The 72,089-nt window shown below is 38.6% G+C and overlaps 1 protein-coding gene and 1 non-coding gene across 2 annotated transcripts; one reads left to right on the top strand and one right to left on the bottom strand.

Annotated features, from left to right (window-relative positions):
- The first annotated feature begins 16,038 nt into the window (after positions 1–16,038).
- LOC107489549 (uncharacterized) lies at positions 16,039–18,193 on the top strand. Its single transcript, XM_016110300.1, has 2 exons — positions 16,039–16,227; positions 17,117–18,193. Exons 1-2 carry the CDS (start codon positions 16,039–16,041, stop codon positions 18,191–18,193), a joined length of 1,266 nt encoding a protein of 421 aa, XP_015965786.1.
- Positions 18,194–38,339: 20,146 nt separating this feature from the next.
- LOC127742727 (small nucleolar RNA R71) lies at positions 38,340–38,441 on the bottom strand. Its single transcript, XR_008004104.1, has one exon. It is a non-coding gene; the product is annotated as a small nucleolar RNA R71 (small nucleolar RNA).
- Positions 38,442–72,089: the final 33,648 nt, after the last annotated feature.

Below are 72,089 nucleotides of genomic sequence, written 5' to 3'. Positions count from 1 at the left end.
AATAAGAGGCCTTGACTAGGAATTGATTGGTTAGAATCTCTATCATTGATGGTGTGATTGTAAGATTAATTTATAATTAATAGTTGTTATGTTTGGTTATCCCTTACTAGGTAAGAGAAAGTCAAACAAGTGGAAATGCCAGATCTGTTCACAATTTGCAACCCACTTAGTTCAAAGGGATTAGCGTCGGTGACAGGATAGCAATCCAACATTTAACCGAATTACAAATTTTTCTTTCAATCCTTCCAAATCAAGAGTTCCTTTTAATCAACTCCCCATCAAGTAATGAAACTACTCACACATTGTAAATAAAGAATCCATGGCACATGAAAGGGAATTAAAAGAAGACATGATTATTGGAATGGAATTTAAATTAAAAAGAAATAATCCTTGCATTAATTAATCATAAAAATATCTGAATGACAAAATTGAACATAACAAAGAACATGGAAGAATAAAACCAAGTTAAGAGAACAAACTAGAGTGATGAAGTCTTGATAAGGAAAATAACTCTTCTCAATGTTCCAATGCTAAGATCAATTGAAAATTAAAATTCTAAAAACTAGAGAGAAAAACCTAAGAGAATGAAAAACTAGATCTAAACTACTTAATGAATGTTTTCTTGTTGTTTCTGCATATTCTCTGACTCTAGTCTGCTGTTCCGGGCCGAAAACTGGGCCGAAATAGGGTCCAAAATCGCTGGTTTCAGATTCTGCAGTTTATGCAGATCGCGCATGTCACGCGATCGCGTCGTCCATGCGGACGCGTCGCTGGCGCTTTTCCTCTTCACGCGTTCGCGTCGTCCACACTACCGCGTTGCTTGTGCTTTCCAATCCGCGCGGCCGCGTAAGGCATGCGGCCGCGTCACTGCGATGTGCGCTCCTTCGCGCGGTCGCGTGAGCCACGCGACCGCGTCACTTTTCGCTGGTTATCTCCTCAAACTCTTGTGTTCCTTCCATTTTTACTAGCTTCCTCTCCAATCTCCATCTCATTCATACCCTATAAAGCCTGAAACGCTTGACACACAGATTACGGCATCGAATGGAAAAAAGGAGAATTAAAATTAAATAATTAAAGTCTCTGGGAAGCAATTTTCAAACATGTAATAAATTCAGAAAGGAAATCTAAATGCATGCTAAATTGATGAATAAGTGGGTAAGGATCACGACAAAACCACACAATTAAACACAATATAAACTATAAAATAGTGGTTTATCAGGTTTTCATAGCAGTGATGAAGATGAAGGGCTGGGTGCCGAAAAGCCTTTGATGTATTCATTTTTAATTCCTTTTTTTAATTTTTAAAATATCTTAATCTTATATGAAAAAAGTATATGATTTTTTTATTTTACATGATTTTTTTATTCTTATTTATTATTTGTATTTTTTTAAAATATTGGATATAATTTATTTTTAAGTTTTTATATATGTGATTCTTTTAGATACACTTTGTCTTAAATTTTGAATTATTATAACGTAAATAATTAAAAGAATAAATTAAAAAATAATAGACTAATTTAAAATATAAACAATATTTTTATACTAGATGTTAAAATTTTCAATAAACATTTGAAATTCGTTTGAAAACTGATACACTTTCAAACAGAATTTACAAATGATGTTATTTTCATCCCAAATTTACAGGAAAAATTTTGGCTACTTCGAAGGGTAAACTATAGTAAAAACATTTAAGACTAATTATAGACAAATTTGGGATTGAATTAACATTTTTCAAAATGCGTCTCAAATCTGTTTGAAATTATTGTGCATATTCAGATGGAATACAGACGAATTATAGTTTTTGTCCAAAATATGGTGCTAATCTGTATGAAAATTTCTGCGCCATCCAAAAAAAGTTGGCGCCAAAATTTGGGACAAAATTTAGACAAATTTAGGACAGAATATATTATTCCAATGTCTCCACTAAAAGTTGTTCAACATTTGTCTCAATTTGTCTAAAATGAAAAAGTCATTTAGATGGAATAAATTTCGTTTGAAATTTTTGTCCGAAAAAGCTCTATTTCTAGTAGTTGTGATTACAAGTGTATCACCTTACGGGCATATAAAACTTCAAGGTAAAGAAAAAAGGCTCACTGTCAATGCACAGAGGGTCAAGCATTACCTTGAAGGAGATATAGAGCCAGGAGGGCTCAACACTTTAAGTACAGTGAGGTCTAGCTAAAGATATTAAAGAAGCACTTATTGGTAGGCAACCCAATGATTCCTCATACATTATTAATTTTCTAATTACTTCTATTTTAATTAGTTTTCTTTTTAATTTTTTATTATGTTTTAATTTGGTTAATTTTCATGTTAGTGATCATGAACAATATTTAAATAGAGACAGAATGACATAGAACAGCAAACAGAATACCCTGGAAAAGGATGCTCCCTATCGTTAAATGCTAGAAAGGGGGAGGAAATTGGGCGTTCAAATGGCCATGGAGGCAGTAAGCCTCACGTTAAATTCCAGCTAGGAGGCCTTGGCTGGGCTTTTAACGCCTAAAAGTGAGCACAAGCCTGGCGTTAAATGCCAGCCAGAAAGCCATGGCTGGGCGTTTAACGCCCAAGAAGGAGCACATGCCTAGTATTAAACGCCAGCTAGGGAGCCCTGACTAGAAGTTTAACGCCCAAGAGGGAGGAACCATCTGGCGTTAAACACCAGAATGCACGCATTCTGGGCGTTTAAACGCCAGTAAGGCAGCATGGAGGTAATTTCAAGAAACTCATCTTCTCTTTATTCAACTCATCTTTTTCCAATTCAATTTTAAATATTCTTTGATTTTTAAATCAAGTCTTGTTTAAATACCTCAATTTCAATTTAATTTTAGAATTAAAAATTTTTTTCAAAAGCCTTTCACATCCTTTTCAAAATTTCATATCATTTCCAACTTGTTTTCGATTTCTTTCAAAATCTTTTCTTATCTTGTTCATATCTTTTATTAAACTTTCAAATCTTCTTCATACTTCTTATCTTATCTTTAAATTCTTTTATATCTTTTTAAAATCTTTTCTTATCTTTCAAGTTTAACAACTTATCTTTTTATATCTTTTTTCAAAAATCTTTATTTTTCCATTATGATTATTTTCGAAAATCCCTCCCTGATGACAAGTCATCTTATGCCAGTTCTACAAGCATTTTTTCATTAGATTTTATGCACTTTCTTGCATAATGAATAAGTGATTGGATTGAAATTTCATGATTATTTTGAATCAGAAAAACATCATTTATTTTACACAAAATTATAAGGTTTATGCTAGAATTAATTGATTTCATGAATGATGAAAAGACCTTGTGATTTTGGTGAGACTTTAATTGCTTGTTTGGTTATTTTTAGGTGAAGAAATGAAGAGAAGGGGGAAGCAACCAGGGAAGCGTTATGTTCAAAAGGAGAACGTCATGCTCAGCAGCACACATGGAATGGCACTCATTTCCAAATGAAACGTTATGCTCACTAACAAAGTGTTTTCGGGCTTGGTCAAGTTTGGAGGCAAAGATGTTGCTGTCCATACGTATTAGGCAGCGCTCCATAAACCAGCATAGCACTCACTAAGAGAGCGCTAGTGAAGAAATAAGCGCATCAAAAGGGCAGCGCTTGAATAACCAGCGTAGTGCTCATGAAGAGGGCGTTAGTTGAGGAAATGTGGCACGAGAGGAGCACACGCATGGTTAATGAACGTTGCACTCATTTTTGGAATGGAACACACCCATGGAGGCAACACCCAAACACCATCCTGACCCACTTCATACAAGGCCAAATCAACAAAAGCCCACTCCATGTTTTGATGACTGAAATAGAGAGTGTATAAATAGGAACAAATTTGATTTGAGAAGGACCTTTTGCTCTCTTTTAATTTTCCTTTTAGAATTTTAGAGTCGGAGATTAGATCTAAGTTGGAGGATTGAGATCAGATCTGGGTTTTCTTTTCTTTTCTGTCTCGTTTTCTCTCTTCTGCGATTTCTTCTTTCTGATTTTGTTACTTCACTGAAATTGTCAATTTCTCTTTAGGATTTTAGAGTTGATCTAAGTTTTCATGCTGTTTTGATTCTTCTATAATTTTCCATTTCTGTTTTGCTACTGAGATCCTGATCTGAATCTCTTCGTCTCATAATTCTCTGTTTTACTGCAATTTACAATTCTAGTCTTATTCTAAATCCCAGTACCCAAATCCTTTTATTCTTCAAGCAATTTCAGTTTCCTGGCACTTTAGATTCAGCTATTTAAATTTCTTGCACTTTAAGTTTCAGTCATTTACCTTTCTTGCAATTTAAGTTTTAGCTCATTTACTTTCTTGTACTTTAAGTTTTTGCAATTTACTTCTTCTGCACTTTAAGATTCTGTCAATTTTCATTCTGCACTCTAGTTAACTTGCAATTTTACTTCTGTTAATCAAATTTCACTCAATTGATCAAATATTCGCTTAACTAAATTCATCACCATACTAAAATTGCTCAATCCATCAATCCTTGTGGGATCGACCTCACTCTTGTGAGTTATTACTACTTGATGCGACCCGGTACACTTTCCTGTGAGTTTGTGTGGAATCATTTTTCCCTCATCACTCCCCCTTCCTACATATATGTGACCGTGCCCCTCTCCCTTGCTCACCACCTCTCATTCGCATTCTATTATCTTTTCTTCTTCTTCCTTTCTTACTTTTTACTCGAGGACGAGCAAATTCTCTAAGTTTGGTGTAGCAGGAGCTCTATTTTCTCATGAAGAATTCAATCCCATGGCTCTAAAAAGTGGCAAAACCATCCCAAAGAACAAGAAAAAAGACAACTCAACAGTTGTTTTCAAACTTGTTCGATTCCTTACCAAGCAACATGAAGAACATTATCACAGGATAATGAGTAAAAAGCCAGTGATCCCTGAGGTGGGATTCAAATTAGGAGAAGAAGAATACCCAGAGATCCAAGAGCAAATTTGAAGGAGAGGCTGGGAGATTCTGACTGATCCTTAGTTTAAAGTTGGATACAACATGATCCACGAATTTTATGTAAATCTGTGGATAACAGATAAGCAAAAGAAAGATGGAACAACATTCCATACCTTTTGCACTATGGTCAGGGGGAAGATAATGTATTTTCATATGGATAGGGTGAGAGAGATCTTCAAATTACCCTTGCAAAAGGATGACCCTGGATCCTACAATAGAAGAGTGGTAGCTAACCAAAAGTTGGATCAAGTCATAGAAAATATATGCTTACCTGAAACTCAGTGGATTGAGAATACAAAAGGCCAGCCAAATCAGCTGAAGAGGGTGAACCTCAAGCCATTTGCTAGAGGATGGCTAGACTTTATTGGGCGTTCTATACTCCCCACAAGTAACCGCTCTAAAGTCACTATTCCAAGAGCTGTGATGATTCACTACATCATGATGAGGAATGAGGTGGAATTCTACCAAATAATCCCGCATGAGATTTACAAGCTGGCTAATGCCATACTGGCTTATCCAAATCTCATCTTTCATCTATGCCAAGAGGCTAAGGTTCTGATCCAGGTGGACAATTTCATTCCAATGGAAAGCCCAATCACCAAGTAGGTGATGGAGAGTGCCAAGGTACTAGAGAATTAACCTAAATGGAAGGCATCTAAGCCTCCCCAAGTGTTTCCTCCAATTGAGTACTGGGACCAGTTGAAGGCATCTGTAATACACTTGCAGAGCACTTTAGATCAGCTCGAAGAGGAGCAGAAAGATCAGACTAGCATGATTTGTAAACTGATCAAGGAGCATGAGCTGGAGGAGTTGAAGCGCCACAAGCTCTCTCTTGAAGAGCCCAGCATCCCTCAACTTGAAGACCCCAGAGTCCCTCAAGCTGAAAAGCCTAGTGCCCCTCAAGCTGAAGGTTGTTAAGTTTCAACCCTGTGACTATTCCTATGCCTATCTCACGTATTTCCATCCTAATTTAGAGTTGTATAATCACTAGCAGTATTTAAGTTTTTATTTATTTTATGTCTTTTAATTTTTAGGATTACATAAGTATTAGTAGTAATTAATTAATTTTTATTTTCTAATTAGCAATAAATGATTCCTCTTATCATCATTAAACATGAATAAAATAGTGGATAAATTTTTGAGTTCTACAATAAAGAATAATAAATTATTTTGATGTGGTGTCATTGCTTTAATTTTCTGAATGCATGAATAAATAGTGCATATTTGAAATTTTAGGATGTTGGATCTTAAAAGAATGAAGAAAAAGCAAAAGTATTATTGATGATCTGAAGAATCCAAAATTTGATTTTTGAAGCAAGAAAAAGCAGCAAAAGAAGAAAAAAGCTTCGAAAAAAATGGTAAAAATAAAAGAAAAAGAAAGAAAAAGCCATTAGCTCTTTAAACCAAAAGGCAAGAGCAAAAAGCTAGTAACCCTTTAAACCAAATGGCAAGGGTAAAAGGATCCAAGTCTTTGAGCATCAGTGGTTAGAAGGGCCTAAAGGAAATAAAATCTTGGCCTAAGCGGCTCAACTAAGCTGTCTTTAACCATGTGCTTGTGGCGTGAAAGTGTCAAGCAAAAAAGTCTTGAGACTGAGCGGTTAAAGTCGTGATCCAAAGCAAAAAGAATGTGCTTAAGAACTCTAGACACCTCTATCTGGGGATTCTAGCAAAGCGAAATCACAATTCGAAAGGGTTCACCCAGGTAAAGTGTCTGTGGCATTTATGTATCCGGTGGTAATACTAGAAAACAAATTGTTTAGGGTCACGGCCAATACTCTAAAAGCTATGTTCAAGAATCAAAAAGAGCTGAACTAAGAGAGTCAATATTATCATCTGGATTCTAAGTTCCTAAGGATGCCAGCCATTTTGAGTTTCAATGGATAGTGAGATGCCAAAACTATTCAGAAGCAAAAAGCTATTAAGTTCTACTCATCCAATTGAAACTGAGCTTTATTGGAAACTCTGAGATTTACTGCATCCTATTCTTCTTTTCATCCTATTTTATTTTTAGTTGCTTGGGGACAAGCAACAATTTAAGTTCGGTGTTGTGATGAGCGGAAATTTTATACGCTTTTTGGCATAGTTTTTATATAGTTTTTAGTATGTTTTGTTTAGTTTTTATAGATTTTAGTGTTAAATTCACTTTTTTGGATTTTACTTTGATTTTGTGTGTTTTTGTTTAATTTCAGGTATTTTCTGGCTGAAACTAAGGAGCTGGAGCAAAAGTATGATTCATAGAGAGAGCAAGCGCTGCAGATGTTGTCCGGATCTGACCTCATTTCACTCGAAAGAGCTTTTTTGGAGCTACAGAAGTCCAAATGGAGCATTCTCAACAGCTTTGAAAAGCTGACTTCCAGAGCTTTCTAGAAATGTTTAATAATTCATACTTTGTTTCAGATTAGAAGGCCCAAAATTGGCGTCCAATGCCAGCCTCCTGCTCCATTCCAGGCGTCCAGCACCCAAGGAGCAGAGCCCAGCATCCAAACACTCAGAGAGGACCCCCTAGCCACTGTTCAACGCCCTAGAGGCCTCCTAGCACATGGATCTCATCAAAGCTCAGGCCAAACACTCACCAAGTGGGCACCAGAAGTGGATTTTAGCACTAAAAAGATTATTTTACCCTTACTAGTCATTTGTTTAGTATTTAATGGATCGGATTTATGTTATTCAGACCTTTTTATAGACATTAAATATTTTACCATTGTATTTTCTTTCAATATTATTTTCTAAACCTCCTAGGTTGAGGGGTGGAGCCCTGCTGAGTCCTATGAATTAATAAAAGTATTAATGTTTTTTCTTCAATCAGTGTTTGATTTATTTCTAAGATGTATACTCATTCTCCAATATGGAGAATAAGATGACCAGTGACAATCAGTTCTGTTCATCATACCAGGACCGCGTGCCTGACAACCACCCGTGTCTACTTGGGTTCGTGTGAATACGTAACTGGAAAGCACGAACCGCCAGCTTGATTATACATCTTTCAAATGGCTAATCCACGACTTCGTTGGAAACTTCTCGAGACACCAGTTCATCCAATTTCTGGGGAGATTAGAGTCTATGTGGTATAGGCTAGAACCCAAAGAAGCAGCATTCTCTGATCTGGAAGATTCGATCTTGTCTGTGGTGTTTTGCGTAGGATCACCAAGAGAATGAACTGCTAGAGCTTCACCCTCTATCAGATTGGATGACCACAACCCATGACATTGATCACATACAGCCTTCCATAGAAGAAATCACTAACAAGAAAAGAGGACAGTAATACCAGAGTTAATTCAGAAAGACAAAGCAACTCCAATCCTTAATCATATTCCTATTACTACTTCCCTTTAATTTACAAAGTATTTTATTTATTCCTTTCTAGTCAACTCAGCTCAGATGTCACAAATACAAATTATGAATAACTCTTCTATCTGCCTGACTAAGACCTGCAAGATAACCATAGCTTGCTTCAAACCACAATTCTCGTGGGATCGACCCTGACTCGCTCAGGTATTACTTGGATGATCCAGTGAACTTGCTAGTACAATTGTACGAAAGTGTGGAGATTCGTTCACCAGTGACATAAGGAAAAAAGAGAGTGGAAATGCTTGCCAAACAATTCATGAATTGAATTTGGTAACGATACAAAACGAAAGCAACAGACTACCAAATACACTTCACAAATTGGAATCTAATTAACACAAAATTTTTTAAAAAATTCGGTAGCATTCCGACGGTAAATTGGACGTTCCCGAATTAAAACAATAAAAAAACAAACCCACGTGAATTCAAGATAACTCAAATAAGCATGAAGCACAATAATTTCATATGAATTAGACAGTAGCAAGCAAAATTAGCAACTAGCAGCAATTTACAATTTTTAACACCATAAGAGCATTATCATCAACCAATCAAAACAAGGCATGAATTCATCCATCTGGACAACATAAACAGCAAAAATGAAAACCTAATTCCACTATCCAAATTCAAATTATCTAACCACTTAATCCACTAAGCATGCATTTTCAACTAATCTAACTAACAAAATTAAACTAACTAATTAAACTAAATTAACAAAACTTGAAACAGGGGAAAAAATGAAACCTAGGAAGAAAGAAGTCGAAACTGAAATGGCACTGAACAAGGGAGATGGAAGTGAAAGCAGAAATAGTGCCAGGCCTGAGGCAGCTACTGGTGGCGCACGGTGGGGGTGAAATGGAAAAGAAGAAAAAAAAGAAAGGGAAGAAGTAGGTGGTTGCTAGAGGAGATCGGTGGAAAGAGGATGGCCGTGGCGGTAATGTTGGGTGTGGTGATAGGGATGAGAGGGGAAAAGGGAGAAGAGAAAGAAAGAAGAGGAGAGAAAGAGGGAAGAGGGTTGGTCGACGGTAGTAGTTCGCCGGTGGTGATGGTTGGACGGTGGTATATGATGATGGTTGGTCTCAATGGTGGATTGGGTGGTACTGGGAGAAACAGAGAGACGTTAGAGGAGAGGAATGAAAGGGGACGTGAATAGGGCTAGGGTTCTTCGCGTCAGGGTTAATGATTTCGAACCCACGCGTACGCGTGATTTACATGTAAGCGTGGTAGGGGAAATAGGTATTGACACGTACGCGTCTGGCATACGTAGGTGTAGCAAGGGAAAAGTGAAGAAAATGCATACGTGGGATCCAACACGCTATGCAGCCAAACCTCCCTGTCTTGAGGTTTTGCATACACGTGATAGTAGCCGCGTACGCGACTGGGAAAAATAAATTGGGTCACGCGTACGCGTGACAAGGTGCTCTGTTTTTCAAAAAAATTTTTCAACTCCTTGCACCAAACCAAGTATTCCAAACATTCAAACATTCATCTAAACACTATCAAACCTTATTTAACACCCTAGACCACCAAATGAACTCAACTAATTAAACTTCTTTACCAATTTATACAAAAGAGAAAAATGAAAAGAGTTTACCATAGTGGGGTGTCTCCCACCTAGCACTTTTATTTATTGTCCTTAAGTTGGACAATTAGTGGGGTCCTTGCTATGGTGGCTTATGCTTGGACTCCTCCTTAAATCCCCACCAATGCTTGCATATCCAATGTCCACCGGGATCTCAAACTAGGCGCACTAAGCTCTCAAGAAAATTTAAACAAGTGACAAGGCCCCAAGATTGATAATGGTTGATATGTATTCCGGGGTTCCAAACCTTGTTTGTCAAGACCCATTTCTCTTGATCTTCATGCTTCCATTCGGGTGACGAGGTTGATGAATTCTCATTCAATCACCAAGGCTCTCCTCTAGATCCTTTCAATTGAGTACTACACAAATCTTTACACTTGAACTTTGATGACTTAACTATAATGAACCTTGACTCGTGGTACCAACCACTAACCATCTCTTTCTTACTTTCCACCCCACAAAGAGTTCTAAGTTGACCATCTACTTCAAGCAAACCATATTCAAGCGGAATAAGAAAGCTTAGAGATAAGATATTTACCCACTTGAATGATGTAATGGGTGATGGTGACATAGGAAGGGATGTTTCAATCGTTCTTGCAAATCCTACTCCCTTGTGCTCTTCCTTGATTACTTCCACCTCTTGACAAGCATCTTCCATGTCCACTTCTTGATAAGGTTCTTCACATTCAATCACTTCATCACCAACCTCTTTTAACTCCTCTCCATCATTCATGTCACAATTCAGAGTTAATGTGAAATCTATCTCAATATCAACCTCAATTTCAACAGAAGAGGACTCCTCAAAATCAAAAGGGTTATGCATTGGTGTGGAATTATAATCAGGATGTGGATTTATTGCTTGTTCAACTTCTCCCAAGTCTTCATTCAGCATATGCTTTGGAGGTTGCACACCCTCCTCAACATCACTCTTAAGCTCAACGGAAGAAGGTTCAACAAGTTCATCGAGGTGATTAGTTAGTGTAGACAAGAACTCATCAATGATTAAATTAAATTCTTGCTCAACCTCTCCTAATTCTTCAACCGCTCCTTCTGGCTCAATTATCTCAACTTTCTCCTCTTGATGTAATTCTTGCTTCAACTCCTCTTCTTTACCTTGAAGCTCCAAATTCACTTCCTCAATATGCTCTTTGGTTGATCCTCCACATTCGTCAATGGGAGTGTCTTGATTGTATGAGCATAGGTGGGAGGCTGTGCGGTTAACAGCTTCAGTTATGGTGGCTGATGAGCAGATATTTTACATGCTTTTTGGCATCATTTTCATATAGTTTTCATTATATTTTGTTTAAGTTTTATTATGTTTTCATAGGTTCTAGTTCAAAATTCACATTTTCGGATTCTACTTTGAGTTTGTGTGTTTTATGTTAATTTCAGGTATTTTCTGGCTAAAATTGAGGTGCTTTAACAAAAGTCTGATTCAAAGACAGAGAAAGGACTGCAGATGCTATCAGGATCTGACCTCTGTGCACTCAAATGAGCTTTTATTGAGTTACAGATACCCAAATGGCACCCTCTCAACAGCTATAGAAAGCTAACATCCAGGTCTTTCCAAAAATATATAATAGTCTATACTTTTTTTTGGAAACAAAGGCCCAAAGCTGGCGTTCAACGCCAGTCACCAGCCCCATTCCTGGTGTCCAGCGCCCACAAGGGAGCAACAGGCATCCAATGCCCAAAAGGGGGTCCCAAGCCAGCATTCAACGTCCCTAAGGAGTATTAGCACATGGAGACAACCTTATCTCAACCCAAACACTCACCAAGTGGGCCAGAAAGTGGATTTTCACACTACAAGGCTAGTTTATCTTATTTCTATAATTCTTAATTAGTAGATTAGTATATATAGACAAGAATTCACCCTTGTTAAGGACTCTTGCCCACTTTTATGTTTTTTATTGTATTTTTCTGTCAGCATGAGTCACTAACCTCCTAAGGTTAAGGTTAGGAACTCTACTGAGTTTCATGGATCAATAATATTACTATTCTAGTTCAATATGTCTAATTTTATTCTCGTATGCATTCTCGTTCTTCATCTAATGAATTGAGGGTGACTCGTGACAATCACCTTTGTTCTACATGGGTTCTGTGCAAATCCTAACCCGGATAGAGTTGAACCAAAGCTAGAGATTACATTGTGGATTCCAATAGAGTACCTGGGAAACTTTAGATACGTGACAAGAAATCCTATTGACCGTGAGTAAGTGAGGTCTCTATGGCACTAAGGCTAGAGTCTGAGAAGTAACGTTCCCTGATCCGGAAGATTTGCCTTGTTTGTGGCACATTGAGTAGGATCATGAAAGGGAGTAGATTGCTTAGAGCTTCATCTTCTGCTACAGTGAGAAACCTAAAGGTGGCTTGATGAGAGGACATGAGCCACTTGTAACATAGTGGATTGCTGTACTAGAGGAGGTTAACTTAATGAGAGGATATGAGTTAATCACTTACGGCTGCCATTGAAGGAATCAGAAAGTTATTGAAGTGGACAGTAAGAAAAGTTAATCCGGAAAGACAAAGCATATCCGAAGCCTCAACCATTCTCCTATCATAGATTTCATACCTATCTAGTAATGTTTTATTTATTTATTTTGTTTTATGCATTTTCTGGGACAAACTATAATTTCTATCTACCTAACTAAGATCTGCAAGGTAACCATTGCTTGATCAAACTAACAATCTCCGTAGGATCGACCCTCACTCACCTGAGGTATTACTTGGACAACCCGGTATACTTGCCAGTCTATCTGTGCAAAATGTACAGAGCCAGTTTTGTGCACCAGTGGCCAACTTGGTTTCTAACCCCTTTGGCTCCTTTTGATCCTCTTCTTCTTGCTTTTAAAGATGAGAATAGAGATCTTTTTGTTCTTGCAGTAGGGGTTTGAGCAATTCATCCAATGAAGGCGGTGGTGGAAAAGAGGGTTCATTGTTTGGAGGAGAGGTGCCATAGTTGGAAGGAGGTTCATATTGGTGAGAGTCTTAAGGTTGTGTATATAGGATTAGTCATTCTTGTGAGTAGTGGTGTTGATGTTGGATTAACGGTGGCTCTAAGTATGGTTCATATGCTTGTTGGTATGGTGGGTATATGTTAAGATCATATGGAGGTGATGGTGGTATGGGGCTTGTGAGTAAGGTTGTTAAAAGCTACATTGAGGAAGGAGGTTATAGGTATATGGTGGTTGTGGTTGACAACCACAATGAGGTTCACCACATCTATTAGGTTGGTATGCATTAGGAGTTGGATTGTACCCATAAGGAACCGGAGGAGGTTGTTGCCAAGAAGGTTGTCTATATGCTTGAGGCTCTTCCCACCTTTGATTTCGAAATCCTTGATGCAAACTCTCATTGAAACTTCCGTTTCTTACAACATAGTTTGAACCAAACTCATAGCCAAAATGGTGAGAATTCATAGTAAAAAGGGAAAAAAAACAAAAGCTACTAAGAAAAAGAAGGAAAACGAGCTCTTAAACCAAAACTAGTAAGCAAGCAAAAAGCAACTATTCACAATATTCACATATTAACAATAAGCAATACCAAACACACATTGCAACTCCCCTGCAACGGCGCCAAAAAGTTGAAAGAAGGTTATCGTCGGTCTAGAATTTTCACAATATAATTACGTTGAAGTATAGATCCAAAGCAACAAACAACCCTCAATCAAAGTTTAATTTTGGTTGTCACAAGTTCAACCTAATAAAAATAACCGAGAGTATTACTTCCGGGTCGTTCTTCCTAGGAATTACAATCGAGTGTCAATTATTGGTTATGAGATTCATGATAAACCCCATTTATAGGGTTTATCTTGCATGGATTTTTGTGGATTTATTAATGATCTTCCACATTTATTCACATAAAAATGTATGATTTTGTGTTCCTTTCCGAACTTTGCTTTAGAGATGGAAACATGCTTCTTTCACACTAATTTAGACACATTTTAACCCCCTCTATTACCACTCGATGCCGTGATCCGTTTGTTAAGTGATTTCAGAACTTACAGGGCAAAGATGGCCTAGAAGGAGGGAAGGAAGCATGCATAAAAGGAAGGAGCATGAAAAAAATAGAGCTTTGGAGTTTAAGCTGTGGCGCGTACGAGTACCTTGCGTGTACGCGTGGATGTGTGCTACAAGATCAGCACGTAGAAGCCAAATGCTTGAGTCGGCACATTTACACGGCTAAGCCAAATCCTCAGGGACGCGCACGCACGCATGACGACCGTGCCTGGATTGCGATGCTCCAGGGACGTGTACGCATACTGTGCGCGTACGCGCCGATGCCGCATGTGATTTTTAAAAAAGAAAACATGACCAGCGATTTGGGAGCAGTTACAAGCCTTGTCTGGTGCAAATTCCTGGCGGGAAGAGCATAAGAAGACCTAAGGAATAGAGGATTAGGATTCATTCACTCATTTTTACATTTTCTAGATATTTTCTCCTAGTTAGTTACACTTTGGAAGAGAGAGAAACTCTAACCTCTCTCTAGAACTCTATAATCTCCATCTCAATTTCTCTTAGCATTCTTGGTGAGATCCAAGGCTAATTTATTGTTCTTTTGGTTCAAAGTTGTAGATCTACTATTTTCTTCTCAATTAATGCTCTTTTGATTCATTCATTCTAGATCTTAAATTTGTGACTTTGCTATTTGGATTCTGATCAATGAAGTGATGAATTTCATTCAATTGTTTGGTTGTTGATGCTTGTCTTGAGTTAACTAGTTTGGATTCAAATCCTTTTTCTTAATTTCCTAATGTTTCTTACTATTTCTCACCAATTGTCTGAGGAAATGCCAACCCTAGTTATGGAGTAGATTCCTCTTACTTGGCTTAGGGGTTGAGTTGTTGGAGATACTTGAATAGTCAACATCAATTGTTAATCTTCAATTGAGAATTGCTAATTGACTTGTGTGTTACTCAATCTTGACTCCTTTGAGGTTAGGATAGGACTTGTGATTCAAGTTAATTATCTTCACTAAATCTTCCTCCAAGCTTAGGAGTTGACTAAGTGAAGCAATGATTAATTGTTGGTACAATTGATGGAATCTATAGTGATGGAACTTCCAATGCTCACCCTTAGCCAAGGCTTCTACCATAATTGATTGTTGTTCATTTTGTTAGCTCGAATTCTTACACCAACTCTCAAAACCACAAAGAACTTCCTAATCAATGATGTACATTATAAGGCAATTCCTAGGGAAGACGACTCGGTACACATACTCTCGGTTATAGATTGTAGAATTGTTTGTATGAAATTTGCGTGTCGGTTAGACTATACTCACGATTGGATTTATTGATGCCTTCTATACCGACATAACAAAGTTCTAACATCAAATGGCGCCGTTGTCGGGGAATTGCTTATGTGTGCCATGTTATTGATTAGTGTGAATATGTTGACATGTACATACGTGCATTTTCTCTTGATTGTTTGTTTGTTTTATTGATAGTTAGAATTAGTCTTTGTCTATTTCAATTGTTGTCATGAGCTCTACATTCCCTTCCTTGTATGACGCGTTCACTACCGGATCCGAGCTTAGTCCCATTTGCTCCGAAAATTGAAAGAACTTTACTTCACATCAGGCAAGCTCGGAGGTGGTTAGCCTTTGAGGAAGGTGAAAAGGTTTTTACCAATTCACCAACCGTATCCGAGGTCAATTCTGAATCGTCATTCAAAGAAGGCACTATATACTCTTCCGTTGATACTACTAATAGTTCTTCTCTTGATCTAGGTGCCGACACTATGGCCGCTCCAAGGAGAGTCACTCTCAAGGAAGTGGGTGCACCGGACTTTGTTCTCCAACCTCTTCATGTGCTTCACCCCAACTTGAATGCAAACTTTGAGTTAAAGACCGCACAAGACCCTATTAGACATCTCAAGGAATTTCACGGTGTGTGCTCAACAACTAGGCAGAAAGGATCCGACAAGGTTGCTATATGGTTGTTTGCCTTCCCATTCTCTCTTGAAGGAAGAGCCAAGGAGTGGTTTGACACTTTGCCTAGTGAGGTTGTTTCCAATTGGGACTTGCTTAGGAGGAAGTTTCTAGATAAATTCTTACCTGTGAAAATGACGGACAAGCTAAGAAAAGAGATATCATGCATTGTCCAAGGTGATACAGAAACTCTATACGAGTATTGGGAATGATTTTGCAAACTTCTAGACTCATGTTCCAACCACATGATTGATACTCAAGTTCTGCTTAGCTATGTGTCTCAAGGAATGAGACCACAAGACAAGACTCTATTAGATGCTTTAAGCAATGGTTCCTTGTCAAAGTATAAGACGGCGGAGGAGGCATGGCAACTCATTACTGACTTGGCCGAGTCCACTCAACATGCTAGACGGAGGACCTACCATCCAAAGACCGTAAATGAAGTATCTTCTAGTAGTGAGACCGCGCCCTTGCCAAATTCTTAGGCGAGATGACAATCATTCTTAAGCAACTCCAACTTGGCCAACAACAACCTCAACATCAATATCAACCACAACCTCAATCTCAACCAAGTCAACAATTGGTGGCCCAACGTGTGTGTGGGATTTGCTCTTGTTACTCACATTACACGAATGAGTGCCCCAACTTCCAAGAAGATAATACCCTAGCGGCTACCTACAATTTCTATGACCGCCCGAGTCAAGGTCCTTACTAACAAGGCGGCAACTTCAACCAAGGGTATCCCCAATAAGGAGGCAATTCTAATCAAGGGGTAGCAATTATAACCAAGGATGGAGAGATAATGGCAACTAAGGGTGGCGTGACAATTACCAACAAAGAGGAAGAGACAATGGGGGCAACCAAAGATGGAACAACAATAATTCACAAAACCGATACTCACAAAACCAACCATATCTTCAACAAAACCAAGGAAGAAACTACCAAACCTACCAACCACCACATCAAAGACAACCACCTCAACCCAACCAATCACAAGCCCCTCAAATCACCTATCCTTCCACCCCCTCCAACCAATATGATACACTTCGTTCCATTCTCTAAGGACAAAGAGAACTTCAAAACACACTTACCTCTAGTCTCACCGGCCTTACATCCACTCTTCAAGCCCTTGTAGCCTGTTTGGAACAGCCCTCTACCCCCACTCCTCAAGCCTCAAGTTCTAGCGTCATTCCCTCTCAACCTCTACCCAACCCCAAAGGTGGCATCAATGCCATTACCTTGAGGTCTGGAACCAAATTGCAAGAGAGGAGGCCGAAGGCACCAAGCCCTATAATAGTTGCTTAAGATGAGGAGGGAATCAAGATAGAAGAAGTTGAAGAGGAAGATGAGGCACAAGAGATAGTTGAAGATGAAGCCCCTCAACCAAGAAGTGAAACCTCCAAAGATGAGAGAATTGTGAAAGAAGAACTTGCTCAACCAATCCCATTTCCTACAGTAGCAAGGAAGGCTAAGAAGCGTATAGAACTTGACCGCAAGATGGTAGAAATGTTCAAGAAAGTTGAGTTAACTATCCCTCTCTTTGATGCCATCCACCAAGTACCTAAATATGCTAACTTTCTTAAGGACTTGTGTATGAACAAAGATAGAATTCATGAGCCAGAAACAATCCCATTGGGGAGTTCTATTTCGGCTTTGATGGGAGCATTACTGGAAAAATGTGGTGATCCGGGCCCGTGCATGGTTACTTGTACCATAGATGGTGTTCAATTCATTGATTGTATCTGTGATCTTGGTGCATGTGTTAGTATTATGTCTCTTTTCGTTTATCATATATTGAAGCTACCACCATTGAAGCGGTCGGCGGCTAGGTTTGTCTTAGAGGATAAAAGCATAATAACCGTGACGGGTATTGCGGAAGATGTGATGGTAAACATAAAGGGTTTGATATTCCCCATTAATTTTCATATCATTGAGATACCACCAAGTGAATCCGAAAGGACATCATCCATCCTACTTGGGAGGCCATTCTTGAGGACCTCTAAATTCAAATTGGATGTCTATTCGGGAACATATTCATTTGTGATTGACGGGAGAGTCGTAAGTTTTAGCCTAGATGAAGCAATGAGGCACCCACCGAAAAATCACTCTATATTCTGGTGTGACTTAATTGACAACGTTGTGGCTGAGGTGCATTATGCAAAGCTAGATGAGAAGCATATGATTGAAGAATCAAGTGAAGAAAACATCCCACCCCAACCAGAAGCTCAAGTGTCAAATCAAGAGCAAAATATTAAATTGAAGCCACTACCGTCCCACCTAAAGCACTTCTACCTTAATGAAGCCCACAAGTTCTCAGTGATTATTGCAAGGGAATTCACTCCTCAACAAGATGAAAGGTTGCTCCATGTTTTGAGGAAGAACGAAAGGGCCATAGGTTAGAGTTTGGCAGATCTAGTGGGCATAAGCCCCCAAGTGTGTGAGCACCGGATATTCCTAGAGGAAGGAGCCAGACCCGTTCGACAACCTCAAAGAAGACTAAATCCTACAATTTTGGAGGTTGTGAAAAAAGAAGTCACCCAATTACTAGAAGCAGACATCATTTACCCCATATCGGATAGTGAATGGGTAAGTCCCATCCAAGTTGTGCCAAAGAAGTCCGGGGTGACCACCATCAAGGAGGATAACGGGGAGCTCATAGCTACACAGGTGCAAAATTCATGGCGGGTGTGCATTGACTACCGACGCTTGAACACGGCAACTAGAAAGGATCATTTTCCACTACCGTTTATCGATCAAATGCTTGATCGACTATTGGGTAAGTCTCACTATTGTTTTCTAGATGGCTATTCGGGGTACTTCCAAATACACATTGCTTTAGAAGACCAAGAAAAAATAACATTTACTTGCCCCTTTGTAACCTACGCCTATAAGCGTATGCCATTTGGCTTATGCAATGCACCGACGACTTTCCAAAGGTGCATGATGAGCATATTTGCGGACTTTCTAGAGCAATGCATGGAAGTATTCATGGATGACTTTAGTGTCTATGGAGACTCTTTTGATCATTGCTTGGATAACCTTGAGAAAGTTTTGGAAAGATGCACTAAAGCAAACCTTGTCTTAAATTGAAGTGTCATTTTATGGTTAGGCAAGGCATTGTTTTAGGACATATTGTTTCCAAAGATGGTATTTTAGTAGATCCAGCTAAGATCAATGTCATATCTAGTTTGCCTTACCCCTCTTCCGAGAGAAAAGTCCGTTCGTTCCTTGGACATGCAGGTTTTTACTGAAGATTTATAAATGACTTTAGTAAGGTAGCCTTGCCACTATCTATATTGTTGCAAAAAGACGTTAAATTTTTGACAAGTTCAAGGTTGCATTGAGCCAAGCTCCCATCGTGAGAGGGCCAGATTGGAGTGGACCGTTTGAAATAATGTGTGATGCTTCAAACTATGCGGTGGGAGCCGCGTTAGCACAACGCGAGGGTAAGAGTCCATATGTCATAGCCTATGCATCAAAAATATTGGATGGAGCACAATGCAATTACACTACTACCGAGAAAGAGCTATTGGCTATTGTTTTCGCTTTGGATATGTTCCGAGCTTATTTACTTGGCTCCAACGTGGTAGTGTACTCGGATCATGCAGTATTAAAATACTTGTTGGCTAAAAAAGAATCGAAACCGAGATTGATTAGATGGGTTTTACTATTGCAAGAATTTGACTTGGAAATTAAGGATAGGAGTGGTTCGCAAAATCTAGTGGCAGATCACCTAAGTCGCCTTTAACACACCAAGGGCGATGCCACTCCTATTGATGATTCTTTTCCCTTTGAGGGCTTGCAATCAATCTCGAAAGTCATTCCTTGGTATGCACAAATAGCCAATTACTTGGTATCCCACACCTTTCCTCCTAATCTTTCCAAGCACCAAAAGGATAATCTAAAAAGTGGGATGACCCATACCTTTGGAGATGTGGTGCGGATCAAGTAATTCGGCGGTTAGTGCACGAAATTATGATTATCAACAATGGCGCCAAAAACTTGGTAGTGCTCTCAAACGTAAATCACACTTTGTCACAACTTCGCACAACTAACCAGCAAGTGCACTGGGTCGTCCAAGTAATAAACCTTACGTGAGTAAGGGTCAATCCCACGGAGATTGTTGGTATAAAGCAAGCTATGGTCATCTTGTAAATCTTAGTTAGGCATATTATAATGGTTATAAATGGTTTTCGAAAATTAATAATAAATAAAGCATAAAATAAAGATAGAGATACTTATGTAAATCATTGGTAGGAATTTCAGATAAGTGTATGGAGATGATGTGTTCCTTCTAAATCTCTGCTTTCCTACTGCTTTCATCCAATCCTTCTTACTCCTTTCCATGGCAAGCTGTATGTAGGGCATCACCGTTGTCAATGGCTACATCCCATCCTCTCAGTGAAAATGGTCCAAATGCTCTTGTCACAACACGGCTAATTATCTTTCGGTTCTCGATCATGTCGGAATAGAATCCATTGATTCTTTTGCGTCTGTCACCATGCCCAATAATCGCGAGTTTGAAGCTCATTACATTCATTCAATCCCTGAATCCTACTTGGAATACCACAGACAAGGTTTAGACTTTCTGGACTCTCAAGAATGGCCGCCAAAGGGTTCTAGCTTATACCACGAAGATTCTGATCAAGGAATCCAAGAGATACTCGCTCGTTCTAAGGTAGAACGGAAGTGGTTGTCAGTCACGCGTTCATAGGTGAGAATGATGATGAGTGTCACGGATCATCACATTCATCATATTGAAGTGCAACGAATATCTTAGAACAAGAATAAGCTTAATTGAATAGAAAATAGTAGTAATTGCATTAAAACTCGAGGTACAGTAGAGATCCACACCCTTAATCTATGGTGTGTAGAAACTCCACCGTTGAAAATACATAAGTGATGGTCCAGGCATGGCCGAATGGCCAGCCCCCATAAACGTGATCAAAGGATCATAAGGTAATCCAAAAATAATCCAAAGATGTCTAATACAATAGTAAAATGTCCTATTTATACTAGAATAGTTACTAGGGTTTACAGAAATAAGTCTAAATGCAGAAATCCACTTCCGGGGACCACTTTGGTGTGTGCTTGGGCTGAGCTTGAGCTTTACACGTGTAGAGGCTTCTTTTGGAGTTAAACGCCAAGTTGTAACGTGTTTTTGGCGTTTAACTCTGGTTTGTAACGTGTTTCTGGCGTTCTACTCCAGAATGCAGCATGGAACTGGCATTGAACGCCAGGTTGCGTCGTCTTGATTCGAATAAAGTATGGACTATTATATATTGCTGGAAAGATCTGGATGTCTATTTTCTAACACCTTTAAGAGCGTGCCATGTGGAGTTTTGTAGCTCCAGAAAATCTATTTCGAGTGCAGGGAGGTCAGAATCCAACAGCATCAGCAGTCCATTTTCAGCCTGAATCAGATTTTTGCTCAGGTCCCTCAATTTCAGCCAAAAAATACCTGAAATCACAGAAAAACACACAAACTCATAGTAAAGTCCAGAAATGTGAATTTTTAATAAAAACTAATAAAAACATCCCTAAAAGTAGCTAGATCCTACTAAAAACTACCTAAAAACAATGCCAAAAAGCGTATAAATTATCCGCTCATCACAACACCAAACATAAATTGTTGCATGTCTCCAAGCAACTGAAAATCAAATAGGATAAAAAGAAGAGAATATGCTATAAATCTCAAAATATCAATGAATATTAGTTCTAATTAGATGAGCGGGACTTGTAGCTTTTTGCTTCTGAACAGTTTTGGCATCTCACTTTATCCTTTGAAGTTTAGAATGATTGGCATCTATAGGAACTCAGAGTTCAAATAGTGTTATTGATTCTCCTAGTAAAGTATGTTGATTCTTGAACACAGCTACTTTTATGAGTTTTTGCCGTGGCCCTGGGCACTTTGTTTTCCAGTATTACCACCGGATACATAAATGCCACAGACACATGACTGGATGAACCTTTTCAGATTGTGACTCAGCTTTGCTAAAGTCCCTAGTTAGAGGTGTCCAGAGCTCTTAAGAAAACTCTTTTTACTTTGGATCACGACTTTAACCACTCAGTCTCAAGCTTTTCACTTGGACCTGCATGCCATAAGCACATGGTTAGGGACCGCTTGATTTAGCCGCTTAGGCCTGGATTTTATTTCCTTGGGCCCTCCTATCCATTGATGCTCAAAGCCTTGGATCCTTTTTACCCTTGTCTTTTGGTTTTAAGGGCTATTGGCTTTTTCTGCTTGCTTTTTCTTTTTCTTTTATATTTTTTTCGCCACTTTTTTTTTTCTTTCGCAAGCTTTTGTTATTCACTGCTTTTTCTTGCTTCAAGAATCAATTTTATGATTTTTTACATTATCAATAACATTTCCCTTGTTCATCATTCTTTCAAGAGCCAACAATTTTAACATTCATAAACAACAAGATAAAAAATATGCACTGTTCAAGCATTCATTAAGAAAACAAAAAGTATTGTCACCACATCAATATAATTAAACTAATTTCAAGGACAATTTTGAAACTCATTTACTTCTTGTTCTTTTGTATTAAAAACATTTTTCATTTAAGAAAGGTGACAGATTCATGGAATTATTCATAGCCTTAAGACATATTTACTAAATACTAATGATCATGTAGTAAAGATACAAACATAGACAAGCATGAAGCTTAAAAACCGAAAAACAAAGAGATAAGAACAAGGAAGTTAAGGAATGAGTCTACCTTAGTGAGGGTAGCACCTTTTTCTTGAAGGACCAATGGTGTCCTTGAGCTCCTCTATGTCTCTTCCTTGCCTATGTTGCTTGATCCCTAGTAATTTTGGTGCTCCTATCTGTAGTTGCTCCCAATAATTGTATGGAGGAAAATGTATCCCCTAAGGTATTTCAGGGATTTCTTGATGAGGGAATACCTCATGCTCTTGTTGAGATCCATGAGTGGGCTCTCTTTATATGCAGTCAAATGCTCTACTACTGAGCTATGGACCCTTCAGATGAATCTCTCCATCTCCCATGACTCGGAGGTGGAAGCTTTTGTCTTCCCTTTCCTCTTTCTAGAGGTTTCTCCAGCCTTAGGTGCCATAAATGGTTATGGAAAAACAAAAAAACTATGCTTTTACCACACCAAACTTAGAATGTTGCTCTTCCTCGAGCAAAATAAGAAAGAATAGATGAAGAAAAAGAAGAGATAGAGGAGAGGGAGAGAGGTTTATGGTTCGGTCATGTAGGGTGGGTTTGGGTGGGAAAGAAATTTTGAATTTGAAGGTAGGTGGGGTTTATGAGGAAGAGTGGGTGGATGTGATTGGTGAAGGGGTAATAGAGAAGAGAGATTGAGGTGATTGGTGAAGGGTATAGTGTTATTAGATTGTGTGAAGAAGAGAGAAGTGGGGTTGAGGTAGGTGGGGATCCTGTGGACCCCACAGGATCCTGAGGTGATTCTGTGGGGTCCACGGATCCTGAGGTATCAAGGATTTATCATCCCTGCACCAATTAGGCATGTAAAACACCCTCTGCATGCAATCCTAGTGTTCAACGCAAGATTGATGCTTGTTTCTGGCGTTCCAACGCCAATCTGCAGCATGTTTCTGGCGTTAAACGCCAGTTCCATGCTTGTTTCTGGCGTTTAACGCTAGCTTTCCTCAGGGTGCAATCCTGGCGTTTGAACGCCAGACTGCTGCTTGTTTCTGGCGTTGAACACCAGATTCATACTCTGTTCTAGCGTTGAACGCCAGCCAGATGCTCCTTACTGGCGTTTAAATGCCAGTAAGCTCTTCCTCCAGGGTGTGCTATTTCTTCTGCTGTTTTTGATTCTATTTTTAATTTTAGTAATTATTTTGTGACTCCACATGATCATGAACCTAATAAAACATAAAAGAACAATAAAAATATAGATAAATAAAAATTGGGTTGCCTCCCAATAAGCGCTTCTTTAATATCAATAGCTTGACAGTGAGCTCTCATGGAGCCTCACAAATCATCAGAGCATTGTTGAGACCTCCCAACACCAAACTTAGAGTTTGAATGTGGGGGTTCAACACAAAACTTAGAGTTTGATTGTGGCCTCCTAACACCAAACCTAGAGTTTGATTGTGGGGGCTTTGTTTGACTCTGTATTGAGAGAAGCTTATCGTGCCTCTTTTTTTATGTTTACAGAGAGATACCCTTGGGCCTTAAACACACGGTAGTCCCCATTCAAATGAAGGATTAATTCTCCTTTGTTAACATCAATCACAGCTCCTGCTGTGGCTAGGAAGGGTCTTCTAAGGATGATACATTCATCCTTATCCTTCCTAGTGTCTAAAATTATAAAATTAGCAAGGATGTAAAGGCCTTTAACCTTCACTAACACGTCCTCTACCAATCCATAAGCTTGTCTTATTGACTTATTTGCCTCTCTAATGAGAATGTGGCAGCATGTACCTCAAAGATCCGTAGTTTCTCTATTACAGAAAGTGGCATAAGATTTATGCCTGACCCCAGGTCACACAGAGCCTTCTCAAAGGTCATGGTGCCTATGGTACAGGGTATTAAGAATTTACCAGGATCTTGTTTCTTTTGAGGTAAAGTTTGCTGAACCCATGTATCTAGTTCACTAATGAGCAATGGAGGTGCATCTTCCCAAGTCTCATTACCAAACAACTTGGCATTCAGCTTCATGATAGCTCTTAGATATTGAGCAACTTGCTCTCCAGTTACATCTTCATCCTCTTCAGAGGAAGAATAGTTTTCAGAGCTCATGAATGGCAGTAGGAGGTTTAAAGGGATCTCTATGGTCTCTATATGAGCCTCAGATTCCTTTAGGTCTTCAATAGGGAACTCCTTCTTGTCTGGGAGACGTTCCATGAGGTCTTCCTCATTGGGATTCACGTGCTCCCCTTCCTCTCTAGGTTCGGCCATTTTGATTATGTCGATGGCCTTGCACTCTCTTTTTGAATTCTCTTCAGTATTGCTTGGGAGAGTACTAGAAGGAGTTTCAGTGATTTTCTTACTCAGCTAGACCACTTGTGCCTCCAAATTTCTAATGGAGGACCTTATTTCACTCATGAAACTTAAAGTGGCCTTAGACAGATCAGAGACTATGTTTGTTAAGCTAGAGGGGCTCTGCTCAGAATTCTCTATCTGTTGCTGAGAAGATGATGGAAAAGGCTTGCTATTGATAAGCATGTTTCTTCCACCATTATTAAAGCCTTGTTGAGGCTTTTGTTGATCCTTCCATGAGAAATTTGGATGATTTCTCCATGAGGAATTATAGGTGTTTCCATAAGGTTCACCCATGTAATTTACCTCTGCCATTGCAGGGTTCTCAGGATCATAAATTTCTTCTTCAGAAGATGCCTCTTTAGCACTGTTGGATGCATTTTGCCATCTATTCAGACTTTGAGAAATCATGTTGACTTGTCGAGTCAACATTTTGTTTTGAGCCAATATGGCATTCAGAGCATCAATTTCAAGAACTCCCCTCTTGTGAGGCGTCCCATTACTCACAGGGTTCCTCTCAGAGGTGTACATGAATTGGTCATTTGCAACTATATCAATGAGTTCTTGAGCTTCTACAAGTATTTTCTTTATGTGAATGGATCCACCTACAGAATGGTCCAGTGACATCTTAGAGAACTTAGATAGACCATAATAGAATATATCTAAAATGGTCCATTCTGAAAGTATGTCAGAAGGACACCTTTTGGTCATCTGCTTGTATCTTTCCCAAGCTTCATAGAGGATTCACCATCTTTTTGTTTGAAGGTCTGAACATCCACTCTAAGCTTGCTCAGCTTTTGAGGAGGAAAGAAATTAGCCAAGAAGGCCGTGACCAGCTTATCCCAAGAGTCCAGGCTATCTTTAGGTTGTGAATCCAACCATGTTCTAGCTCTGTCTCTTACAGCAAAATGGAAAAGCATGAGCCTGTAGACTTCAGGATCTACTCCATTAGTCTTGACAGTCTCATAGATCTGCAAGAACTCAGTTAAAAACTGGTAGGGATCTTCTGATGGAAGTCCATGGAACTTGTAGTTCTGTTGCATTAGAGCAACTAGTTGAGGTTTCAGCTCAAAATTATTTGCTCCAATGGCAGGGATTGAGATGCTTCTTCCATCAAACTTGGAAGTGGGTGTAGTGTAGTCACCAAGCATCCTCCTTGCATTATTATTTTTGGCTAATGAAAAAGAAGGGAACAGAAAATAATAATAGAGATCCTCTTTACCACAGTAGAGAGATTCCTTTATGTTAGTAGAAGAAGAGAAGAATAGAAGAAGGAAAAGAGGAAAATTCGAACTCCGAGAGGAAGAGTGTTAGTAAATAAATAAATAAATAGAAGAAGATGAGAGAGAGGAGTTTTCGAAAATTATTTTTGAAAACAGGTTAGTGATTTTTGAAAATTAAGAGAAGAAATAAGATTAAAATTAAAATTTGAAACAATTAGTTAATTAAAAGAATTTTGAAAAAGAAGGAGGCATTTTCGAAAATTAGAAAGAGAAAAGTAGTTAGGTGGTTTTGAAAAAGATAAGAAACAAACAAAAAGTGAATTAGTTAGTTGAAGAAGATTTGAAAATCAATTTTGAAAAGATAAGAAGTTCGAAAAGATTTTTGAAATCAATTTTGAAATGATATGATTTGAAAAAGATATTTTCAAAAGATATGATTGAAAAAGATATTTTGGAAAAGATTTTATTTTTTAAAATTAAAATTGATTACTTGACTAACAAGAAACTACAAGATATGACTCTATAATTTAAAGATTGAACCTTTCTTAACAAGAAAGTAACAAACTTCAAATTTTTGAATCAATCACATTAATTGTTAGTAAAGTTTTCGAAATTTTGAAATAAAGATAAGAAAAAGATTTTGAAATTAAATTTTAAAAATTTTCGAAAATAATAAAAAAATGAAAAAAATTTGATTTTTGAAAAAGATTTTGAAAAGATAGGATTTTTTTTAAATTGAAAATTTGACCTGACTTATAAGAAATAGCTACGTTTTAAAATTTTTTGACTAAGTCAACTCAAATTTTTGAAAATTATGAGCAAAATAAGGAAAAGATATTTTTTGATTTTTTTAATTTTTAATGATGAGAGAAAAAAACACAAAAATGACTCACAATATGAAAATTATGAATCAAAACACATGATGCATGCAAGAACACTATGAATGTCAAGATGAACACCAAGAACACTTTGAAGATCATGATGAACATCAAGATTTATTTTTGAAAAATTCTCAAGAAAAGTAAAACATGCAAGACACCAAACTTAGAAATTTTCAATGCTTAGACACTATGAATGCAAAAAAGCATATGAAAAACACCAAAAGACACAAAACAGGAAAATATGAAGATCAAACAAGAAGACTTATCAAGAACAACTTGAAGATCATGAAGAACATCATGCATGAGTTTTCCGAAAAAAATGTATAAATTTTAAAAACATGCAATTGACACCAAACTTAAAAATTGACACTAAACTCAAACAAGAAACACAAAATATTTTTTATTTTTATGATTTTATGAATTTTTTTGGTTTTTTTTTAAAAAACGAAAATAAAGAAAATTCTTTTAAAAGATTTTTGAAAAATTTTTGAAAAGAAAATTACCTAATCCCCGGCAACGGTGCCAAAAACTTGGTGCACGAAATTGTGATCATCAACAATGGCACCGAAAACTTGGTAGCGCTCTCAAATGTAAATCACACTTTGTCACAACTTCGAACAACTAACCAGCAAGTGCACTGGGTCGTCCAAGTAATAAACCTTACGTGAGTAAGGGTCGATCCCACGGAGATTGTTGGTATGAAGCAAGCTATGGTCATCTTGTAAATCTCAGTTAGGCAGATTATAATGGTTATAAATGGTTTTCGAAAATTAATAATAAATAAAGCATAAAATAAAGATAGAGATACTTATGTAAATCATTGGTAGGAATTTCAGATAAGTGTTCCTTCTGAATCTCTACTTTCCTACTGCTTTCATCCAATCCTTCTTACTCCTTTCCATGGCAAGCTGTATGTAGGGCATCACCGTTGTCAATGGCTACATCCCATCTTCTCAGTGAAAATGGTCCAAATGCTCTCGTCACAGCACGGCTAATCATCTGTCGGTTCTCAATCATGTTGGAATAGAATCCATTGATCCTTTTGCGTCTGTCACCACACCCAACAATCGCGAGTTTGAAGCTTGTCACAGTCATTCAATCCCCGAATCCTACTCGGAATACCACAAACAAGGTTTAGACTTTCTGGATTCTCAAGAATGGCCGCCAAAGGGTTCTAGCTTATACCACGAATATTCTGACCAAGGAATCCAAGAGATACTCGCTCGTTCTAAGGTAGAACGGAAGTGGTTGTCAGTCACGCGTTCATAGGTGAGAATGATTATGAGTGTCACGGATCATCACATTCATCATGTTGAAGTACAACGAATATCTTAGAACAAGAATAAGCTGAATTGAATAGAAAATAGTAGTAATTGCATTAAAACTCGAGGTACAGTAGAGCTCCACACCCTTAATCTATGGTGTGTAGAAACTCCACCGTTGAAAATACATAAGTGATGGTCCAGGCATGGCCGAATGGCCAGCCCCCATAAACGTGATCAAATGATCATAAGGAAATCCAAAAATAATCCAAAGATGTCTAATACAATAGTAAAATGTCCTATTTATACTAGACTAGTTACTAGGGTTTATAGAAATAAGTCTAAATGTAGAAATCCGCTTCCGGGACCCACTTTGGTGTGTGCTTGGGCTGAGCTTGAGCTTTACACGTGCAGAGGCTTCTTTTGGAGTTAAACGCCAAGTTGTAACGTGTTTTTGGCGTTTAACTCTGGTTTATAACGTGTTTCTGGCGTTTTACTCCAAAATGCAGCATGGAACTGGCGTTGAACGCCAGTTTTCGTAGTCTTGAATCGAATAAAGTATTGACTATTATATATTTCTGGAAAGCTCTGGATGTCTATTTTCCAACGTCGTTGAGAGCGTGCCATTTGGAGTTCTGTAGCTCCAGAAAAGTCATCTCGAGTGGAGGGAGGTCAGAATCCAACATCATCAGCAGTCCTTTTTCAGCCTAAATCATATTTTTTTTTCAGGTCCCTCAATTTTTGCTAGAAAATACCTGAAATCCCAGAAAAACACACAAACTCATCGTAAAGTCCAGAAATGTGAATTTTGCATTAAAACTAATAAAAACATCCCTAAAAGTAGCTAGATCCTACTAAAAACTACCTAAAAATAATGCCAAAAAGCGTATAAATTATCTGCTCATCAGCAGTGCATTCCACAAACCGAATTTCAATCAATCTTAGAAGCTTGCCACTCCTCCGAGGGAGGCGGTCATTATGGACCCCAAAGGACGGCAAGAAAAATCCTAGATTGTGGATTTTGGTGGCCAACTCTTTTCAAGGATTCCACTCTCTTTTGTCAATCTTGTTCTCAATGTATTAGATTTGGTAATATCTCCAAGAAGAATGAAACGCCTCAACAAACCATGCTATTTTGTGAAATTTTTTATGTGTGGGGCATTGATTTCATGGGGCCATTCCCAAACTCTAATGGTTTTCTCTACATTCTACTTGCCGTTAATTATGTGTCCAAATGGGTGGAAGCAATACCCACCCGGATGGACGATGCTAATTAGTCCTTTCTTTTGTGAGGAATAATATAATTTGTCGCTTTGGGTCACCACGATCAATCGTTAGTGACCAAGGTTCACATTTTTGCAACAAAAGAATGGAAAGACACATGAAGAAATATGGCATCATACATAAAGTAGCCACGGCCTAACCCACAAATGAACGGCCAAGCCGAGGTTTTCAATAGGGAGATAAAGCACATTTTGGAAAAGATTGTGAAACCTAGTAGAAAAGATTGGAGTGCCAAGCTCTCGGATGCACTATGGGCTTACTGAATGGCATACAAGATGCCAATTGGCGTGAGCCCCTTTTGGTTGGTATTTGGCAAAGCTTGCCACTTACCGGTAGAAGTAGAGCATAAAGCATTGACGAGCAGATTCTTGTGTGGTCTAGAATTTTACAAATAAAAATTTGTTACAAATATAGTTTCTGAACTAACAAGAATCCTTTCATACAAAAGATTGTTTCTCACAAGAAACAAACCCCTAATAAATAATAACCGAAGTATTTAAGCCTTGGTTGTCTCTCAAGGAATTGCAGGGAGGTGTGCTTATAATTGGTTATGAAAATGTATCTTTTTAGGGTTTTTTAAGATAAGAAGCAAGAATAGTAAATGGTAATGAAAATCAAATGACTGTAAAAGCTCTTGGCAAGGTATGAGAACTGGAAATCCTATCCTAGTTATCCTTATCAATTGTGATGAGAATTGTTCATTGCTCCCACTTAGTTAACCATCAATGAATGAAGGAAAGTCAAGTGCACTAATCAATTTGATTCCTCAAGTCCTAGTCAACTCCTAAGGAAAGACTAGCTTTAGTGGAATCCAAATCAATCAGCAACTTTCAATTACCAATCAACAAAGGAGTTTGATAACTCAACTGTTACCAATTACTCAACCACGTCAAGAACATAGAATCCTACTCTAACCTCCTTCTAAGCATTTTGTCAAACACTTGAGAGGCATAACACAAAATAATAGAAGAGTAATAGGAGATAATAACATCCAAATAATCAATTTCAAATATCAGCAACATAGATTAAAAGAGAGCAATCTAGAATATGAAATACCTCAAGTTATATTAAATAGAAAATCCAATCACAAAAGGAATGTATAGATCAAAGTATTAAAATCAATAAGAGTATAAAAAAATTAAGTCAAAGAACATTAAACTTGGAATTTGAGAAGAGATAATCCTAAATCCTAAAAACCTAAGAGAAAAGAGAGAGCCTCTCTCTCTAAAGCTACATCTTAAACCTAAAATTATGTGTATTGAGAAGTTGTGTGTCCTTTGGCTTTAAACTATGATCCAAATTACAATCTTCAAAACAAGTTTTAACACAAAAAATTTAATTTAGATTATTGAAATTTTTAAAATAGAGTCTTGAAAAGAAACTTATTATTTTTCAACCAAATAGAACATGCATGCAAACACTAATTACTATGCAATTTTTTATCCTATCTAAAAAGAAAATTTATTTACTGGTGCTAAGAGAAAGAAAAGTTACCTCCGGACGTCAGGTACTGACCGACCTCCCCACACTTAAAGCTTGGCACCGTCCTCGGTGCCATCAGTCAGGAGCAAGGGAATGCTGGAAGTGTTGCCTCCAGTGTCTGGTTCTCCTTGGCAGCCTGTGCTACTAGATGAAGTGGAGTCCAGAGTGTCCGGGTCTTCTTCAGGTGGGTGGTGTCCAACAATCATCTTCTTGAGGTATATGTAGGGTGTCACCATTGTCAATGGCTACTTCCCATCCTCTTAGTGAAAATGGTCTAAATGCTCTGTGACAGCATAACTAATCATTTGTCGGTTCTCGATCATGTCGGAATTGAATCCAGTGATTTTTTTGCGTCTGTCACTACGCCCAACACTCGCGAGTTTGAAGCTCGTCATAGTCATTCAATCCTTGAATCCTACTCAGAATACCACAGACAAGGTTTAGACTTTCTAGATTCTCAAGAATGCTGCCAATAGATTCTAGCTTATACCACGAAGACTCCGATCTTTCGGATTGGAGGCTAAGAGATACACGCTCGTTCTAAGGTAGAACGAAAGTGGTTGTCAGTCTCGCATTCATAGGTGAGAGTGATGATTAGTGTCACAGATCATCACATTCATCATTTTGAAGTGCAACGAATATCTTAGATTAAGAATAAGCATGAATTGAATAGAAGAATAATAGTAATTGCATTAATACTCGAGGAACTGCAGAGCTCCACACCTTAATCTATGGTGTGTAGAGACTCCACCGTTGAAAATACATAAGTGATGGTCCAGGCATGCTGAATGGCCAGCCTCTCTCAATGGCATACGAATTCGAAAATAGGGAAAAAGACCTCCTATACAACAGTAAAAATTTCTATTTATACTAAACTAGCTATTAGGGTTTACAGAAATAACTCTTAGTGCAGAAATCCACTTCTGGGGCCCACTTTGGTGTATGCTTGGGCTGAGCTTGAGCTTTACACATGCAAAGGCTTCTCTTGGGGTTAAACGCCAAGTTGTAACGTGTTTTTGGCGTTTAACTCTGGTTTGTAACGTGTTTCTGGCGTTTTACTCCAGAATGCAGCATGGGACTGGCGTTGAACGCCAGTTTGTGTCATCTAAACTCGAGCAAAGTATGAACTATTATATATTGATGGAAAACCCTGGATGTCTACTTTCTAACGCAGTTGAGAGTGCGCCATTTGGAGTTTTGTAGCCCCACAAAATCAATTCCAAGTGCAGGGAGGTCAGAATCCAACAGCATCAGCAGTCCTTTGTCAGCCTGAATCAGATTTTTGGTCAGGTCCCTCAATTTCAGCCAGAAAATACCTGAAATCACAGAAAAACACACAAACTCATAATAAAGTCCAGAAATGTGAATTTTTCATAAAAACTAATAAAAACATCCCTAAAAGTAGCTAGATCCTACTAAAACTACCTAAAAATAATGCCAAAAAGCGTATAAATTATCCGCTTATCAAGCCTCAGCCTTGAGTTGTAAAGAAGAACTAATTCCCTAGGTCTGAACTCTCTCCTTTTAATGTGCTTATCATGCACAGCCTTAATCTTTTCTTTGTATAGCCTGGAGTTATCTTATACTTCTAGGCGAAGGTTCTCTAATTCTTGTAGTTGCATTTTTCTTTTAGCTCCAGCCTTCTCAAATCCCATGTTGATTTCTCTCACTGTGCAGAATGCCTTGTGTTCCACCTCCACAGGGAGGTGGCAAGCCTTTTCGTATACTAGGCTGAAGGAGCTCATCCCGATTGGTGTCTTGTATGCTGTCCGATATGCCCAAAGCGCATCTTGTAGCCTGGTGCTCCAGTCCTTCCTATGAGGCTTGACTATCTTTTCCAGGATACACTTGATCTCTCTGTTAGACACCTCTGCTTGTTCGTTAGTCTGCGGGTGGTAGGCAGTTGCTACCTTGTGGACAATCCCATGCTTCTTCAGTAGTTCTGCTAATATCCTATTACAAAAGTGAGTGCCTTGATCACTTACGATTACTCGTGGTGATCCAAAGCGACAGATGATATGGTTTCTAACAAAGGAGACAACAGTGTAAGCATCATCAGTATGGGTAGGAATGGCTTCAACCTATTTAGAAACATAATCTATAGCTAACAATATATAAAGATAACCACTGGAGTTTGGAAATGGACCCATAAAGTCAATGTCCCAAACATAAAATCTCACAAAACAGCATAATTTATTAGGGCATCTTATCCCTCTTGGATATATTACCAAACCTCTGACATGGGGAACAAGATTTACAGAAGGTAGCAAAATTTTTAAAAAGAGTAGGCCACCAGAATCCACAGTCCAAAATTTTTCTAGCTGTTCTTTGAGGGCCAAAATGTCCACCACTCTCAGAGGAGCGGTAGGCCTCTAAAATGGATCGGAATTCTGATTGAGGCACACGCCTTCTAATTATCTGATCAGCACCATACCTCCACAAATATGGGTCATCCCAAATATATAATTTGGACTCGCTTTCCAGCTTGTGCCTCTGATGCTTAGTAAAATTGGGAGGGAAGGTATGACTAACTAGATAATTAGCTACAGGTGCATACCAAGGAACTACTTCAGATACTGCATGCAAGCTATCAAATGGAAAAGTATCATTGATAGGAGTGAATTCATGCTTGATGTGCTCAAGGCGACTCAAGTGGTCTGCCACTAAATTCTGAGAACCACTCCTATCCTTAATTTCTAAATCAGATTCTTGCAGCAGCAGTATCTAATGGATTAGCCTTGGTTTGGACTTTTTTTATCTAATAAATATTTTAGAGCTACATGGTCTGAGTACACTACCACGTTAGTACCAAGTAAGTAGGCTCGGAATTAATCCAGAGCAAAAACAATGGCTAGAGGCTTTTTTTCAGTGGTAGTGTAATTGGACTGAGCAGCATCTAATGTCTTTGAAGCATATGCAATTACAAAAGGATCATTACCTGTGCACTGGGCCAGCGCTGCTCCTATAGCATGGTTGGAGGCATCACACATAATCTCAAAGGGCTGGCTCCAATCTGGTCCTCTCACAATTAGAGCTTGAGTCAAGGCGATCTTCAGCTTATCAAATGCTTCTATGCAGTCCTCACTAAGCTCGAACTCAACATCCTTCTGCAGCAGTCTAGATAAAGGTAAAGCTACCTTACTGAAGTCCTTGATGAATCTCCAGTAAAAACCTGCATGGCCAAGGAATGAACGGACTTCCCTCACAGAGGAGGGGTAAGGTAAACTAGAAATGACATCTACCTTTGCTGGGTCGACAGAAATACCAGTATTATAGACAATGTGTCCTAGAACAATACCTTGTTGGTCCATAAAATAACACTTTTCAAAATTCAAAACAAGGTTTGAACTAACACATCTGTCTAATACTCTAGCTAAACTATCCAAGCAAAGGCTAAAAGAATCACCATACACACTAAAGTCATCCATGAAAACTTCCATACAATCCTCAAGGAGATTCGAGAAAATTTTCATCATGCATCTTTGGAACGTTGCCAGTGCATTACATAAGCCAAAAGGCATCCTCTTATACGCATACATTCCAAAGGGACATGTAAAAGTAGTTTTCTCCTAATATTCAGGAGCTATATGAATATGAAAATAGCCAGTGTAACCATCTAGAAAATAGTAGTGTGATTTACCTGACAGGCGATCAAGCATCTGATCGATAAAGGGCAGGGGGTAGTGATCCTTACAAGTGGCTTTGTTGAGGCGCCTGTAGTCAATGTACACTCTCCAGGAATTCTGTACTCTAGTTGCTATGAGCTCTCCTTGCTCATTCTTTACTATAGTGACTCCAGACTTCTTGGGCACCACTTTTACTGGGCTGACCCATTCGCTATCTGAAATGGGGTAGATGATGTCTGCCTCCAGTAGTCTGGTCACTTCCTTCTTGACAACCTCTAAGATGGTGGGATTTAGTCTTCTTTGGGGTTGACAGACAGGCCTTGCTCCCTCTTCTAAAAATATTCTGTGCTCACAAACTTGAGGGCTGATGCCTACTATATCCGTCAAACTCCACCCAATTGCTTTCTTGTGTCTTCTTAGCACACTAAGCAGTTGCTCCTCTTATTGGGAAGTGAGATCCCTTGCAATGATAACTGGAAGCTTCTGATTATCTTCAAGGTAAGCATACTTGAGGTGGGGTGGAAGGGGCTTTAACTCCAATGTCTGCTCATGGCTAGGCACTTGATCCTCTGGAGCTAGTGAAGATGGCGGGACGTCTTCATTGTGTTCAGATGGTTTTCCCACACTTGGACCTTGCTCCATGTGCCTCTCTTCCACTTCTTCCAGGTAAACTGCAGCTACAGTCTCATCAATGATATCACACTAGAAGATGGAATTATCTTCTGGAGGGTGTTTTATAGCTTCATTCAGATTGAAGCTCACTGCTCAGCTATCTATCTCAAAGGAATAAGTTCCTGAGAATGCATCCAGCTTGAACTTTGAGGTCTTCAGGAATGGTCTTCCGAGCAAGATGGATGACGGTCTTCCTGGGTCATTGATGCCAGGGCATCTAGGCCAGTTTCACTGACCTTTTCTTTACTATTTTAGGGTAGTTTCATGCATTTTCTTAGTGAATAAGGCAAGTTTTGGATGAAAATACAATTACACCATGATTCAAGCAACTATTGTGAATTTTACATGATTTTATGAGGATTTTGCAAGGATTGAATCACAAATTGATGATGCATAGTCTCCTGACTTGGGCTAGAGCTTTGATGCACTTTATTTGCTTGATTTCAGGACAAATGAAGCAAGGAAGAACCACGTTAGTAGCCACGTTAATCTAATTAACGTGACCACTAACGTGGAATGAAAATGAGCTTGCAACGTTAATAAGAAAGGTGGTCGATAATAACGCCTGCGAAGCCATCATAAACCCACGTTAATTGCCACGTTAACTACATTAACGTGGTAATTAACATGGAGATAAAAGGAGCTCCAGTGTTAGTGGTAAACGTGAACACCACTAACCCTACAAAGTGGCAATTGGCCACGTTAAGAGTCACGTTAACTTAGTTAACGTGAACTCTAACGTGGAAGGGAGGATAATGCCAACGTTAGTGACACTCACCTTTGTCACTAACGTTGGATCAAGCTAGCATTGCCCACGTTAGTGGTCACGTTAAGACCACTAACGTGAAAGTTAACATGGAGCTAAGATTGATGAGCCAACGTTAGTGACACTCACCTTTGTCACTAACGATGGAGATGGCATTCACTACCACGTTAGTGGCCACGTTAACCTAGTTAACGTGAACTCTAACAGGGGAAGGAGGGGCATTTGGAGCATTAGTGACAAAGGTAAGTGTCACTAATGTTCTCGAAGATAGGCATGCCCACGTTAAGAGTCACGTTAGTTGTACTGGGAAAGAGGGGCACAAGGCAACGTCATTGGAAAAGGTGAGGATCATAAGGCAACATTAGTGGTCACATTAGTGCTACTAACGTTGAAGTTAACATGGACTATATGAGGTTAGAACGTTAGTGAAAAAGGTGATTTCCACTAATGTTCTCGAACCCATATTCTCACTTAACGTTAACATCACTAACGCCCATGCCTAACTCACACTTTTCTGCAAGCTGAGCCCACTAAAGATTATAACTGCTTCAACTCAAGATCTAAGGCCCACATCTAAGACTCGAAGAACTCATTAGAAGATCAAGAAGAGTAGTATATATAGGAGTAGTTTTGAACTATAGAGAAGTTGGGCACTTTGGAGAACTACCCTCTGTATATCTACTTTTCTGCATTTTCTAGCTAAGCATGTATTCTTTTCTGCCATTTCCCATTTTCAGAGCTACGAACAACTAAATCCCTTTTCATTGGGTTAGGGAGCTCTGTTGTAATTTGATGGATCAATTATAGTTTTCATTCTTCTTCTTCTTTCTTCTCTTTTGATTAACTAGAAAGCTTTCGATCTTAATTCAATTAGTTAGTTGTCTTGGAAAAGAAACTCTCCATAATTGGATCTCCTTTGAGCCTTGGAAAAGGGATGAGGAGATCATGCTAGAAATGCTTTCTTATGTTGGACCAAATTGGGGTCTGGGCGGATATAGTGACATGTAATCCTCCCAACACTTTGATTTGGAAATACATGTGGTATAATTAGTGACCACACTTCAATTGATGTTGCCAAGGAATTAGAATCCAATCACTTAAGATTGCCAAGGAGATCAATAGATGCTTTGATTGAGGAAGAGATGAAAATAAATTTGATCCGGAGAATACAACATCTCCTGAGCCTAATGAATTCCCCATTTCTGATCTTACCCATTCTCTTTACTTTCTGCCATTTATTTCCATGTTCATCTCCCCTTTTCCCCATTTAAGATTCCACACTTTATTTCTTGCAATTTACTTTCCCACTATTTAATTTTCTGTAACATCAATTACACTCTGTTTAGCTCAACTAGCATATTCTTCTGACTAAAATTGCTTGACCAATCAATCCCTGTGGGATTCGAACTCACTCTATTGTGAGTTTTTACTTGACGACAATTCGGTATACTTGCCGAAGGGAAATTTTTTGAGAGACAAGTTTTCGTGCATCAAGTTTATGGCGCCCTTGTCGGGGATTGATTTTGTATCAACAATGATTAAGTTGGAAGTTCACTAGATTGACCATTTTTCTTTTGTTTGTTTATTTTCTCTAGTCATTTACCTTAAGTTTCTTTAAGTTCTTCCTCATCCCCTCACCCCTTGTTATTCTTTTTTTTCCTTGATTGTTATTTACAATTCTGCTCACTAACCCACTAACTGTTTGATAATTTGCACCACTCACACTAACAATCACTCTAACAAGAATAATCACTTCATTTTATCTCTTGCTGTATGCTTTGTTAGTTGTATGACAGGGAGAAGAGGCAGAGCTTTAACTTCCTTTGATTCAGAACCTGAGAGGACCATCCATAGATCAAGGAGGGAAGCAAGAGGGAAAAAAGTTGTTGGTGCTGAGGAAGAGGAAGAGTACTTTGAAACAAACATGGAGGAGAATTTGGAAAACAACCATGAAGGAGAAGCTCACAACCATGCCAGAGAAGGTCCTGCAAATCATGCTGGGCAAGAGAGGAGAGTTCTAGGCTCTTACATCAATCCAAATCCAGGAAACTGTGGAAGTAGCATCCAAAAGCCCACCATACATGCCAACAACTTTGAATTAAAACCCCAGCTCATCACCCTTGTTCAGAACAACTGCTCGTTTGGAGGAAGTGCCCAAGAAGACCCCAATCAACATCTAACCACCTTCCGAGAATATGTGACACTGTGAAGTCTAATGGAGTCCATCCGGATGTCTATAGGTTGCTTTTGTTCCCTTTTTCACTCAGGGACAAAGCATCTAAGTGGCTTGAATCCTTTCCGAAGGAGAGCTTAACGAATTGGGAAGACGTGGTGAACAAGTTTTTGGTAAGATTCTACCATCCTCAGAGAATTAACAGGCTGAGAGCTGAGGTGCAAACTTTCATGCAAAAAGATGGTGAGACTCTCTATGAGGCATGAGAGAGGTTCAAGGACTTAACAAGAAGATACCCACCGGACATGTTCAATGAATGGGTTTAACTTCACATTTTCTATGAAGGTCTTTCTTATGAGTCAAAGAAGGCTGTAGACCATTCATCATGAGGCTCTCTAAACAAGAAGAAAACCATTGAAGAAGCTATAGATGTCATTGAAACGGTAGCTGAGAATGACTACTTCTATTCTTCGAAAAGAAGCAAAACTCGAGGAGTAATGGAGCTGAACCACATGGATGCATTGCTGGCTCAAAATAAGATGATCACCAAGCAGCTAGCAGATCTCACCAAGAAGGTGGAAGAAAACCAAGTTGCAGCAGTCATCACTTCATCACCAACTCAAGAAGAAGTGAATATAGGAGAAGAAGGTGACTGGGAACAAGCCAATTATGTTGGGAACTCACCCAGACAAATCCATGATCCATACTCCAAAACTTACAATACTGGATGGAGAAATCACCCTAACTTTGGGTGGGAAAATCAGCAAGACCAAGGACAAGACCAGAGACGCCACAACCAGAATCTCAACAATAATGCAACTCAGCAACATACCTTACAGAGATCCTATCAACACCCACCTAACCACCCTTCTCAACCACCTAATCTCAACCCACCATTACTAACCGAAGATAGACTTTCCAAGATTGAGGCTCTACTTGAAGACATATGTAAAGAATTCCAAGACAACAAGGTGTTTAAGGATGAAGTGCGAGCTAATATCAAGAACTAAGGGGAAACCATCAAGAGACTGGAATCCCAAGTAGGGTATTTATCTCAACAGTTTCCCAAACACACTGATGGATTTCCCAGTGAAATAGAAAAGAATCCAAGAGGAAAAACAAGGAAGGTCAGGTGGGAAGAATGCAAGATGATCACCACAAGTGATGAGAGGAGTGTGGAGGAAGTAGACACACAAACAGAACACCTCCAAGACAGTCCAAAGAAAAATCATAAAGAAAGAAACTATGCACCCCAACCTACACTCAGGGAAGAGCTAAAGAAAAGGGAGATCCTGAACCCATATGCACCCTTTCCCCAAAGGTTAAAGGGTGGTGTAGCAGGGAGAATGTATTCAAGGTTCCTTGACATGTTTGCATCTCTTGATGTAAATATACCATTTATTAAGGCTTTCCAGCATATGATGTCCTACATCAAATACATAAAGGAGCTTCTGGCCAAAAAGAGTTCATTGAAAGGTGGACAAACAATAAAGATGAACAGGGAGTGCAGTACCCTCATTCAAACATAACCACCTATAAAGAAGAAGGATCAAGGGAGTTTCCACATTCCCTGTGCTATAGGAGAGACAATGATTGATAAGGGGCTCTGTGACCTAGGAGCAAGCATCAACTTAATGCCTCTGTCCCTCATGAGAAAGCTTCAAATCAATGAGCTAACACCCACAGACGTAATCATCAAACTGGCTGACAAAATTGGCGTCTACGCGTTCGCGTCATTCATGCAGGCTCCAATCCACGCGTTCGCGTCATTTTTGCAGACTCTAATCACGTGTTCTCCATTTCGCGTGGTCGCGTGAGCCATGCGTCCGCGTCGGTGTTCGCTAGTAATCTCCTTAGTTTCTTGTTTTCCTTCCATTTTTGCAAGCTTCCTCTCCATTCTCTAAGCCATTACTGCCCTATGAAGCCTGGAACACTTAACACACGGATCACGACATCGAATGGTATAAAGGAGAATTAAAATATACAATAAAAGGATCTCTAGGAAGCAAGTTTTCAACCATAGAACAACTTTGGGAAGGAATTGTAATATCATGCTAATCATATGAATAAGTGGGTGTAAGAATTTGATAAAAACCACTCAATTAAACACAATATAAACCATAAAATAGTGGTTTATCAACCTCCCACACTTAAACATTAGCATGCCCTCATGCTTAGCTTAAGGAGATAAAACAAATGACTAGGGAAAAGCAAGACTCATGCAATGCAACCTATGAATGTGAATGCAACTACATGCTAAGATGTTTCTATCTACTTGGTTAAAAACAAACAAGTTCTCCAAGACAAATACAAACCAAATTCCACTATTTCAAATCGTACAATAAAAAGCAAGTAAACTTATAAGAAGATAGCTCATGAAAGCAGGGAACATAGAATCAAGCACTGAACCCTTACTGGTAGTGTATATCACTCTAACTTTCAAGTGTCTAGGGTCAATCATTCTACTCTTCTCTAATCATGCTTTTTAAACTTTGTTCTTTATCTAACCAATCAACAAATATTTAGTATACCAATGCAAACATCATGAAGTCTTTTCAGGGTTGTAATGGGGCTAAGGTAAAGGTGATGATATATGTATGGCCAAGTGAGCTATAATATGAATCTTTGACTAACCTAAGCTCTTGCCTAACACTCACACATTCTATGTAATTCTAAAAATCACATATAGCTACCCATAATTTCCACTTTTGTATCACATACTCATGTACCAAAATTTTGATATTTCTTTATCACATGTGCATTGATCTTTCTATTAAAGCTTAACATTGGGGTATTTTTGTCCCCTTATTTATTTACTTATTTATTGAATATTTTTGGATTTTTTTTGTTTAGAGAAATAAACATAACTTATCAATGCACATGGATTCCATTATTTAATTATTTGGGTTTTTCATGAGTAGGTTCCCAAATTTCCAATATTCAAATAAATTAGAAACATGATACATTCCCTTATTAACCTATGTTCCTACAGTTTCCCCACACTTAGTTGATGCACAATCTCTATCTTAAGCTAACCAAAGATTCAATTTGGGGTTTTTAATTGTTTTTCTGCTTAAGGCTAGGACGTGGTTATAGAACAGAAGGGGATTAAAAAGCTCAAGGAGGCTAACAAGGGTGACATAAAAGGGTAGGCTTATTTGGGATAAGTGAGTTAATAATCAAATAAGGCCTCAATCATATGCAAGTATGTAAATATACTAAGCAATGGACATATAGACTAGAACAAAATATAGATTGCAATCATAGAGAAGAAAAACACACAAGAATGAAATATTATGGTTAAATAATGTAACCATACAAATAAGCTCAAAATCTCACGGGTTGTGTGTTCTTTGGCTCAAAAAACCATGTTCCAAATACAACTTCCGACAAGTTTAACACAAAAATTTTGATTTTAAATTAGTTAAATTTTTCAAAAATAGGGTCTCAAAAATAAACTTATTATTTTTCTACCATGTAGTACTTAAATGCAAACAATTAACTACACATGCAATCTATTATGCAATGCAACAATGAACTAACAAAGAAAACTAGACATTGGTGTTGGGAAGAAATAACTAACCCATGGAGATTGGTATCGACCTCCCCATACTTAGAGATTTCACCATCCTCAGTGCATGCTGAGATGTGCAGGTGGACGGGCGGTTCCAACTGGCGCTTTTCTCCAGAGATTGTGCAGATGGACTTGTCTGTTGCCCCACATAGAAGTTTTTCCTCTTTTTCTTTCTTCGGTGGCCAGCCTGAAAGAAGAGAAAATGAAGAACAAGAACCCAAAAATAATGATAGAAAACAAATAAAATATGAGTGGGTAATGCCAAATAATAAGGGTCTCAATTACATGGTAGCTACAATATGCAGTGAGAAAATAGTAGAAGCATACGGCATATCAATAGTGCAAGAATTGCAACAATGAGGAAGAGAGTGTGGGTAATGCAAGATAGTATAAGTGCATATCAATGCAAAAGGAATACCAGTATTATATTTGGCATTGACAAATAAATAATATTACCCAATCAGAATAAAACAAGTCATGAAGCACCAGAGTAATGTAAGAAAAGATGTAACAATTGAATAAAAAAATTTAACACCAATGGAAAAATACACAAAATTAAAATGCAATGAATGAAAGTATGCAAATAAATTAAGTAAAATAGAATGGAAGTGAAGAAGGATGAGAAGTTAAAGAGATGACAACGAAGAAAGTAAGAAAGGAGGAAGAAAGAAATAAGAAGGCAGGAGAAAGAATTAGGATTAGGGAAGAAAAGATAGGAATTCTGGCGCTGATCTGGATAAACTGTGCGGCGCAGGTGACGTGGACGCGTGGGTCTTGCGATATTTTCAAGTGACAAGGACATGTCGGTCACGCAGACGCGTGACTTGATTTGTGCTAGCGGCGTGAGAGCAGCCTCGCGTTCGTGCAACTCTCTATCTCAAACGCATATTGCCAAAATTCAGGGTGACGTGTGCGCGTGGGTGACGCGCATCGCGTGGATGGCCTCACTTTTAAAAGTGACGCGGATGCGTGGGGGACGCATTCGCATGATAGGGCTTTTGCTTCTAGCATGGTTCCAGCCCCACTCCATCATAACTCTCTGCCATGCACATCTTTTACGTCAATTTTTAGGGGCACATGTTCGCGTGCGTGACGCGGACGCGTGGGAGGCTTATTTTCCAATTGACGTGGCTGCGTGAGTGACGTGGTCGCGTGGGTATGTTTATGCCTGAGTCACGCCTCCAGCCACACTTTTGCGTGACTTTCTGTTCAATTCTTTTTTCTTCAGAACGCACCTATGACGCGGACGCGGTCACGTGCTTCCCCCCTTTTTTTATGCAGGATGTAAAATGCAGTGCTAATGTGGATGTTATGAATAATTCCAGGTTCAATGAAATAAAATAAAACTCAAAAACAAACAAAACTAAATAAAATTATAATTGAAAAAGGAACGATCATACCATGGTGGGTTGTCTCCCACCTAGCACTTTTAGTTAAAGTCCTTAGGTTGGACATTTAGTGAGCTCCTTGTCATGGTGGCTTGTTCTTGAACTCATCCTGAAACTGCCACCAATGCTTGGACTTCCAATAAGCTCTGTTTATTCCATGTAAATTTTCCAAGCCTTGATGGAGTTCTTCACAAGTTTTGACCTCCCAAAGTTGATCTTCTTGTTTGCCGGTATCCCAAATCTTGATTTTACACCCGTCTTCAAGTTGATCATCATGGTTTCATCCGGGTGGCAAGCACTTTGAATTCTTTATGGAGTACCAAACTCTTCTTTTAGATCTAACCAAATTATCACCAGTTGAGTCCTTACATCTGACTCTTGAAATATCAACCTTGATGAGCCTTGATTTGCAACTCCAACTACTAAACAGTCTCCTCTTACGCTTTATGCCACAAAGCTTCCTGAGTTGGCCGTCCGTTTCAAGAATACCGTACTCAAGTGATATAGGAAGATGAACAGAGATAAGTTTTACCCACTCAAGTGAAGGAGTAGATGACAACCTAGGTGGAGAAGTTTCCAACGTTCTTGACAAAGCGTACTCAACTTCTGTCTGCCTTTTTCTAAGGATTTCCGCTTCCACATCATTCTCAAACTCAATCAGAGAAGAGTCTTCATATTCAAGAAGTACAATTGCGGATGTAGTTTTATTACTGGGAGGACTTGATGCATGATTCTCATTACCAAGGGAACTTACTTCTTGATCTATCCTATCCAAGTCTTCATAAGGAATATGCCTTGGAGGTTGTGCACTGGCGTTCTTGACATCAATTTCAATCTTATTGGAGGGGTGCTCCACAATTCTAGATTCCCATAGAGGTTCAGCATCTCCTAAATCTTCAACCACTTCTTCCTCTGCAACTATTATGGCTTCCTCTACTTGTTCCAATACAAAGCCATGTTCCTCATTGTCCACCAGAGTTTCTAGTGTCTCCTTCATGCTACGCCTTTCTTTTGATTCTCCACATGAAGCCATGGGAGTACTTTGAGTGTTCAAATGTTGGGAAGCTAATCAGTTTACTACCTTGGTCAAGGCAGTCAAAAATTCTAGTACTCCCCATTTCATCTCTCTTTGCCCTTGAAAAAGAACACCAATAGTGTCATGCATCGAAGGTTGAGGTAGATGTAAGGGCTCATTATTTGGGAGGAAACGTTCATGATAAGAGGGTGGTTCATCATAAGAATGTGGTGGTTCATCACTCTCCATTTTTTCCACTTGTTGCACTACACACTTCAATTCCTTGTTCTCAAGTTGAGATTCTTTAGCCATGAAAGCTTCGGGTGCTATTCGATTTACCGCTCGTCCAACTGACGCAGGGTTGCTTAAAATTGATCCATTGTTTCGTTGAGACAATCCCTTGACTATTGTTCTGCTTGGATATCATAAGTAGGATCATAAGGCTCTTGGATTGATGGATATGGATGTGGTGTATATGGAGGTGGTGGTCCTTGGGAGTAACTGGGTTGGAATTGGGATGGGTCTATGTATGGCTCATATGGCTCATAGGGTGATTGATATGGTAGATAAGGGTTAGAATCATGTGATGGTGTTTAGTAGTAGGGGGCTTGTGAGTATGGTGGTTCAAAGGTGTGTTGGGGAGGTGATTCATAAGGATATGGTGGGGCTTGTTGGTAATTACAAGGGGGTCCACCATATTCATCATCTTGGTACGCTCCTTGGAATGGCTCTTGACCATAGTAATTTGGTGGAAGTTGGTTGTCACGAAGAGTTCCACCATAACTATTGTCTTGGCATGCATTGTAGAATGGTCGTTGTCCATGGTATCTTGGAAGGTGTTGTTGCCGAAAGGGTTGATCAAATCCTCGTGGCTCTGTCCATCTCTGATTGTTTTGACCTTGATGCATATTCCTGTTATAGCTTCCATTCCTTTCAACAATATTAGAACCAAACTCAAAGCGACGGGGGTGAGAACTTATAGTAGCTAAAAAAAACAAAAATAAAAACAAATAAACAAGTAAAAGAAAATATTTACAATAACCAATAATAAGGCATACGTTTGCAATGCCCTGGCAACGACGCCATTTTGACGATCGGATTTTCTATCGTAAAGAAATTTAAAAATATAATTGCGTTGTAAGTATAGTTTCTAAACCAACAGAGAATCCGTTCGTACAAAATTTTGTTTGTCACTTAAGCAAACCCAATAAAAATAAATAACCGAAGTATTCAAACCTCGGGTCGTCTTCTCAAGGAATTGTAGGGAGGTGTGTTTTATTATTGGTTATGGAAAAAGTATCTTTTTTGGGGTTTTTAAATAGGTTGAACAAGAAAAGTAAATTGCAAGAAATTAAATTAATAACTAATAAAGCTCTTCGCAAGGTATGAGAACTGGAAGTCCTATCATAGTTATCCTTATCAATTGTGATGAGAATTGGCTTTTGCTCGCACTTGGTCAACTTCTAACTATGAAGGTATGTTAAGTGGATAAAACAATTTGATTCCTCAAGTCCTAGTCAATTCCTAAGAAAAGACTAGTGTTAGGAGAATCCAAATCAATCAGCAAAGAATTCTAATTTTCAATCATCAGCTGAGTTTGATAACTCAAGAGTCTCTAATTACTCAACCAAAGCTAAGAGTGTAAAAAGCTAAATAAAAATCATATATCTGAAATGCCTCAATTTGAATTAATAAAGATATCAAATGTAACATGGAAAAGTTCATAAATTAAATTGGGAAAATAAATAAAAGGAACATTGAACCTGGAAATTGAGAAGTAGAAATCCTAATCCTAAAAGAAATCCTAAATCCTAAAACCTAAGAGAGAGGAGAGAACCTCTCTCTCGAAAAACTACATCTAAAAAACCTAAAATTATGAATTATGAGCCTATGCTAATTATTCCCTAAGTCTCTGCATGTTCATTGGCTTTATTCTGTGTTTCTAGGCCGAAAACTGGGTCAAAACGCGGCCCAAAATCGCTCCCAACGTGTTTTGTTAATTTTGCAGATCACACATGTCACGCGTACACATGATCCACGCGTGCGCGTCATTCAGCATTTTTTCTTGCCACGCGTACGCGTCGTCCATGCGTTCGTGTCATTCGTGCAAACTCCAATCCACGCGTTAGCGTCAGGCACGCGAACGCATCACTGCGATTTTCTCCATTTCGCGCGGTCGCGTGAGCCATACGTGTGCGTCGGTGTTCGCTGGTCATGTCCTTAGTTTCTTGTGTTCCTTCCGTTTTTGCAAGCTTTCTCTCCATTCTCTAAGCCATTCCTGCCCTATGAAGACTGAAACACTTAACACACGGATCACAGCATCGAATGGTATAAAGGAGAATTAAAATATACAATAAAAGGATCTCTAGGAAGCAAGTTTTCAACCATAGAACAACTTTGGGAAGGAATTGTAATATCATGCTAATCATATGAATAAGTGGGCAAGAATTTGATAAAAATCACTCAATTAAACACAATATAAACCATAAAATAGTGGTTTATCAAAACAGTTACCTCAACCTTTTTGAAGATTTCTACCATTTTTGGGTCAAGTTCCATCTGCTTTCTAGGCTTCCGTGCAAGGTGTGGAAATGGGATAGGGATGGTGTCTCTGGGAGCTTGAGCTTCCTTTGGTGTGTCATTCTCTGGTTGAGTTGCTTCTTCTTCAACAATGTCTTGTACTTTATCTTCCTCTGCAATATCCTCCACTTCAACCATGTTCTCAACTGAGGCGTGTTCTTGTGGTTTTGGCTCCTCATACTTCCTTTCTTGTAGTGTGGTTCCGGACCTCAAGGTGATGGCATTGATGCCTCCCTTGGGGTTGGGTAAAAATTGAGAAGGAATTCCACTGGAGCTTGAAGGCTGGTTATTGAAGTTGTTCAGTGATCCATTCTATGAGACCAGAGCTTGTAAAGTAGAATTTAAACCGTTTAAGGTAGACGTAAGGTTGTTCTCCATGGTCTTCTGTCTTTGATCAATAGTGTAGCAACTCGTCAATAGAAGAGGAAGTGGGGTAAGTAATCTGAGGGGTCTGCTATTGGTTGTTTTAAGGCGCTTGGGATTGCCTTTGGTTAGGCACTCTGTAAGGCTGGTTTTGGTTCTGCTGTCTATTGTTGTTGTTATTCCACCTATGATTTCCATTGTTGTCTCTGCCTCATCTATTGTAGTTGTCCCTCCATCCCTGGTTGGAATTATCTTTCCAACTCTGGTTGGAGTTGTCCTGCCAACTTTGATTGTAGTTTCCCCCTTGGTTGTAGTTCCTGCCTTGTTGATAGTATCCTTGATTTGGGCGATCATAGAAATTGTGAGTAGCTGCCAAGGTGTTGTCCTCATGTTGGAGCTGTGGACACTCATAAGTGTAATGACTATAATCAGCACATATTCTACATACTTTCTGAGGAACCAGTTGATGACTCTGTTGTGATGGGGGAGGCTGAGGTTATTGTTGATTCAGGTGTATCTGCTTTAGTAATTTGGTCATATCACATAGACTCTGTATGAGAGCGGTAGTCTCACTGCTAGAGGAGACCTCTGCCAAAGCCTTGGGATGGTTGTTTCTCTGCTTGTGATTCCGAGCGGACTCAGCCAGGTCGGCGATCAGTTGCCACGTTTCTTCTGTGGTCTTGTACTTTTTTAGAAAACCATTTCTTCCACCATCTAATGTAGTTTTGTCCTGAGGCTTTATGCCCTATCTGAAGTAGCTGATTAGTACCAACTTGTCAATCATGTGGTGGGGGCATGCGTCTAGGAGATTATTGAAATGCTCCCAATACTCGTAAAGAGTCTCAAATTCGCCTTGAATAATCATTGAAATTTCTTTTCTCAGTCTATCAGTAACTTTAGCTGGAAAGTATTTTTCCAAGAATTCTCTCCTAAGCGTGTCCCAGTTAGTGACAACTGCTTCAGGTTGAGTGTAGTACCACTCCCTCGCCTTTCCCTCAAGAGAAAACGGGAAGGCTGCTAGTAGAATAGAAGTCTCAGTTGCACCATTGCACCTGATAGTAGAATAGGTTGTCTGAAAATCTCTGAGGTGCTTGAGAGGCTCTTGAGCAGATAAGCCATGAAACTTCGGCAGTAGATTGATTAGTGCAGTCTTCAGTTTAATATCTGCACCCAGATTTAAATGACGTGCTTGGAAAGGTGGCAGTGTAAAGTCCGGAGCTCCTGCTTCCTGGACAGTAATCCTCCTGGGGGCTACCATGTTCTCTGTGCTCAAATCAACCAAATTAGTAGAAAGGGAGCTAGTTTCTTCCTTAAATGACGTTTCAAATTCGTCCTCAGACAAGACTAATCGATGCCGAGCTTGCCTTATACGTGAAATAGTTCTTTCAATTTTAGGATCAAATACGGGTAAGCTCGGATCAGGTAGTGAACGCGTCATTCAATGAAAGAAACATACAGCTCATGGTAGTAAAATAGAAGAAAGTAAAATGCAAAGAAATAAATTCCAACCAATAAATTAGCACACTATTGCAACTCCCCGGCAACGGCGCCAAAAATAATAGTTTTTGAACCAACAAATAAAAATTCGTTGCAAGTATAGTTTCTGAACCAACAAGAATCCTTTCGTACTAAAGATTGTTTGTCACAAGTAACAAACCTCTAATAAATAATAACTGAAGTATTTAAACCTTGGGTCGTCTCTCAAGGAATTGCAGGGAGGTGTGCTTATAATTGGTTATGGAAATGTATCTTTTTGGGGTTTTTTAAGATAAGAAGCAAGAATAGTAAATGGTAATGAAAATCAAATGACTGTAAAAGCTCTTGGCAAGGTATGAGAACTGGAAATCCTATCGTAGTTATCCTTATCAATTGTTATGAGAATTGTTCATTGCTCCCACTTAGTTAACCATGAACGAATGAAGGAAAGTCAAGTGCACTAATCAATTTGATTCCTCAAGTCCTAGTCAACTCCTAAGGAAAGACTAGCTTTAGTGGAATCCAAATCAATTAGCAACTTTCAATTACCAATCAACAAAGGAGTTTGATAACTCAACTATTACCAATTACTCAACCACGTCAAGAACATAGAATCCTACTCTAACATCCTTCCAAGCATTTTGTCAAACACTTGGGAGGCATAACACAAAATAATAGAAGAGCAATAGGAGATAATAACATCCAAATAATCAATTTCAAATACCAGCAAGATAGATTAAAAGAGAGCAATCTAGAATATGAAATACCTCAAGTTATATTAAATAGAAAATCCAATCACAAAAGGAATGTATAGATCAAAGTATTAGAATCAATAAGAGTAGAAGAGAATTAAGTCAAAGAACATTAAACTTGGAATTTGAGAAGAGATAATCCTAAATCCTAAAGAATTCCTAAATCCTAAAAACCTAAGAGAGAGGAGAGAGCCTCTCTCTCTAAAGCTACATCTCAAATCTAAAATTATGTGTATTGAGAAGTTGTGTGTTGAATGGATTGGTTCCCCCACTCTGTAGCCTCTAATCTGTATTTTTTTGGGCCGAAAACTAGGTCAAAAGCAGCCTAGAAATCACCCCCAGCGATTTCTGTAGTGACAGTACATCATGCATGTCGCGCGTACGCGCTAGGTGCGCGTGCGCGTCGATGGACTTTTGGCCAATGTGCGCGTGCACGTGCTTTGCACGTGTGCATCCTTAAGCACTAGATCAACTATGATAAATTATATATCCATGTGAAGCCCTAGATGTTAGCTTTCCAACACAACTGAAGCCACCTAATTTGGACCTCTGTAGCTCAAGTTATGATAGATTGAGTGTGAAGAGATTAAGGCTGACAGCTTTACAGTTCCTTCAATTTCTTGTATTCCTTCCACTTTTGCATGCTTCCTTTCCATCCTCTAAGCCATTACTGCCCTGTAATCTCTAAAAACACTTAACACCCATATCAAGGCATCGAATGGTAATAAGAGAGTATTAAACATAGCTAAATTAAGACCAAAGAAACATGTTTTCAGTCATAGCACAAAATCAGGAAGCAAAATGTAAAACATGCGAATTCAATGAATAAGAGTGAGATTAGTGGATAAAATCCACTCAATTAAGCACAATATGTACTATGAAATAGTGGTGCATCAAGCATATTGGGCCGTCAAGGAATGCAATCCAAGCTTAAGAGGGGCCAGAATTGAGAGAAAGCTATAATTGGCAGAATTGGAATGTTTGAGATTAGAAGCCTATGAGAGCTCTAGACTTTACAAGGAAAGGATGAAAGCCATGCCTGACAAGAACATAAGAAGAAAGGAATTTAGAGCTAGCGAACTAGTCTTTCTCTATAATTCAAGACTTAGATTGTTGCCCGGAAAACTAAGGTCAAGATGGGAAGGACCTTATCGAGTAGAGAAAGCGGAACCCTACGGAGTCTATCATTTGCGCCATCCTTCAAGCTCCGACATCATCAAGGTCAATGGGCACCGCCAAAAGTTGTATCATGGTGAACAAATGAACCACAACAAGGAACTTGAGATATTCTTTTTGGAAGATGCACCCCATGATAGAGAGAATTGAGCAAGTGATCGTCGAACTTAAAGACGTTAAATAAAAGTGCTAGGTGGGAGACACCCCACCATGGTGAGATATACCTTTTTATCTCTCTTGTATATAATTCTTCAACTCTTTATTGATTTGTGGTTACTTAGCTATAGAATTGTTTGGATGGAATTTGATTTTGGTTGCTTTAAATTAGTTGTTCATGGAAATTTGCATTGATTTTGAGTAGGTGGATTGATTGTGTGGTAGAAAACACCCCATTTTTTAGGTATTGCATTAAGTTTTGGGTGTTTTTGTATAATGCATAACTAATATCTAAACATATAAGTTTAAAATACCACCTAAGAAAAATGTAATAGAAAATGGTAATAAAAAGAAAAACTCAACTAATTGATTATAAGATTAAGGCTACAAATATTTGTCTTATGTGCGATATGAGTGTCATTAATATTTCTAAAAATCAAATTTTGCACAAAAATAAAAGTATTTGATTCACTAACAATATAAAACTTTCACACAAAAGTAAATAGTGAATAAAAATTAGTGCATAAGCAACCAATACCCCTTTGGCTTGCTTGCCCACTGAATTTATGATAGAAATGCTTCTCTTCATGACCATTCAAAAAAGGGGGGGATCCACGCGTGCGCGTGCTAGACGCGTCCACGTTGATGGTATTCGCCAATCTGGATCCACGATTCCAGAGAGTTATGCGAGCATTAGGCCACTGCTAAGCCCCGCGCCTAAACCCTCCATGCGTGCGCGCACCTAGCGCGTACGCGTACCTGACTCTACCTACGCAATCCACGCGTGCACGCACCAGGCGCGCACACTTCGATGGTGCTGCCTGCATCCTCAATACACTTTTCCCGAGAGTTAGGCAAACTTCGGGCCAATATCATGCCTAGCGCCTAACCTTTCTCACGCGTGCGTGCACCTGGCGTGAACGTGTCCTTCCGCTACTTCGTGAATTGACGCGTCGATCACCTCACTCGCAATCTCGGTACAACTCCCCCGAGAGTTACGCAACCACTGCGCCAACCTTATGCTAGTAGAACACCTTCAACCTTTCTCATATGATCCCCTCTTTCAAATTTGACTTAATGCTTTCCCCGTAGTGTTCTTTCTCACTAACTTGTTTACTTCCATGTGCATTGAGCTTGTTACTCTTGATGTCTCATGTTCACATGCTCAACCCTTATGACTTACTCCTTGTTAGAGATGTCTGAGTATATGCCTCTCATGCCTCTCATTTGCATGCTTATATCACTCTTGCATCCCATGCTAGTGTCTAGCCATTGTGCCCATTATTGTTTTAGTTACATGTTGCAGCTGTCATGAACCTAAGACACTCATTCTTTTATGGCCCCCCTCTTCACTTGCATGGCCACCATTTATGTGTGCTTCTTTGGGTTTAATGTCTCTTTCTTTCCAACTTTTATAGGATGGTCATCAAGAAGGATAAAAGAAAGGCACCAAAGAGAACGACCCCTACGAAGGCACCTCACGGGTCCATCAACAGAGCTAAGCCCCTCCTCAAGAAATCACGAAGCATCACTAACATTGATGCATCAGAGAAGGACAACCCTCTGAGGGACCCAACCAAGTTCCCCAATCAGTACTGTGAGCTCGTATATCCCATGATGATTGAAAGGAACTATCATGTGCAGCCTCTTCTTGCACCTCCAGCTCATGTCGTTCCGTTCGTGATACCCCACATCGAGTGGCGGCAGTAGGGGTTCCTCATGAGAAAGCCATAGGAGGCCAACTTGTCTTGGGTAGTGGAGTTTTACATTAACTTCCACCTTCCCTCCCTTCAGTCGGTGTATATGCGCCGAAAGCAAGTACCGGTGTCCGAGGAGACTATTCGGTAAGTGCTTAACGTCCCACTGGTACCGAAGGATATGGATGGTTATCAACAACTCTTGCGCCAGCGTGATGACTTTGAGTTTGTCTTCGATTGGAATGCCATTATCCAGGTCATTGCCTCCTTGGATGCAATTTGGATCTGAGGGAGTATGAGACCCCAGCCCAAGGGTATTGATGCACGATATCTCACTGTGGAAGCTCAGGCATGGGCTCAAATCTTAGCCCGTTATGTGCTTCCTAGCACACACAGGTCATCTATCACTGCTGAGCTAGCCTTATTGATTTGGTGCATTCTCACCGAAAAGTTGGTTAATATCCCATCTCTCATCCGTCAAGCCATGGGGCGCATCCATGCCAAGGGCAACTTACGCTTTCCCGCTTTGGTGACCGAGTTAGTTGCGGCAACCGGTATCTCACGTGAGACTAAGGACTGAAGGGCCATGGTCCCGGTTGATGGAAATTTTGTTCCAACAGGAAAATATGTCAAGCCCCCGGCGGACACCGGTAACCTCGACCTAACCATCCCCGCAGGAATCTCCACTGATTCATCCGCACCACCAAGATTAAACCACCTACGCATTGAGGATCTCCACAAGAAGTTAAATCGTTATGAACGGCGAAACCAACGCCGATATGCTTATGTGAAGAAGCTTTTAAGTGTTGTCACTCCACCTATGGAGGAACCGGATGTCTTCACATCTACCACGACCTCAACTGAAGACACCAATGATGAAAAAGATGATGGCCATGCCGGAGCCAATCACCCATTCCGACCGATCTCCATAGGTAACACCTGAATAAACTTTGACTCTCTTTTGCTAATTAGGATAGTTTGCATGATTAGGTTTTGTTTTTTTTTTTTTGACATCATTTGCATGATAGTTACTTCTTGTTAGGTCTACTTGGTTAGCGAAATGATCTATTTTCCTAGGAACTAGAATTTTTGGGCAACCTACCATTTTGAGAAATTTTGATGCTGAAACTTACTTGAAGAATGTAATTTGGAACATGGATTTTGAGTTGAGGACACAAGCAAGCGAGTTTTGAGCCTAATTGTGTGGCTACATCCTATAGCCACGTATTCTCCTTCTTGTGTGCAATTGTTCTCTGTCTATGATTGTGATCCTTGATTTGCCTAATTCTATATGTCCAATTATTCCTTGTATTCATGCATTTGTATGATTGAGGCCATTACTTCATTAGCCCACTTACCCAAAGGGCCTACCCTTTACCTTCCATTGTCAACCAATTTTGAGCCTACGCTTAACCCAATTGATTCTTTATTTTAGCACATTACAAGCCTAAAGCGAAAAACAATAAATGCCCCTTGTTTGGATCTTTGATTAGGTTAGGCTAGTGAGAATGTTTATTATTCAAGTTTGGGGAGGATTGGGATCACTGGTTGAGATAAAAGGATGTTTTGTATTTCTATATTTGGGAATTGGGTGCATACTCATGTATTGAGCAAGTGTCTAGACCTCATGCATTGATGTTCTTGTATATAGGTTGAAAGAAAGAAAAATGAGAAAAAAAAAGAAAAAAAGTATAATAAATGAGAAAAAGAAAAAGAAAAGAAAAGAAAAGAAAAATAATAGAAAAAAAAGAGAAGAACGAAAAAGAAAAGTGATAAAAAGGGGACAAAATGCCCCAAAGTGAAGCTCAACAAGAATCAATACATAAGTGTTGCAAAGTAAAAAGAAATTGCATGAGTGTGTGAAAAAGTGAAGAATGGGTAGTTAGGTTAGCACTTAATTGTATAGGTTGTCATAAGTTAGGTGGGAAAGTTTAAGCCCATCAAATATTTAAATTTCAAGCTCACTTGACCATATATGACCATACCTTGACCCTAGCCCCATTACATCCTTCGAGAAAGACCTCATGATATTTGTATGCATGCATTGAATGATTGTTGATTGTTAGATGAGGAACAAATTTTGGAAAGCATGAAGTAGAGGAGAATTGAGTGATTAACCCTATACACCGAGCGAATAGAGTGCATACACTTTCGGTGAGGGTTCAAAGCTCAACTTCTTGTTCCCGGATCTCACGAGCGTTCTTCATGCAAGTCACACACACTCCAATTGGTTACTTGAATTGATAGAGTTCATATAGCACCTTAGCACTTTTGCCCTATGTACTCATGGATGTTATTGGGAGATTGATTTGCTTATAACCAAGAAGATAATAGCACTCATCTTAGTTGCATTCGTATAAGTAGATTGCATTTCATGAATCTCATTCTCTTGTAACCCTTTGGTCTTTACTTTCCTTTAGCATGAGGACATGCTATAGTTTAAGTGTGTGGAGGTTGATAAACCCCATTTTTAGGGTTTATCTTGCATGTTTTTTTGGGGATTTATTAATGATCTTCCACACTTATTCACATAAAAATGTATGATTTTGTGTTCCTTTCCCAACTTTGCTTTAGAGATGGAAACATGCTTCTTTTACACTAATTTAGACACATTTTAACCCCCTCTATTACCACTCGATGCCGTGATCCGTTTGTTAAGTGATTTCAGAACTTACAGGACAAGGATGGCCTAGAAGGAGGGAAGGAAGCATGCATAAAGGGAAGAAGCATGAAAAAAATGGAGCTTTGGAGTTTGAGCCGCGGCGCATACGCGAAGAAGCCAAATGCCTCAGCCGGCGTGTTTACACGGCTAAGCCAAATCCTCAGGGATGCGCATGCACGCTTGACGCCTGCGCATGGATTGCGATGCTCCAGGGACGCGTACGCGTACTATACGCGTACGCGCCGATGCTGATAAACAAAGTTTTTATGTCGATATAGAATTCAATAATGAGTACAATCATGAGTATAGTCTACTCGACACTCAAACCTTGCATCAAACAATTCTACAATTTACAATCGAGAGTATCAATCTCCCGAGTCGTCTTCCCTTGGAATTGCTAGAGAATACATGTTATTGATTAGGAGGCTTTTATTGTAATGGTTAAAGGTCGATGCACTAATTCAAATTAACAAAGGTTAGGTGACAAGTAATCAATATTAAAAGACTTGGCCTAGGGTTAGCACTAGAAATTCTATCACTATAGTTTCCTTCAATGATGATGACAATTAAGTCTTGCTCCACTTAGTCAACCTCCAAGTATAGAGGAGAGTCAAGTGAAAGTGACTAGCTTGAACCACAAGTCCTAGCTTCACCCTAAGAGAATCTAGCTTTAGTGCATTCCAAGCTAATTAGCAATCCTTAATTCTTAATCAACAATAGACATCCACTATTCAACTTTTCATAATGGTCCAAACCCTAAGCCAAGTGAGAAACTTTTACTCCATAACTAGTGTTGGCATTTTATCAAACATATGATGGGCATTCATAAGAGGCATTAAGAAATTAGGATGAAGAATTGAAATGAAGAGACCTAAATCACACAATTATCTAGAATTGAACAATTACAAGTAATGGATATGAAAGTACCTCAATTCACTAGTTCCAAATCCAAGTAACAAAGGCAAAAGGTAGATCCAAAGTGAGAGGATCAAAGAACACTAATTGAGAATATGAGAAGAGTAGATCTACTAATTGCATAAAAATAAAAGTGTATTATAATGGATCTCACCAAGAGAAATCAAAGGAGAATTGTAGTGGAGAATGTGGAGAATGAAACCCTAGAGAGAGGTTGGAGTCTCTCTCTCTACCCCTAAAATGTAATCAACTCTAAGAAAATATCTAAGAACATGCAAAATGAGCTAAAAGTCCCTTAACCCTTCAATCCTTTGCCTCTTTAAGCTTTTCCCACCAATGCACTTCCCCAAAATAGGGTCTCTAACTGTCTCCACGCTCTGGTCATGTGCTCTCTTAAAAAAATCATGTGTTACCACCGGCGCGTACGCGCAGCACGCGCACGCGCCCCTGGGAAACTGCAATCCATGCGTAGGCGCAATCTGTGCGGACGCATCCATGAGGCTCATGACTTAGCCGCTACACGCACCGGCTCGTAGCTTGGCTCCTAGCTTTGGCTTTAATGGCATAGAATTGTGCGGACGCGCCATGTGCGTGCACGCGTCGGTGCCGAAGTTTCCAAAGCTTAATTTCCTATGCTCCTTTCCTTTGTACATGCTTCCATTCTCTTCTCCAAGTCATCCTTGCCCTATAAACTCTGAAACCACTTAACACACAGGTCACAGCATCGAATGGCATGGATGAGGATTAGAAATATATTTAATTTAGTGCAAAAGAAGCATGTTTTCATCCATGAGGCAAAATTGGGAATGGAACACAAAGTCATATATTTTCATATGAAAAGTGTGTAGAATCATTGATAAAACCCTTGAAATCAATACCGGATAAACCCTAAAAATGGGGTATATCAGATGCCGCACGTGGTTTTTAAAAAGAAAATGTGACCAGCGATTTGGGAGCAATTACAAGCCCTGGCTGGTGCAAATTTCGGGCGGGAAGAGCTAAAAAGACCCAAGGAATAGAGGATTAGGATTCATTCACTCATTTTTACATTTTCTAGATATTTTCTCCTAGTTAGTTACACTTTGGAAGAGAGATAAACTCTAACCTCTCTCTAGAACTCTACAATCTCCATCTCAATTTCTCTTAGAATTCTTGGAGAGATCCATGGCTAATTCATTGTTCTTTTGATTCAAAGTTGTAGATCTACTCTTTTCTTCTCAATTAATGCTCGTTTGATTCATTTATTCTAGATCTTAAATTTGTGACTTTGCTATTTGGATTTTGATCAATGAAGTGATGAGTTTCTTTCAATTGTTTGGTTGTTGATGCTTGTCTTGAGTTAAATAGTTTGATTTTGAATCCTTTTTCTTAATTTGCTAATGTTTCTTACTATTGCTCACCAATTGTTTGAGGAAATGCCAACCCTAATTATGGAGTAGATTCCTCTTACTTGGCTTAGGGGTTGAGTTGTTGGAGATTCTTGAATAGTCAACATCAATTGTTAATCTTCAATTGAGAATTGCTAATTGACTTGTGTATCACTCAATCTAGACTCTCTTGAGGTTAGGATAGGACTTGTGATTCAAGTTAATTATCTTCACTAAATCTTCCTCCAAGCTTAGGAGTTGACTGAGTGAAGCAATGATTAATTATTGGTACAATTGATGGAAGCTATAGTTATGAAACTTCCAATGCTCACCTTTAGCCAAGGCTTCTACCATAATTGATTGTTGTTCATTTTGTTAGCTCGAATTCTTACACCAACTCTCAAAACCACAAAAAACTTCCTAATCAATGATGTACATTCTAAGGCAATTCATAGGGAAGACGACTCGGGACTCATACTCTCGGTTATAGATTGTAGAATTGTTTGATGTGAAATTTGTGTGTCAGTTAGACTATACTCACGATTAGATTTATTGATGCCTTCTATATCGACATAACAAAGTTCTAACATCAATTCACAACGGTGGGTTGATGATAAAAGGGCAAGAAATTTAAATGACAATAAAGTAAATCAACCAACTAAGGATAACAAATACTAAAAAGGGGCATTCATGGCAAGGATTGAGAATAAAGATTTTCTATTCTAGTCATTTATCATAACATAATAATTATCAAGAGCTAATCTTATTTGTTATCTCTAACATTGAGAGAAAGTCAAATAAGCCTAGTTAATCCTAATCCATAAGTAATGTTAATGGAAACAAGATCAATTAACAAACTCTAGATCACCAATCTAAATTGGGTATTAATGACTCAAGATTGCCAAATTTTTCTTTCCAAGCCATGAATGCTGAAAAACTACTCTAAAACTAACCTAAGCATTTTATCAAACAGTTGGTGTGCATAAAAAGAAAAGCATATTAAATTGCAATATTAATAAAATCTAAACTTCCAAATGTAAGAAACTAACAACGATAACTCAAACAAGCATCAATAAACATGAAAACATCAATTTGTATTAAATGAAATTAAGAGTAACAAAGGTTCATGAAACTCAAAGTGGCATAAAAGAGAAATTAACAAGAAAAGCTAAGAGAATTAAAATGTAAGAACAAGAAATTGCAAGGAGAACTAATTGAAAACAAGAATCAAAACCTAAATCTAAGAGACAATTAAACTAAGAACCCTAATTTTTAGAGAGAAGAGGGAGCTTCTCTCCCTAGAACTAACCTCAGTCATGTTTCCTACATCCTTCTTGATTTTGCCCTCTAATAGCTTCAGAAATGAGTGGGATTTGAGCTTAATGCAGCTCAAAAATTGCCAGTTATGTTTTTTTTAATAAAGTCACGTGCTGCTTGCCATGCGTACGCATGGGTCACGTGTACGCGTCGCAATGAATTTATCAAATCTTCATTTCTTCATGAATTCTCCATCTTAAGTGCTTTTTCTTCACCTTTTTTATCCAATCCTTGCCTCTTAAACCAGAAATCACTGACATATCAAGACATCGAGTGGAATCAAAATGGATTAAATTTAACTAATTAAAAGCCTAAAAAGCATGTTTTCAACCATAAAGCACAGTTAGGAGAAATTCACAAAACCATGCTATTTCATTGAATGAATAAGGGAAAAGTTGATAAAATTCACTAAATTCAACACAAGATAAACCACAAAAATGGGGTCTATCAGGAACTAAACAAAATAGGTTCAACAACAGGCAGTTCCAACCCTTTCAGCAGCAGATGGAGACTTCAAAACATAGCTTCTCTAACTTAGCTACAATAGTCTCTGACCTTTCCAAGACCACTCAAAGCTTTATGCAAGAGGCTTGGTTCTCAATTTAGAACTTGGAAGTATAAGTGGGTCAGTTGAGCAACAGGATACTTAAAAGACCTCCCAACACTCTTCCAAGAAACACAGAGGTAAATCCAAGAGAAGAGTGCAAGGCCCTCACCATGCTTCTGAGGGTTTGAAAGAGAAAAAAGCTCAAAAGGAGACTGGCAATGCATTAGTACTGATAAACCACTATTTTATAGTATATTTTAGATTGAATGGAGTGGATTTTGCCAATTATTCTCCGACTTATTCATGTAAATTGCATGTTTTTAAGTTTCCTTCCTAATCTTGTGCTATGATTGAAAACATGCTTCTTAGGCCTTAAAATCACTAATTTTTAATCCTCTCTTATTACCATTCAATGCTGTGATATGTGTGTTAAGTGTTTTTAGAGTTTATAGGGTAGGAATGGCATAGAGGATGGAAAAGAAGCATGCGAAAGTGGAAGAAACACAAGAAGTTAAAGTTTTGAGACGCTGGTGTCCACGCGTGCACATGGATGACGCGTACGCGTGACCAAGTACTAACCAAATGACCCGTACGCGTAACGAACGTCACGTGCCTCAGTAAAGCGAATTTGCTGGGGGCAATTTCTGAGCTATTTTTAACCCAATTTCAGGCCCAAAAATGAAGACAAGAGGCTGTAGAGGGCACTTAGAAGGCATCAATCATTAACTTTTCATTCATTCACACACTTTAGGTTTTAGATATAGGTTTCTAGAGAGAGAGGCTCTCTCCTCTCTCTAGGTTTTAGGGTTTTCAATCTTATTTCTTCTTAGCTTCAAAATTTTATCTGACTTTAATTTAGTTTTCTCCTACCTTTTATTGTTCTAGCATCTTAGTTTATCTTCTCTTATTGATTTCTTTATTTTCCCAATTTAGTTTATGAACTCTTCTTGTTAGATTCAATTTTCTTTTAATGCAATTTGAGGTATTTCATGTTTATTGCTTCTTTCTTTATTTGTTGGTTATTGATTCCTTGCATGTGTTAATCTTAGATTTTACTATTTCTTGATACTTTTCTATGCTTTTATTTTGTGCCTTACAAGTGTTTGATAAAATGCTTGGTTGTATTTTAAAATAGATTTTTATGTTCTTGACTTTGATTGATTAATTACTGTTCTGAGGGTTACCTGAAACAGGGAGGTCGATCTTGGACGAGATCTTCTGGTCTGGTCAAGGTTGCCGCGTCCGACTTATTGGAACAGGAGGTGGTGCTTGTCCTTGATCGCCGGGGGTTGGTGGTACGTGCAAGAGACTCTGATGCTTAAGTCAGTACGGGCTATAAGCTGGTTTTTTGTAGAATTGGAGTATGAGTTATACCTGGGTGCTATAGTGTATTTATAGTGGTGTTTGACGAACTCCCTTTGACATAAGTTTATTATCTTATCTTATCTTTTATGGATGAGATCATATCTTTGGCCAATCGCCCTCTAGTAGGTAGTGTTTCCTTTACTTTGGGCCTCCTTGGGCCTCTGTGGCAATTGTCTGAGCTCTTTGTGAAGAGGTCGATGGTGGGCTAGCCTTTCATGAGGTCGGTCCCTTTTAGCCAACCCGACCCTATAGCTCGGGCCAGAGTATGAACAGTACCCCTGCTTAAGCTCCGACCTTTTCCCGAGGTTGTCCTCGTTGAGTTTCAACCTTTTCTAAGGGAGGTCGAGCTAAAGCATATTCTTTGTTGACCTCTCTCGAGGCATTGTTGTTCCCTTCGGGTGAGCTTTTTTGCCTCTTTTAATATTGTTTTGAAACGTGGAGCGTTTTTCGTTTGCTCTTTAAATGCTGTGTCATTTTCGAGGGCGTTAGTTTCTTGGGTTCACGCAGGCGCTTTTAAAGCCTATCGATTGGGCTTTTATTCCTTTTGCCGTTTTGTTTTCCTCTTTCTATTTTGTTTGAAAACAAAGAGGTTTTACTTCCTTTAAGTTTCTTGCTTCTATCTGCTTTTGCTTTTCTGGAGAACAGTATATTCTTTTCATCTTGTTCCTTCGATTTGCCCTATGCTTTCTTTCTCTTCGGAAACTTTCGAGGCACTTACTGGTGTGGATCGTTCGTGATTTGCCACGCGCTCGCCATTTCTTCTGTTTCTTCCTTATTCTAGGTTGGTGCCTGTTTTATGCATTTCACATTTTGTCTTTTTGTTATTTTTTTGAAAAAAGCGGGAGCAATAAACAATTTTCGTCACACCTGATAAGGATAACTAGGATGGGATTTCCGGTTCTTATACCTTGAAATGGTTTTCATGATAATTAGTTTATTTTATTGCCAATTTATTTTCCTATTCCCTATTTCAAAAACCAAAAAATATACCTGTTTCCATAACAAATAATAAATACACCTCCCTGCAATTCCTTGAGAGACGACCTGAGGTTTGAATACTTCGGTTATAAATTTTACTGGGTTTGCTTTAGTGACAAACAAGTTTTTGTACGAAAGGATTCTCTGTTGATTTAGAAACTATACTTACAACGTGATTATTTTTGTGAAATTCTTTACCGGCAAGAACCATCTCGTCAAAATGGCACCGTTGCCGGGGAATTGCAAATGTGTGCCTTATTATTGGTTATTGTAAATATTTGCTTTTGCTTGTTTATTTGTTTTCATTTTTGTTTTTAATTTTTACTAGCTACTATGAATTCTCACCCCTCTGGCTTTAAGTTTGGTTCCAATGTTGTTGTAAGGAATGGAAGCTATAACAGAAACATGCATCCAGGTCAAAGCAATCAAAGATGGAAGGAGCCACGAGGATCTGATCAACCCTTTAGGCAACAACACCTTCCAAGATACCATAGACAACGACCATCATACAATGCATGCCACGACAATAGTTATGATGGACCTTTTCGTGACAACCAACCCCCACCAAATTACTATGGTCAAGAGCCACTCCAATGTGCATACCAAGATGATAGATATGGTGGACCCCCTTGTAGCTACCAACAAGTCCCACCATATGCTTCTTTTGTTTTCAAAAAGTTTTCAAAAATCTTTCAAAATTTTTCTTCTCTTTTTCATTTTTCCAAAATTTATTTTCGAAAAAAAATACAAAAAAATTAATAAAATCATAAAAATAAAAAATATTTTGTGTTTCTTGTTTGAGTCTTGAGTCAATTTTTATGTTTGGTGTCAATTGCATATTTCTAAAAATTTATGCATTTTTCGAAAATTCATGCATGGTGTTCTTCATGATCTTCAAGTTGTTCTTGGTAAGTCTTCTTGTTTGATCTTGATGTTTTCTTGTTTTGTATCTTTTGTTGTTTTTCATGTGCATTTTTGCATTCATAGTGTCTAAGCATTAAAGATTTCTAAGTTTGGTGTCTTGCATGTTTTCTTTGCATCAAAAATTTTTCAAAAATATGTTCTTGATGTTCATTATGATCTTCAAAGTGTTCTTGGTGTTCATCTTGACATCCATAGTGTTCTTGCATGCATCATGTGTTTTGATCCAAAATTTTCATGTTTTGGATCATTTTTATGTTTTTCTCTCTCCTCATTAAAAATTCAAAAATAAAAAAATATCTTTTCCTTATTTTGCCCATAAATTTCGAAAATTTAGGTTGACTTAATCAGAAATTTTTAAAACTTAGCTATTTCTTATAAGTCAAGTCAAATTTTCAAATTTAAAAATTTTATCTTTCCAAAATCTTTTTCAAAAGTCAAATCTTTTTCATTTTTCTTATTAATTTTTGAAAATATTTAAAAATATTTTTTCAAACTCTTTTTCTTAATTTTATTTCAAATTTTTGAAACTTTACTAACAATTAATGTGATTGATTCAAAAATTTGAAGTTTGTTACTTTCTTGTTAAGAAAGGTTCAATCTTTAAATTCTAGAATCATATCTTTTAGTTTCTTGTTAGTCAAGTAATCAATTTTGATTTTAAAAATCAAATCTTTTTCAAAATATCTTTTCCATCAATCTTTTTAATTAATCTTTTTCAATCATATCTTTTTATCTTTTTCAAAAAATTTGATTTCAAAATATCTTTTCTAACTTCTTATCTTCTCAAAATTGATTTTCAAATCTTTTTCAACTAATAATTGACTTTTTGTTTGTTTCTTATCTTTTTCAAAACCACCTAACTACTTTTCCTCTCTAATTTTCAAAAATCACTTCCCTCTTTTTCAAAATTTTCGTAATTAACTAATTGTTTCAAATTTTAATTTTAATTTTATTTCTTCCTTTAATTTTCGAAAATCACTAACTTATTCTTCAAAATTAATTTTTGAAAACTCCTCTCTCTCTTCTTCTTCTATTTCTTTATTTATTTACTAACACTTCTCTTCATCTCAAGAATTCAAACCTATCTTCCCCCTTGTGTTTGGATTCTTAACTCTTTTCCTTCTTTTATCCCTTTTTTCTTTTACTAACATAAAGGAATCTCTATACTGTGACATAGAGGATTCCTCTTCCTTTTCTGTTCTCTTCTTTCTCATATGAGCAGGAACAAGGAAAAAGGCATTCTTGTTGAAGCCGATCTGGAACCTGAAAGGACTCTGAAGAGGAAACTAAGAGAAGCTAAATTACAACAATCCAGAGACAACCTTACTGAAATTTTCGAACAAGAAAAGGATATGGCAGCCGAACCTAACAACAATAATGCAAGGAAGGTGCTTGGTGATTATACTACACCTACTTCCAAGTTTGATGGAAGAAGCATCTCAATCCCTACCACTGGAGCAAACAATTTTGAGCTGAAACCTCAACTAGTTGATCTAATGCAACAGAACTGCAAGTTCCATGGACTCCCATCAGAAGATCCCTATCAGTTTTTAACTGAGTTCTTGCAGATCTGTGAGACTATTAAGACTAATGGAGTAGATCCTGAAGTCTACAGGCTCATGCTTTTCCCTTTTGCTGTAAGAGACAGAGCTAGAACATGGTTGGACTCTCAGCCTAAAGATAGCCTGGACTCCTGGGATAAGCTGGTCACGACCTTCTTGGCTAAGTTCTTTCCTCCTCAAAAGTTGAGCAAATTTAGAGTGGATGTTCAGACCTTCAAACAAAAAGATGGTGAATCCCTCTATGAAGCTTGAGAAAGATACAAGCAGATGACCAAAAGGTGTCCTTCTGACATGCTTTCAGAGTGGACCATTCTGGATATATTCTATTATGGTCTATCTGAGTTCTCTAAGATGTCACTATACTATTCTGCAGGAGGATCCATTCACCTAAAGAAAATGCCTGCAGAAGCTCAAGAACTTATTGACATGGTTTCAAATAACCAGTTCATGTACACTTCTGAGAGAAATTCCGTGAATAATGGGACGCCTCAAAGGAAGAGAGTTCTTGAAATTGATGCTCGGAATGCCATATTGGCTCAGAACAAAATGTTGACTCAGTAAGTCAACATGATTTCTCAAAGTCTGAATGGATGGCAAAATGCATCCAACAGTGCTAAAGAGGCATCTTCTAAAGAAGAAGCTTATGATCCTGAGAACCCTGCAATAGCAGAGGTAAATTACATGGGTGAACCTTATGGGAACACCTATAATTCTTCATGGAGAAATCATCCAAATTTCTCATGAAAGGATCAACAAAAGCCCCAACAAGGCTTTAATAATGGTGGAAGAAATAGGCTCAGCAATAACAAGCCTTTTCCATCATCTTCTCAGCAACAGACAGAGAATTCTGAGCAGAGCACCTCTAACTTAGCAAACATTTTCTCTGATCTGTCTAAGGCCACTTTAAGTTTCATGAGTGAAACAAGGTCCTCCATCAGAAATTTGGAGGCACAAGTGGGCCAGCTGAGTAAGAAAGTCAATGAAACTCCTTCTAGTACTCTCCCAAGCAATATTGAAGAAAATCTAAAAAGAGAGTGCAAGGCCATTGATATTGTCAATATGGCCGAATCCAAGGAGAAAGGGGAGGACGTGAATCCCAATGAGAAAGACCTCATGGGACGTCTCCTAAACAAGAAGGAGTTCCTTATTGAGGACCTAAAAGAATCTGAGGCTCATACAGAGACCATAGAGATCCCATTAAACCTCCTTTTGCCATTCATGAGCTCTGAAGACTATTCTTCCTCTGAAGAATAGGAAGATGCAAATGGAGAGCAGGTTGCTCAATATCTGGGAGCTATCATGAAGCTGAATGCCAAGTTGTTTGGTAATGAGACTTGGGAAGGTGAACCTCCCTTGCTCATTAGTGAACTAGATACATGGGTTTAGCAAACCTTACCTCAAAAGAGACAAGATCCTGGTAAATTCTCAATACCCTATACCATAGGTACCATGACATTTGAGAAGGCTCTGTGTGACCTAGGGTCAGGCATAAATCTTATGCCACTCTCTGTAATGGAGAAGCTGAGGATCATTGAGGTACAGCCTGCCACATTATTATTAGAGATGGCAGACAGGTCACAAAGACAAGCTTATGGATTAGTAGAGGACGTGTTAGTGAAGGTTAAAGACCTTTACATCCCTGCTGATTTCATAATCTTAGAAACTAGGAAGAATAAGGATGAATACATCATCCTTGGAAGACCCTTCCTAGCCACAGCAGGAGCTGTGATTGATGTTAACAGAGGAGAACTAGTCCTTCAATTGAATGGGGACTACCTTATGTTTAAAGCTCAAGGATCTTCTTCTGCAACCATGGAAAGGAAGCATGAAAAGCTTCTCTCAATACAGAGTCAAACAAAGCCCCCACAATCAAACTCTAAGTTTGGTGTTGGGAGGCCACAACCAAACTCTAAGTTTGGTGTTGAACCCCCACACTCAAACTCTCAGTTTAGTGTTGGGAGTCCACAACATTGACCTGATCACCTGTGAGGCTCCATGAGAGCCCACTGTCAAGCTAATGACATTAAAGAAGCGTTTATTGGAAGGCAACCCAATTTTTATAATTTTATTTTTATTGTTCTTTTATGTTTTCTTAGGTTCATGATCATGTGGAGTCACAAAACAAATACAAAAATTAAAAACAAAATCAAAAACAACAGAAGAAACAGCACACCCTGGAGAAAGGGCTCACTGGCGTTTAAACGCCAGTAAGGAGCATCTGGCTGGCATTCAACGCTAGAACAGAGCATGGATCTGGCGTTGAACGCCAGAAACATGCAGCAATCTGGCGTTTAAACGCCAGGATTACACACTGACGAAAGCTGGCGTTCAAGGCTAGAAATATGCTGCAGACTGGCGTTGAACGCATAAAACAAGCATAAAACTGGCGTTTAACGCCAGAAACAAGCATCAGTCTGGCGTTAAACGCCAGGATTACATGCAGAGGGCATTTTACATGCCCAATTGGTGCAGGGATGTTAAATCCTTAACACCTCAGGATCTATGGACCCCACAGGATCCCCACCTACCTCAACTCACCTTCTCTCTTCTTCACCAATCACCTCAATCTCTTTTCCTCATCACCTCTTCACCACTCACATCCATCCATCCTTCCCACCCAAACCCACCCTAAATGGCCGAAACACAAACCTCTCTCCCTCTCCTCCATCTCTTTCTCTTCTCCTTCTATTCTTTCTTCTCTTGCTCGAGGACGAGCAACATTCTAAGTTTCGTGTGGTAAAAGCATAGCTTTTTTTCTTTTCCATAACCATTGATGGCACCTAAGGCCAGAGAAACCTCAAGAAAGAGGAAAGGGAAGGCAATTGCTTCCACCTCTGAGTCATGGGAGATGGAGAGATTCATCTCAAGGGTCCATAGCTCAGTAGCAGAGCATTTGACTGCACATCAACCGAGCCCACTCATGGACCTCAATAAAAGCATGAGGAATTCCGTCATCAAGAAATCCCTGAGATATCTCAGGGGATACATTTTCCTCCACATAATTATTGGGAGCAACTAAGGATAGGAGCACCAAAATCACTAGGGATCAAGCAACAAAGGCAAGGAAGAGACATAGAGGAGCTCAAAGAGCATCATTGGTCCTTCAAGAAGAAGACGTCATCATGACTAAGGTGGACTCATTCCTTGTTCTTATTTCTCTGTTTTTTTCCGGTTTTTATGTCATAATTTATCTATGTTTGTGTCTTCATTACATGATCATTAGTCTCTAGTGTCTATGTCTTAAGGCTATAAATAATTCCATATGTTAAAATTGTTGGCTCTTGAAAGAATGATGAACAAAGAGAAATGCTATTGATAATCTGAAAAATCATGAAATTGATTCTTGTAGCAAGAAAAAAGCAGTGAAAAAGCAAAAGCTTGCGAAAAAAAGTGGCAAAAAAATAGAAAAAAAAAAAGAAAAAGCAAGCAGAAAAAGCCAATAGCCCTTAAAGCCAAAAGGCAAGGGTAAAAAGGATCCAAGGCTTTGAGCATCAATGGATAGGAGGGCCCAAGGAAATAAAATCCAGGCCTAAGCGGCTAAATCAAGTTGTCCCTAACCATGTGCTTGTGGCATGCAGGTTCAAGTGAAAAGCTTGAGACTGAGTGGTTAAAATCGTGATCCAAAGCAAAAAGAGTGTGCTTAAGAACTCTGGACACCTCTAACTGGGGACTTTAGCAAAGCTGAGTTACAATCTGAAAAGGTTCACCCAGTCATGTGTCTGTGGCATTTATGTATCCGGTGGTAATACTGGAAAACAAAGTGCTTAGGGCCACGGCCAAGACTCATAAAAGTAACTGTGTTCAAGAATCAAAAAACTTAACTAGGAGGATCAATAACACTATCTGAAATTCTAAGTTCTTAGAGATGCCAATCATTCTAAATTTCAAAGGAAAAACTGAGATGCCAAAACTGTTCAGAAACAAAAAGCTACAAGTCCTGCTCATCTAATTCAGAACTAATATCCATTGATATTTTGGGATTTATAGTATATTCTCTTCTTTTTATCCTATTTGATTTTCAGTTGCTTGGGGACAAGCAACAATTTAAGTTTGGTGTTGTGATGAGCGGATAATTTATACGCTTTTTGGCATTATTTTTAGGTAGTATTTAGTAGAATCTAGCTATTTTTAGGGATGTTTTCATTGTTTTTTATGATAAATTCACATTTCTGGACTTTACTATGAGTTTGTGTATTTTTCTATGATTTCTAGTATTTTTTGGCTGAAATTGAGGGACCTGAGCAAAACTCTGACAAAAGGACTACTGGTGCTGTTGGATTCTGACCTCCCTGCACTCGAAATGGATTTTCTGGAGCTACAGAACTCCAAATGGTGCGCTCTCAATGGCATTAGAAAGCAGATATCCAGAGCTTTCCAGCAATATATAAGAGTTCATACTTTATTCGAGATTAGACGACGTAAACTGGCACCCAATGCCAGTTCCATGTTGCATTCTAGAGTCAAACACCAGAAACACGTCACGAACCAGAGTTGAACGCCAAAAACACGTTACAACTTGGCGTTCAACTCCAAAAGAAGCCTCTGCACGTGTAAATCTCAAGCTCAGCCCAAGCACACACCAAGTGGGCCTCGGAAGTGGATTTATGCATCAATTACTTATTTCTGTAAACCCTAGTAGCTAGTCTGGTATAAATAGGACATTTTACTATTCTATTGTACATCTCTGGATTGTATTTTGATCCTTTGAGCACGTTTTGGAGGCTGGCCTCTCGGCCATGCCTGAACCTTCATCACTTATGTATTCTCAACGGTGGAGTTTCTACACACCATAGATTAAGGGTGTGGAGCTCTACTGTACCTCGAGTATTAATGCAATTACTACTATTTTCTATTCAATTCAGTTTATTCCTATTTAAGATATTTGTTGCACTTTAACATGACGAATGTGATGATTCATGACACTCATCATCATTCTCACCTATGAACGCGTGATTGACAACCACTTCCGTTCTACCTTAGACCGGGCGCATATCTCTTGGATTCCTTAATCAGAATCTTCGTGGTATAAGCTAGAATTGTTGGCGGCATTCATGAGAATCCGGAAAGTCTAAACCTTGTCTATGGTATTTCGAGTAGGATTCAAGGATTGAATGACTGTGACGAGCTTCAAACTCGCGATTGTTGGGCGTGATGACAAACACAAAAGAATCAATGGATTCTATTCCGGCATGATCGAGAACCCACAGATGATTAGTCGTGCTGTGACAAGATCATTTGGACCTTTTTCAATGAGAGGATAAGAGGTAGCCATTGACAACAGTGATGCCCTACATACAGCTTGCCATGTAAAGGAGTAAGAAGGATTGAAGGAAGGCAGTAGGAAAGCAGAGATCAAACAGGGACAAAGCATCTCCACACACTTATCTGAAATTCTCACCAATGATTTACCTAAGTATTTTTATCTTTATTTTCTGTTTATTTATTATTACTATTCGAAAATTCCATAACCATTTATTATCCGCCAAACTGAGATTTACAAGATGACCATAGCTTGCTTCATACAAACAATCTCCGCAGGATCGACCCTTACTCACGTAAGGTTTATTACTTGGACGACCCAATACACTTGCTGGTTAGTTGTGCGAGTTTGTGAAGAAAGTGCTGAGTTAGTAGAAGCACATACCAAGTTGAATGCCATTATTAGAGATCACAATTTCGTGCACCAAACGCCACATGCAGAAAGTTGCAGAATTCGCCCCCAGCGATTTCTGGACCCCTTTTTTGGCCCAAATCCAAGCCCAGAAAAAACAGATAGAGGCTATAAAGTGGAGGAATCCATCCATTCATAGGGACGGCAAATCATTCAAAATTTTAGTTTTAGATGTAGTTTTTATAGAGAGAGAGAGGCTCTCTCCTCTCTCTTAGGTTTTAGGATTTAGGATTTCTCTTAGCTTTATGATTTTTTTCTTCTCAAATTCAGGTTCAATGTTCCTCTAATTTATGTTCTCTTCTACTTTTATCTATTCTATAACTTTGGTTCGTTTATTTTCCCAATTTGATTTATGAACTCCATGTTAGATTTGATTTTCTTTATTTAATGCAATTTGAGGTATTTCAGATTTATGATTTCTTTCTTCTGTTTATGATATAAATAATTTGGATTTTTCCTCCCTTTGCTTTTTTTGAGTAATTGGTGACACTTGAGTTATCAAACTCAGCTGTTGATTGAAATTCGGAATTTGCTGATTGATTTGGATCCCTCTAAAGCTAGTCTTTCCATATGAGTTGACTAGGACTTGAGGAATCAAATTGATTAGTCCGTTTGACTTTCCTTTATTTAGTAAGGGTTAACTAAGTGGGAGTAATAAACAATTTTCGTCACACCTGATAAGGATAACTAGGATGGGATTTCCAGTTCTTATACCTTACAATGGTTTTCATTATAATTAGTTTATTTTATTGCTAGTTTATTTTCCTATTCCCTATTTCAAAAACCCAAAAATATACCTGTTTCCATAACAAATAATAAATACACCTCCCTGCAATTCCTTGAGAGACGACCTGAGGTTTGAATACTTTGGTTATAAATTTTACTGGGTTTGCTTTAGTGACAAACAAGTTTTTGTACGAAAGGATTCTCTGTTGATTTAGAAACTATACTTACAACGTGATTATTTTTGTGAAATTCTTTACCGGCAAGAACCATCTCGCCAAAATGGCGCCGTTGCCGGAGAATTGCAAACGTGTGCGTTATTATTGGTTATTGTAAATATTTGCTTTTGCTTGTTTATTTGTTTTCATTTTTGTTTTTAATTTTTACTAGCTACTATGAATTCTCACCCCTCTGGCTTTAAGTTTGGTTCCAATGTTGTTGTAAGGAATGGAAGCTATAACAGGAACATGCATCTAGGTCAAAGCAATCAAAGATGGAAGGAGCCTTGAAGATCTAATCAACCCTTTAGGCAACAACACCTTCCAAGATACCATAGATAACGACCATCATACAATGCATGCCACAACAATAGTTATGGTGGACCTTTTCGTGACAACCAACCCCCACCAAATTATTATGGTCAAGAGCCATTCCAATGTGCGTACCAAGATAATAGATATGGTGGACCCCCTTGTAGCTACCAACAAGTCCCACCATATGCTTATGAACCACCCCCTTAACACAACTCTGGACCACCATACTCACAAGCCCCCTACTACCAAACACTATCACATGGTCCTAACCATTATCCACCATATCAACCACCCTATGAGCCTGATAAACCACTATTTTATAGTTTATATTGTGTTTAATTGTGTGGTTTTGTCGTGATCTTTACCTACTTATTCATCAATTTAGCATGCATTTAGATTTCCTTCCTGAATTTATTACATGTTTGAAAATTGCTTCCTAGAGACTTTAATTATTTAATTTTAATTCTCTTTTATTCCATTCGATGCCGTAATCTGTGTGTCAAGTGTTTCAGGCTTTATAGGGCATGAATGAGACGGAGATTGGAGAGGAAGCTAGCAAAAATGGAAGGAACACAAGAAATTGAGGAGATAACCAGTGAAAAGTGACGCGGTCGCATGGCTCAAGCGACCGCGCGAAGGAGCGCAAATCGCAGTGACGCGGCCGCATGGCTTGCATGGCTGCGCGGATTGGAAAGCACAAGCAACGCGGTAGCGTGGGCGACGCGAACGCGTGAACAGGAAAAGCGCTAGTGATGCGTCCGCATGGACGATGCGATCGCGTGACATGCGCGATCTGCATAAACTGCAGAATCTGATACCAACGACTTTGGACCCTATTTCGGCCCAGTTTTCGGCCCAGAACAGCAAACTAGAGTCAGAGAATATGCAGAAACAAGAGACACATTCATTGAGTAGTTTAGATCTAGTTTTTGACTCTCTTAGGTTTTTCTCTCTAGTTTTGAGAATTTTAATTTTCAATTGATCTTAGCATTGGAACACTGAGAAGAGTTATTTTCCTCATCAAGACTTCATCACCCTAGTTTGTTCTCTTAACTTGGTTTTATTCTTCCATGTTCTTTGTTATGTTCAATTTTGTCATTCAGATATTTTTATGATTAATTAATGCAAGGTTATTTCTTTTTAATTTAATTCCCATTCCAATAATCATGTCTTCTTTTAATTCCCTTTCATGTGCCATGAATTCTTTATTTA

This window comes from Arachis duranensis, chromosome 1 (genome assembly GCF_000817695.3).
Source record: "Arachis duranensis cultivar V14167 chromosome 1, aradu.V14167.gnm2.J7QH, whole genome shotgun sequence".
Classification (NCBI taxonomy): Eukaryota; Viridiplantae; Streptophyta; class Magnoliopsida; order Fabales; family Fabaceae; genus Arachis; species Arachis duranensis.
This window is presented reverse-complemented; position numbering and strand designations above follow the sequence as displayed.

Bases quoted from the DNA above. Each gene is read 5' to 3' on its own strand.
- LOC107489549 (XM_016110300.1), top strand. From the start codon at position 16,039: ATGATTGATACTCAAGTTCTGCTTAGCTATGTGTCTCAAGGAATGAGA. The intron at 16,228-17,116 runs GTAAATGAAGTA...GAGGGAATCAAG, and splicing joins GGACCTACCATCCAAAGACC to ATAGAAGAAGTTGAAGAGGA.